This window comes from Primulina tabacum, chromosome 3, assembly GCF_025594145.1.
Source record: "Primulina tabacum isolate GXHZ01 chromosome 3, ASM2559414v2, whole genome shotgun sequence".
Taxonomy (NCBI): domain Eukaryota; kingdom Viridiplantae; phylum Streptophyta; class Magnoliopsida; order Lamiales; family Gesneriaceae; genus Primulina; species Primulina tabacum.
Genome location: NC_134552.1, coordinates 50,411,831 through 50,483,919, shown reverse-complemented (window position 1 = coordinate 50,483,919; position 72,089 = coordinate 50,411,831). Strand labels below are relative to the sequence as shown.

The window sequence follows — 72,089 nt, the reverse complement described above, 5'->3', positions numbered from 1 at the left end:
AAAACGATCGATTATTAATTTATATCAAATATATGCGAGGTACAAATCATTTTTCCCAAAAATCAAGCCCATAAAATTTTGTACATGCTGTTTTTTTTTTAACCGGCCATGATATTACTCTAGAAAATATATTTCTTTATTTTAAATGCATTTATTTACACAGGACGCATGCTTGCTGACAAGGCTTTCCAGCGAATGGACAAACTTAATTAACCCAAGTCTGAATCAAGCTTTTTGGAAACACGAGTGGGACAAGCATGGTACATGTAGTCTAAGTCTCTACGATCAGGATGCATACTTTGAAAAGGCTTTGGTGTTGAAAAACCAAATCGATGTTTTGGCTATACTTGCCAGCCATGGCGTACTTCCTAAGGGACGCTACGTTTTAACAAGGAAAGTTAGTGGTTCGGTGTTCATGGCTACTGGTCAGATGCCTATACTCAAATGCAGCAGCAATTGGTTAACCGAAATAATTATTTGCTTCACTCCTTCAGGGCATTATGTGGCTCCATGCCCCCAGCCTCCAAGACCAAATTGTGGGGCTAGAGCACGGTTTTGAGAACCAATATAATATAATGAAATTTAAATAATAGATTTATATATATATTTCCAAATAATTGGGCTTTGTACGTATTGTTCTGCTGCTGCACTCTAGTTATTACGTATGCTATATATGATCTGTTCTATCTATATATAAAAAGTGTGACTTTAACTATATTGTGGGTGTTGTCTTTAAATGAGTGTTGTCATTAATTCTATTGGAATTAATTTGCATGTGTAGATATATTCAAACATATTTTATTTTCTAGTTTTCCGTCAAATAAATTAAGTAAAATCTTATTTATACATAAATGTGAGAGTTAATGTTGAAAAGAAAAACAATTCAAATAATATGGGTATGTCATTTTATCATGTAAAATAAATTCATCATCGTATCTAATATTTATATTTTGGATTAAATTTCTTTTCTTAACCAAAAACGTGTTGATAAACTAAGAATGTACATGAATATTTAGTATAAAAAGATTTTATTGTCCTACAATTATTATTTTGTAGTTTAGCATTTAATTTATTTCGTAATAGGAATCATTAAATTTAACATCAATAACATTATTTCGTTTTAAAATTTTTACATAAAGATATAATGACAAATGAGAATTTTTAAATCATGTAATGTAATTATTTAACTACAATTTTATTATCTTCTTTTCCATGCTCCAAAAAGAATTCCGTGCATTCATTTTTATAAGATATCAAAATCTAATGGCCCATATTCATTAAAAAAATTTAATAGAAATTGGAAGCAAATATATATAGTCTCATATATACATACATACATACATACATACATACATGCATGTATGCATACGTGATAATTTGGAGGATCATGATGGGAAAATCAGGTTAAGTTTCTATTTGACATCATAAAATAATTTGAATCATGTACAAAATTAACTCCAATATTCTTATTTTAAGTCTACGGTGAAGTTACTAAAAGAAATAGCTTCTATCATTAATTTAGATTTAAAGCTTCCATGAATTGTAGCTCGCACCTATGAGTTTCAATAAATATTTGTACATCCTCCATGTTAGAATTAAATTTATTGTGGAGATGCTAAGGAAAAACCAGTAGATGTTGGATTAAGTACAAAACCAGTAGAACCAGTAGATGTTGGATTAGTTCAAAACCAGTAGAACCAGTAGATATTGTAAACCAGAAGTATTTATATCGCGCTAAAACCTGCTTAAATAATTTCTTAGCTAAAACCAGAACTAGAAGGATACAAAATTCGAAATATACACTAACAGAATCTTGCGTATCTCAAAGTCTCTAAATATTACCGTTGATCTATTAACGTGATACCAGCATTTATTGCTTCATTAAATGCCATTAAATGCTATACAAGAACATTTAAGACGGTATACCATTTTTGGTATGAACTGCGACTGATTACTTTTGATGTATTCTTGCAGGGTCCATTTTAAGCAATAAAGCTGAACCACCAAAAAGAAAAGAACCGTTCAGTTTTTGAACGTTGAATAGAGCCTATATATGGAGATGAAGGATTTCGTGAAGTAGCACGTAGCATTGAACAAAAATCTGAATTGAAAAACATCATTCGAGCATTGTTAGAACTTTCAGTTATCTAAAGAGCTCAAACACTGAAAAAGCAGCACACGCTTCATTGCATACTCTTGGTCATTGAGATCATATTGTGCTAGCTATTTTTCGTTATATCTTCTCAAGCTATTCACTTCATTATTTCATTGATAGAAGAATTTGTAACTGGAAAAGAGTCTTTTCCAGAACTTAAGATCATTCAAGAAGTTGAGTTGTAAAGCTAAGAGTTTCAATAGGCGAAGGGTAAGTCCTGTTGAAGTGGGTGTGTACAATTGTTGTGCTGTATTCACCAAAGTCTTTCTGATACCTTCTGGAAACAGAAGAAGGGGAGACGTAGAAGATTCATCTTCGAACTTCCACAAACAAACCTTGTGCTATCTACAGCTTTTCGGCTTTATTATTTTTCACCCACTAACCAACAGATCGTTTTTCGCACATTATCTTGTGATCTGCTGGTCTTTATACTTGAACAAGAATCGTTAAAATCTCTAATAGGATTTTAGCACATCATTCGAAAGAATTTAATAAGTTGGCCATTGAGTTTAGTCAACCCCCCTTCTAAACTCAACCCGATCCTCAACAAGTGGTATCAGAGCAGAGTTATTCTTGTTCTGAAAAATATTTAATAAACATGGCTCATTTCAGCAAAGTTCCAATGTTCTCAAAAGAAGATTTCGATGATTGGAAAATCAGAATGCACGCTCATCTTGCGGCTCAAGATGATGACATGTGGTATGTCATCACTGATGGTCCATTAAAGATCTTAAAGCCAAATCCAGCTATTGCTATCACCGAAGGTGTTCCTTAGATGCTTGAAAAACCAAGATATGAATGGACAAGTGAGGACAAGAAGAAAGCCAATCTTGACAACGTTGCGAAGGACATTTTATACAAGACACTCGACAAAAATACCTTCAGCAAAATCAACATGTGCCATACTGCCAAGGAAATCTGGGAAAAATTAATTCAGATCTGTGAAGGAAACGAAGAAACAAAGGAAAACAAACTGTCTATAGCCATGCAGAAGTTTGAGAATATGAAGATGAGGGCTGGAGAAACTATGAATGAATTTAATGAACGATTCAGCAGCCTCGTCAATGAACTCTCAGCTCTTGGGAAAATCTTTGGCAATAGAGAAATTGCATTAAAGGTAATGAGAGGTCTACCCAGAGAATGGGATGTCAAAACAATGGCAATGAGAGCTTCCAAGGATCTCAACAAGTTAGAACTACACGACTTGTTCTCGGATTTAAAGGCATATGAGTTTGAACTTGAAGTTCGAAGTGGAGAAGAGCCCTTAGCAAATCCACCAACCAAAGCTCTCGCAGCTACTGTTAACTCTACTACTACAGTTGCTCCAAGCTCATCTTCTGCTACTGCTTTAGAGAACACTTCTGAGAGAAGTGCTGAACAGATAAGCAATGACGCAATGTCATTATTTGTTAAGAAGTTTTCCAGATTCATGAGAAAGAATCATAGAACATTTCAAAGTCCCAACCGCAATTTCAAAAAGGAATCATCACCTAGTGATATGACATGCTTTAACTGTGGAAAAGTTGGACACTTCATTGCTGATTGTCCAAAACCAAAGAAGGATGACCAGAGGAAGAAGGGTGTCAAACGCAATGATAAAAAGACCAGAAGAGACAGGAAGGCAATGGTTGCAGAAGAAAGTAAGTCCAAATGGGCACACTCAAGTTCTGAATCTTCTGGTTCTGAAAGCCATTCGAGTGAAAGTGATGAAGATGAGATCAAATGTCCGATGGCAAATATTGAGTCAACCTCGACATCCGGAGAGGTATTTGACTTTGACTCTGATGAATTTACACGCAATGATTTAGTCAAAGCATTACACGACATGGTAGAAGAGTATTCTAGACTTTCTCAATCGTTCGAGGAAGTTAAGATCGAAAATCAGGACTTAAAAGATCAGAACAGTGAGTTAACTTGCTTGCAAGTAGACAGCTGTAATGATTTACAAGTTGAGATGAGTAAATTAAAAACGAAGAATGAAAGAGCAAAAGCAGAATACCAGAAGATGCTTTCTGAAAACCAGAAGTTATCACTACTGGTAAATGTTTGGAACAAGTCCTCTATTTCACTGGAAAAGATGCAAGAATTACAAAAACAATCTGGAGACAGGAGTAGTCTCGGATTTTGTAATAATGAAGGCACTTCTGAAACGAATACTAAGCCAAAACTAGATATGTGCAAAGAGAAGTATATTCACTTTGTGAAATCCAGTGTGGTACAGAAACCAGAAGTACCTACTGTTTCAGTAGAAAGGAATGTAAATCAGATGAACAAAAGGATGCATTATGGTCTGGGTTATGTTGAACCTAAGGAAAAAGTTGACCAGAGTTCTAGAATCAGAAGAGGATTCAACTCAGGAAGACAACCTCCTATGAAGGTTAAAAACTACAAGTACTACAATTCTAGACCTGTTCAGAAGAGATACAGGCTAGACAACAGAAACAGAAGGAAAGAACAACATACTAAGATGCACAATGTTAGAAACAACAGACCCTCTGTTGCACACACCTCCATGGATACCCGAAGTATAAAAATTATACAAATGTGGGTTCCAAAGGGACTAATAAGGCTTGGACCCAAATAGATTGGGTACCAGATACTAAAATTTGTGCTTGCAGGAACAGGTGAAGAAAACCAAGATCAGTAGCTCAACGTGGTATTTTGGACAGTGGATGTTCAAGACATATGACTGGACAGAAAAGTCTGCTATCAGAAGTAGTAAGTTGTGCTCGACCAGAGATAACCTTTGGGGATAACTCAAAAGGTAAAACCGTGGGTAAGGGTAAGATTATCCATGGTAACATCACTATTAAGGATGTGCTCTTAGTTGAAAATCTTTGTTATAACTTGATCAGTATTAGTCAATTATATGATAGTGGTTTTTCAGTAGCATTCCAGAAGCACACTTGCACAGTCAAAAATGTTGATGACTTTACTGTTCTAACCGGAGTTAGAAAAGGCAACACCTATAAAATTTCATGGAACATAGATCATATCATTGCTCCTACATGTTTAGTTGCATCTCTAAGTGATAAACACTGGCTGTGGCACAAGAGATTGAATCATCTGAATTTCAAGTCTATCAACAATCTCAAAAAGCAGAACTTAGTCGACGGATTGCCAGACATAAAATTTGTTAAGAATCATGTATGTTCTGCATGTCAACTTGGTAAGCAAGTAAGATCTAGTTTCAAAAATAAAGGCAGCAAATCATCCTCAAGATGTTTAGAATTATTGCATATGGACTTATTTGGTCCAATTTCTATGATGAGCTTAGGGGGAATGAGATACACCCTTGTTGTTGTTGATGATTTCTCTAGATTTACTTGGGTAATCTTTCTTGCTGGAAAAGATCAAACCAGTAACCTCCTGATCAAACTTCTGAAAAAGATTCAAAATGAAAAATCAGTTTCTGTCATTAGAATCAGAAGTGATCGAGGTACTGAATTTACTAACAAGATTCTTGAGATATATCTAGATGAACAGGGCATTCATCATGAATATTCAGCTGCCAGGACGCCTCAACAAAATGGAGTAGCTGAGAGGAGAAATAGAACACTTAAAGAAGCTGCTAGAACAATGCTAGCAGATGCAGACATCTCTCAGCGCTTCTGGGCAGAAGCTATTAATACAGCTTTCTACACACAAAACAGAACGATGATCAACAAGAAAAACAATCAGACTCCGTATGAAATATGGAAAGGAGGTAAACCGAACGTATCTTACTTTCATGTTTTCGGTTGTAGATGCTTTGTGCACAATAATGTCAAAAATCATTTAGATGCTTTTGATTCAAAATCTGACATTGGTTTATTTCTTGGATATTCAGCAGTTAGTAAGGCTTTTAGAATTTTCAATAATAAAACTCTTAATGTTGAAGAATCTATTCATGTTGTCTTTGATGAAGACGGCAGTGTTCCCGAGATTACTAACATATCTAATTTAAGTAAAAGATTATACAGGGTTTATCTGGAATTAGACAGTGAAGATGATGCAGAAGCAAGTGTCAAGGATATTCAAAATCCAGAACCAGACATTCACATTCCAGAACCAGCAGCTGATACTCCAGAACCAGCAGCTGATACTCCAGAACCAGCAGCTGACATTCCAGAACCAGCAGTCGATACTCCAAAACAATCTACTGTTTTATATGAAGACAATCTAAATCCTTTTATTTGGAGAAAATCTCATCCTCCATCTTTGGTAATTGGAAATCCAGCAACTCCACTAAGGACTAGAAGACAGATGATAAATGGATACATGCATGCTGCTTTTATTTCTCAAGATGAACCAAAGAAGATTGAAGAAGCTCTTCTGGATCCTAGTTGGATAGAAGCTATGCAAGAAGAGCTGAATCAATTTGAGAGGAATAAAGTTTGGTTTCTAGTACCTAGACCTTCTCACCAAGCTGTCATTGGAACTCGGTGGGTATTCAGAAACAAACTAAATGAGGAAGGAACAGTTGTAAGAAACAAAGCAAGACTGGTTGCACAAGGATTCAGACAAGAAGAAGGAATAGACTATGATGAAACCTTTGCACCAGTAGCTAGGCTCGAAGCTATCAGAATATTCTTAGCCTTTGCTGCTTTCAAAAACTTCAAAGTATATCAAATGGATGTAAAGAGTGCGTTTCTTAATGGTCTACTACAAGAGGAAGTCTATGTTGAACAGCCTCCAGGTTTTTCTAATCATTTGTTACCAAATCATGTTTTTAAATTATATAAAGCATTGTATGGTCTGAAACAAGCACCTAGGGCTTGGTACGACACACTTTCACAATTTCTCATTAATCATGGTTTCACCGTTGGTACTGTAGATAAGACTTTGTTTACCTTAGCAAAAAACAAACACATATTGTTAGTTCAGATTTATGTTGATGATATCATGTTTGGGTCAACTAACCCCAAATTATGTGCAAATTTTGCTAAGTTAATGCAGGACCAGTTCGAGATGAGCATGATGGGAGAATTAACATTTTTCTTAGGACTTCAAATCAAGCAACTTGATACTGGAATCTTCATAAACCAAACTAAGTATACAAAGGAGCTACTGAAAAAGTTTGGGATGGAAGCATGTGCTGCTGCTTCCACTCCTATGAGCTCATCTACTAAACTTGATAAAGATGAAGGGGGAATTTCAGTAGAGGTAACTCAGTATCGTGGTTTGATTGGTTCATTGTTATATCTTACTGCCAGTAGACCAGATATCATGTTTGCTGTTTGCATTTGTGCTAGATTTCAATCAAACCCTAAACAATCACATTACATTGCTGGTAAAAGAATTTTAAAATATCTTAAGGGTACTCAAAATGTAGGCCTCTGGTATCCCAAGGACTCGTCGTTTAATCTTATTGGATACTCAGATGCTGATTATGCAGGATGTAAACTGGATAGAAAAAGCACAAGTGGTTTTTGTCAATTTCTTGGTGATAGGTTGATCTCCTGGTTTAGCAAAAAGCAGACTTCCATAGCCACGTCTACTGCAGAAGCTGAATATCTTGCTGCTGGAAGCTGTTGTTCTCAAATACTTTGGATACAGCAACAACTCAAAGACTATGGAGTTCAAGCCTCTGAATCACCAATATTTTGTGACAATACCAGTGCAATTGCGATATCACATAATCCAGTACTCCATTCCAGAACTAAGCACATTGATATCAGACATCATTTTATCAGAGATCATGTGCAAAAGAAGAACATTCGTTTGGAATACATTCCTACTGATCAGCAAGCAGCAGATATTTTTACAAAACCTCTGCCTGAGAATAAGTTTTCTTACTATCGAAATACACTTGGATTAATAGATTTAACTTGATTATTTATCATCATCTGATATTATGGCATAACTTTTCCTCTGTGATTATTCAGGAAGGTAGAAGCTGAACGATAGAAATAATCAGTAGACATAAAATTTCATTAAAAATAATAGAAGCGGGGGCGTACATTTCTCACTTCTTTTTTAACGTACTCCCTCCAGAATGCCAACCAAGTGGTCAGTTCTCCGGTGGAGGTACGTAGAAACTCCTCTGAAAAAGCAATCTTTTTCAGAGTCTTTTGCTCCTTTAAGAGCATGAGAAGGTAGACGCCATCATCAGAGACGACGTCTGCACTATCAGCACTATGGAGACGTCGATAATATTTCTTCATCATTAACAACTCCTTGGTGGAAGATGCTCGCCCACTCTCGAAGGAGGACTTAAGCTCTTGGATTTTAGTACAGGTAGCAAGTGTCTTCTTCATCACTTTGTCTTCTGATGCTTTCTTTCTTGCAGCGGTCACCTCCCTCATAAACTCATCAGCCAAATCAGGACTATTATCTCTTTCCATTTCTCTTAAAGAATGATTATGTGGTTTACCCCATGTTCATATTTATAGATGAAAATCAGGCACCAAAGCTCGAGAAAGTCTTGACTACAGTAGATATATATATGAAACATCCCATATCAAGCTATCATCGGTTCAGTTACCAAGTATTTTAATTTAATAATTGCATTAATTTAGGTAGAACTTTATTCTGATCTTCTGTGATTTTGTGTCAGATGCAGAAAGTATTTTGTCTCATTAACAAAACAAGGCTTTCTTCAGTTTCCAGTAGAAGCTATCATAAGACGACTTACTTCCTTCTGAACTTAATCATTTATTCATTTTATTCTTCTAACATTGAGTTGTTTGCAGAAAGGAATAAAGGAACATCAATACTTCAACTGAAATTTTATTAGAAATTTTCCAGTACATTAAACAAAGCGAAAGTTACAGAAATCTCAAGACAATCGAAACGTCTTCTGAAATTCTAGACTAATCAAGCTTATGTCTTCAGTAATATCAGCAGCTTGTAGTATTTTTGCAAAGTACTTCAGCAAAAAAAGGAGAGTCTTTTTCGAAAAGAATCCAGCAAGCTTAGGTCTTGCAAAGAATCTAGCAAGCTTGGGTCTTGTCAGCACTAATGTATAATCAGATACTTTACAGGGCATTATAGATGATATTAGCATTATCGATCCACCAGCACTCTCTTATTGCATTAGCATGCTTCTGGAAGGGATCGATGCTACATATCAATCTCAAGGAAAGCAAACAATCTTTTTGATTGTTAATATTACAACTCCAGGAGTATGATCCAAGGATCATTATGTGCAGAACGACTTTTTCCAACATCTTCTTAGAAATCGCAGCAAGCTGTCTTCTGAACATTCTTGCTTCTGCTTCCGGATCAGTTGTTACCTCTTCTTTCATTTGATTTTTATGTTTACTTAACCTTGTTTAACCCTTGCAGGTATTTATAGTGATATTCAAAGGAGATAAGGATCCTTGAAACTGTTCAAATTCAACGGTTTAAATTGAAAGATTGCCAAGAGTCGTTTAGTATTTAATATCCATTACTACTGCATTAATTGAGGGAAAACATCTTTATGGCATTTATATTAGAAACTGATTTGTCTTTTCAATAAAACAGTATACCTACCAGAAGTTGTTAAAGTGCTGCATTTGTTTCAGCATCTTATCCACTTCCAGTAGATATTATCATAAAATGACAAATCAGCTTCTGTTTATTTAGCAACCGCCTCGGACAGCCCGCCAATTTTTCAAAATATTTTAAAATGAGTAGAGTAACTGACACTTTTGCCTCTCTCTCTTCTAACATATCGACACGTGTCCCTATGTTCACTGACGGCTGTATATTTTGCTTTAACCGTTCATTTTTTTTACTACGCTTTACGAACTCAGATTATTTCCTTGTCTCTACTGCTTTTTCGCATCTACTGTTAACATACTTCTATTCTCTTTCAAATTTAGAAATGGCCGCAGCATATACGTTGAATGCTTATTAGGTGAATTTTGCTTTTGTTCTCACTATTAAGGATGAGAATCTTGTCAAGATATTCAAATCATTGGAAAAGTCCGGGCTTCGAATATTCTTGGAATCACCTGCTGTTATCTACAAGTCTGTTCTTCTGGATTTCTATGCCAAAGCATAAGTTGTGGAAGGCAAGATTACCTATACACAGGGAGATGCATCGATTTTTATTGATGGTGGCCATCACATCAGAAAAGAAAGTGGATTGGGGACGTTTTCTGTTTCGCATTATGAAGGATATGATTCTCAGGAAAAGTACTGGATTTGCTGTGCAAATCAGTAAGATGTTGAAATATGCTGGTTTTCCTGGAACAGCAGAAGAGGATGGCTCTTCGGTAACAATGACTGATGCTGATAGCGTGCTTGCTTTAAGGCCAAAGCTAACCGTTGGTGAGTTTGTGGCCATTAAGAAGGAAATTGAAGAATCTCAAATTGAGGGGCAGAAGAAAATTAAACGAAAAAGGGTTGTGGTCTCTTCTGATTCTGACAAAACAGAATCTGGAGAATCAGCAGCACCCACTCAGCAAGCTTCACTGCCTCCCACCCCAGCTAAGAAGAAGCCTCGCACAACAATCCGCATCAAGAAAACAGCGGTTCTGTCTGAACTGGAGAATGTTCCTCTCCGCCAAGTTTTTCCATCTGTTGTTTCATCCACCAAAGCCAAACCGATTGAATCAGGGCCCTCACCTGCTCAAAGCTTCAGACCAACTTCTGGTGTGGTCATTAGAGAATCTGCTACTGGTTCTTCTGCTTTTAAACCAGTAGTCTCTGCTACTTCTGAAAAAGGGAAAGAAAAGATTACTGAGTTGTCTCAGTCACCGGTGGCAACATCAACCATTCAAACAGCAATAAATCTACATCTGGAAAAAGTTGAAATCTCAACCAGAGAAGATATGAAATTTTGTGACGATTGGCTTAAGGTACGTGTCTACCACCCAATCACATTTTTGAAAACTACTGGTGTTTATGCTCAAATAGTAGAAAATGAGAAAAAGGTTTTTGATGCTGCCGGGACACGAAATGTGATAAAAGCTATAAATCGTCGCAATTACATTCTGGAAAAATTCAAAATGCAGAAGATGGACACTGTTCTGAAAACCTTAAAGTCAAATTTTGACTCTGCAAGTCCTACTGCTTTTCATGACCAGAATGTCATTCAAATTTTGTCGGAGCAGCTGACAATTCTTTCTGAACAAACTGCTAATAAGAAAATGCCTTTTCTCGGCCTCCAAAGTTCAGTCTCACTTCTGTCTCCGCAATTTTGAAGAATCAGACAGTTGAGGAATCGACCAAAGCTTTTCCTGAAGTCAAGGTCTCTAGTACTCCTGCACCTCAAGAAGTTCCTACTCAATCATCCTCTCTGATTTCTGTTCATGATCTGGCATCGGTTGATGAGGTAATCGAATCGATTATGCCGACCCAAACAGCACAAGATGAATTTCTTCAAGCTATTCCTACTACTACTGATCCTTCTCCAGAATCTGCTACTGCTGCTGCCGGTGCTACTATTATGACTACTGCTTCATCGTCTCTTCCAGCACTTGAGCATTTTTCAGAAGCTCACCAAGCTGATATGGCAATTTTATTGCATACTTCACCCTCCGTTGTTGAGCCACAAGCTGTATCTGTACCTGCTGCTGTTTTGCAGCAACCAGACGAAGGGCCAACAGAACAGTCTACTGCTTCAGAAGGACCTTCTGCTGAACCAGAACCAGCTGTTACGACTCAAGCAGAAGCTGTACCATTCTCTATTCCTTCTTTGCAGTCTCCTGAGCGCATTGCCCGAATGGAGGAAATTAAAAAAAGATTGCAAGCAAGGACTCCTTCCCCAGCTATGGAACCATTTGATCTAGAATTCCAAATTGATGCTCTTCAAAGGGATCTTGTAAATCTTTCAGACTTTGTCAAGCGGATATCTTATGAAAATGCCGCCGAATTTCATGATGCTCAATTCTTCCGAGAACGCATATCTAAGGAAATACAGAACACTGCGGAATCTCTGAGTAAAATGCATGCTGAGACCATCGTCTTTCGACAGACCATATCCAAAAGTTCCAGTCAGATCGCGCTTGCTCAATCTGATATATTTACCAGGATCACCGAGCATGATGAAATGTTTCGATCAATCTCCACCACCATGGACCTGATGGATGCCAAGATTGATTCTCAATCTCAAACGCTCACTGCTATTAATGATCGAGTTTCTAATCAGACTCCTTGTCTGGAGATGCTGACAAATGGAATTCACAATTTATCTGGGAGAATGGATGAATTACTTGCTAGGGTCCTTCTTGATGATGCCAAAAAGGGGGAAGACGATAGAACTGGAGCAAGTAGCAGCAGACCAACTGGAAGGAATCAAAATCTAGATGAAGCCATCTTCAGGGATATTGGAATAAACTAATTTTTCTTTTTTTTATTTTATATTTATGCTTTGTGTGATTTTCTCTGGATATAAATTGTTTTGATTATCTAATCCGTTCTTATCTCTATTTTACTAACACAGAACATCTAGGTTTTGGCATCACCACAAAGGGGGAAATTGTTAGAATTAAATTTATTGTGGAGATGCTAAGGAAAAACCAGTAGATGTTGGATTAAGTACAAAACCAGTAGAACCAGTAGATGTTGGATTAGTTCAAAACCAGTAGAACCAGTAGATGTTCTAAACCAGAAGTACTTATATCGCGCTAAAACCTGCTTAAATAATTTCTTAGCTAAAACCAGAACTAGAAGGATACAAAATTCGAAATATACACTAACAGAATCTTGCGTATCTCAAAGTCTCTAAATATTACCGTTGATCTATTAACGTGATACCAGCATTTATTGTTTCATTAAATGCCATTAAATGCTATACAAGAACATTTAAGAAGGTATACCATTTTTGGTATGAACTGCGACTGATTACTTTAAATGTATTCTGCAGGGTCCATTTTAAGCAATAAAGCTGAACCACCAAAAAGAAAAGAGCCGTTCAGTTTTTGAACGTTGAATAGAGCCTATATATGGAGATTAAGGATTTCGTGAAGTAGCACATAGCATTGAACAAAAATCTGAATTGAAAAACATCATTCGAGCATTGTTAGAACTTTCAGTTATCTAAAGAGCTCAAACACAGAAAAAGCAGCACACGCTTCATTGCATACTCTTGATCATTGAGATCATATTGTGCTAGCTTTTTTTCGTTATATCTTCTCAAGCTATTCACTTCACTATTTCATTGATAGAAGAATTTGTAACTGGAAAAGAGTCTTTTCCAGAACTTAAGATCATTCAAGAAGTTGAGTTGTAAAGCTAAGAGTTTCAATAGGGGAAGGGTAACTCCTGTTGAAGTGGGTGTGTACAATTGTTGTGTTGTATTCACCAAAGTCTTTTAGTGATACCTTCTGGAAATAGAAGAAGGGGAGACGTAGAAGATTCATCTTCGAACTTCCAGAAACAAACCTTGTGTTATCTACTGCTTTTCGGCTTTATTATTTTTCACCCACTAACCAACAGATCGTTTTCCGCACATTATCTTGTGATCTGCTGGTCTTTATACTTGAACAAGAATCGTTAAAATCTCTAACAGGATTTTAGCACATCATTCGAAAGAATTTAATAAGTTGGCCATTGATTTTATTCAACCCCCCTTCTAAACTCAACCCGATCCTCAACACTCTAGAAGGAAGATATGGATTCATCGGGAAAATAAGTATTTTGTTTTTGTAAGTTGATAAATTTTAGATTTTAGTCATATGATTTTTGGATGGAGTATTTGTCCAATAATTTGCTATAATTATTATGCATTTTATTTTGACTTTGTCAACTAATAGTAAATTGTAATATTTATTTTAACTTTATCAACTAATAGCAAATTGTATTGTACCAATGAATCATTATTTCAACCAAATTTTCACAGTTTGAAAAATGATCGATATCGTTATCAAATGCAATCTGTCAAAAATCATTAACTCTATTGATATAGAGTTTATTTTATTCTTTTTAGACGATGGATTTCACATCCATTATTTTTAGATGCATGATTTATCCAATAATTTACAATAATTATTATGCATTTATTTTAACTTTATCAAATAATAGTAAATTGTATTATTTATTTTAACTTTATCAACTAATAGTAAATTTTATTGTACCAATGAATCATTATTTCAACCACATTTTCACAGTTCGAAAAATGATCGATATCGTTATCAAATGTAATCTGTCAAAAATCATTAACTCTATTGATATAGACTTTATTTTAGTCTTTTTAGACGGCGGATTTCACATCCATTATTTTTAGATGCAGGATCTATCCAATAATTTGCAATTATGCCACGCAACGTATATGTATTGACTGCCAATACTATTATATTAAAGTTAAATATTAAATATTTGGTGTGTCAGTGAATTTAAATGTTCCATAAATAATCTATAAAAAAAATAAAATAAAAAAGCCCAATTACATCAATCTAAAAGCTCAAATATATTATAATATAACAAATAACAATATATATATCTCCCTAATTTTTTTTATTTTATTTTTAATCTCTTCTTATATAAAAATTAATTAATACTTCATAAGATATATTTATAGAGTTATATATTTATATAAATTTTCTTTCATTTCAAATTAAATTAATTATACACAATTTTAAAAAAAATTATATTATTTTATGTATATAACTACTATTCTGAAGCAATGTGTGTGTATTGACGGCTAAGTACTATACTAAAGTTAAAATTTAATATTACATGTTTGGTGAGTTAGTTAAACCTTCTATATTATTGATAAGTGCAAGAATTACACTTAATTTATATGTTAATCCTTTTGATCTATGCTGGTTTTGAACTGAATTACGCTTGGTTTTTGTTGTTTTTGTGTCGTGCAGGGGATAAACAACTATTTGATGGTTTAGAGCAATTAGAGATATTTTTGAGCGTGAAACTGCAATAGACGAGAGCCGCAGCGCGACAACGCTCATTTGTGCGAAAGACGAGCGCCTAGGCGCTGCCCAAGAAGCGTCGCGGCGCATCATTGCCGAAGAATAAGCGCCTAGGCGCTGCCCACACAGCGCCGCGGCGCCTCAAGGCCGAGAGACAAGCGCTTAGGCACTAAGGAAGAAGCGCCGCGGCGCTAACATTCACAATTGACGGGCGCCTAGGCGCCACTTACTCAGCGCCGCGGCGCCAATGGCGGCGAAACAAGATTAAATGGGCTTCGACTCACAGCCCAGATAGGGATATAAGAAGAAATCGAGGGTTCAGAACTGGTGAGCCGTTTCTCGAGAGAAAAACACACAGGAGACCGACACGAACACGAGACGAAGATCCAGAGTACGAAGAACGATCAAAAATACGAAGAACGACGGATCTAGGGACGGAGACGACACTTCGGATTTGTCATCTATTCTTTTGTTTTTATATTTTCGTGTATTTTGATGTCTAAATCTTTGAACATGCGTTGTTTTATTTAGATTTTGTCATGAACTAATTTTTTAGTCTAGATAATGACGTAGCTTTGTTGATACAATAATTTTACTCGGTTTCTTATATGATTGAATTCCTTCTCGTTTAATTGTGTTTCTTTGTATTGTTTTGACTGCAATTTACTGGCCATAAATTGTGTGTTATTTGATTAATTCTACAACTCGGGAGAGGGACTAGGATTATAGATCATTAGAGACGCATCGTTGAATGTTTATATCGTTCGGAAGGCATATAACTTTAGCGAGACTTAGGCAAGAACTTTGCGTGCATTTATCATATAAATCTAGATTCTTATTAGAAATGTTTGAATCGAAGTTTGAATGATACAGTTTATTCGTCACTTGGGAAATGAGGAATAAAATAATTAAGTGTTCTTGGTCATTAAATAAGTGAAATTCATGGATATAAATTCAATCGGGAATGATTATCGTGGAAACTTAGTGAAATCATTCATCTAGATACTTTCTCTCGGTGATATTTCTCCATTCGGTGTTTGGATTAAGTATTTATTTGCATTTGAGTCGCTTTTAACAAACCAAACCTCTTTTAATTTTTCTAAATAAAATCGAAACTATTCTAATTCCAAGTACTGATATACGTTTATATACACACTTCTTGTGGGATCGACACTTGTACTCAAAAATATATTTTACTATAACTTGACGTCGTGCGCTTGCGAGCAATCAAGAAAACACGCAACAATTATCCATATAACTTGTAATTTCTACCAAGCTTTGATTTTCTCTAATTTTCTTCATATGAATTTGGACATATAGTTAAATCCCTTAAAAAGGATAATGAATATCATGAACTGAATTTGATAACGTATCTTTTGGACAATAGGTTTGTTAAAAGGATTTGATTAACAAGTCGTTTTATTTTTAGGCTTTATTGAATGTGTGGTCCTTACCTGAATTATGTAAAAGATGAGTGTTTTGCTTATTTATTTGTTATTTACACTTTTGGTACATTGCTTCATTATCCGGCTATTAATAATAAGGAAGTGTTTTTGCCATTTATCAATATTCATGTACGCAGAAAATTCCCCTTTGATATTAATTCCTTGATATATATATATATATATATAGTCCAGACCACGAGAATTGCAAAAGCTAGCGATGGTGTCTCGACTACTATAAATTATTTGATATTTTATTTTGATATTATATAAAATTAATATCAAGTATTTTTTTGAAACTTAATCGTGAAAATTTTAATATTGTTTTGGGAATACTCGGTCCTATCTCCCTTTTTAAATATGACCCATTAAATACATAATTCAAAATTAAAAGGGTATGAACCATTAGAGTCTAATTATATTGATAATTGTTTTCAATATCTTTTAAAATGTTAGGGCCCATTAGGGTATGGTGGGCTCCGTGTGAGAACCCGAATTTTTGGACACGTAATTAATTAAATATAGACATGTATAAGAATTTATTTTCGAGTTATAATAAATTCGAAAATATAAATAATACATGGAAATCGAAATCCGGTGCAAGATACACGATAAATTAAGGCTGGACATCTACTAAATTTGGAAGAAAATATTATACACAAGGTAGATTTTCTCAACAAGGTAGCATCCTAATATTTAAGGAATGAGTATCTCGATAATTATGGAATAATTATCGAAATTATGAAAGAAATATCAATCGAATTATGGTAGGATTTTTACAACACCCTTATAAATAGGAGGACCCTCTCATTCAGAATTTACATGAATTTTTCGAGTTCCTCCCCAAATTTTCGAAATTCCTCCCAAAAATTCTGCACGAGTCGTCAAAATTCTTTTGAAGTTCAGAAATTCGTTTCTCTTGCTCGAGTATTCAGAATCCGATCTCCACCGTTCAGAATATGCTTCGGTATGTTTCGCATAACATATCCAAATTTCAGCAAAATCCAACGGTTAGTTTCTCATTTATAGCATTTGAAAGAAAACTGCTCAGATTTTAGTCGGGAATTCAGCACACCTACGGTTTTTCTGTATGAACAGGCCTAAACGACTTCCAAACCCGATCTCCACCGTTCATAATATATTTAACGTACTTGTGAACGTACTGTAAAATTTTGAGTCTGATCCAACAGTGAGATAAGGCGCAGTGAATTTTTCAAGACGGCTGATTTTTCGGTAGATGTGCTGCTGCGTTTTCGAGGGGTTGGTTGCATGATTCTTCTATAGTTTCAGAGTTCTTCACGTTTTCTTCCAGTCTAAGGTAAGTGGGCTTGTTTTAAAGATTAAACTTTCGTTTATGCATATTTATTTTGTTTTTTTGAAAATACGGTCGAGTACGTTCTTCTTCTACTCCGTTCTTGTGTTGGTTGTCATACGATTTTGGTCACTGTGAGGATTCGACTGTATATGGGTGGAAATCCCAACCATGACGTATCCTTACACGGTGGGGGACATAACCGCTATACGACCTCGTCCCCTTAGAGGATTAAAAATTAGAGACTTATATCAGTAAACCATAGAAAGTGGATGAATCTCAGTGCTGGTAAATGTTATGCATGTGATATGAATGATGCTATGTAAGTGCAAGTCATGTGATTTTCGAAATTATGTATGTTGTTATATTGTGCTCGAACGGCCCCCACTTGCTGAGTATTTCTCAAAATACTCACCCCTTACTCTACTCTCCCCAGATAAATCAGAAAAGAAAATCGAAGAGGATGATCAAGACCAGTTTTGGGGCTGATAATAAGATGATTCAAGAAGTTTATTTTAGTTTTGGCTTAGTAAGTTGTAAAAGCTTCCGCATATTATTTTTATCATTTTAAGAATCTACGTTGTAAAAACAATCTTTTGATTGACTATGAGTAATAAACTGGTTTTTGGTTTATACTGTACTACGAGGCTTGTTGTTTTCAATTGTGTGGTTGTAAAACAACGCCGGTGTCAACTAACCCCGGTCTCGGGGCGTGACATTTAAGTGATATCAGAGCCGCCAGGTTCATAATCCAGTTGGGAAGAAAAATTTGTCAGGTTATGGCAAAAGGCCGATGCAGTCCCTTTCGGAACTCCCAACAAGTATTATTCACAACTTTGATGTGAGGCGTGGTCCGAAAACAAGAAAATCTTTCGTTTAGACCTCCGAAATCGCGTTTTTTGCTATTTTAGGAAAGTTTCGTAGAATTCCTAACTTTTCATAGGAAACTCAGAATTTAATTCCGTCGACTGTTCTAGAATCCTCTCGACGTATTCTTTCTATCTATGGGTCAATGTCCAAACTTTCTACTTTTGGAAACTTTCTCGAAAATCTCGTTCAACGTGTTTCCTGAACTACTTGTCGATTTTTTTGAAATTTTATTATGAGGACAATTAGTATTTGTATTTATTTTGAGAATATATCTATCAGAGATAAGTTGACTTAAGCTTCTGATTTAAGGAAAAAAAATTGACTCGAGGATGATAAGTTATTTATGAAAACTAATATGAGAAAAGTTGATATAAGGATTATATCATAAGTTTTGGGTACTGTACTATAGAAGTTGATTTTGTGTCGATAGTTAATTGTGTGAGCAATATGTTTGGGTTATTAAGAATATTAAGCGCTAACTTTAAATATGTAGAACATTGGAATATCTTGTGAAAAAAATATCATCAGGTTAAGGAATTTATATTATTTTGGGATAACAAGTAGGCTACGACCTTACGTAAAAAAAAAAAGTAAGTTATGAGATATTGATGGGTATCAAGGTAAGTATAGTACAATAAGTTTTGACTTTTATGGTACTAAGAATGATTCAAAGAGAATGACATTCAATGAACTCCTTTGTTTTAGAGCGTGATAGGCTCGTGATCTTGATGAAAATAAGATTTAGTAAAAGAATAATTATTTGAGGTAACGACTAGGTTATAATTTTCGGGATTTAAGTCAATAAGCTATAGATCAATACTGAGTTAAGTTTCAATATTCTATATGAGTTTTAAGTTTTGAGATAATAATTGGGGTAATTTCAAGATAAGATAAAATTAGTATCAATTCGCATATATTCAGTGCCGACTTAATTCAACTCACTTCGGTAGATTTCGACGCCATCCTAAGGATGAACTGATTAGCTAAGAGCCGTGCGATAGTAGATGGCCAGAGTAAAAATGTCAAACTCTGAACCCCGAACCAAGAAAAAAAAATCAGGTACCATGGCAATGCCAAGGAACATAAATATATTTTTTCTTTTTCCCACACTTGGAAAGCCATAATATTGGGCGAATAAATTTACCTAGCAATGGTAAACAAAGTACAAGAAGTAGATAAGCTGAAATTGGAAGATATTCAAGTAATACGAAAATTTTCAGACGTTTTTCCAGAAAGACTTCTTGGAATGTTCTCGGACTAAGAAGTAGAGTTCGAGATAAATTTGGTACCAGTGATGCATTAATCTCCAATAAACTGTACCGAATGGCTCCAGATGAACTCAAGGAGCTAAAATAATAACTCCAATAGTTGTTAGACAAAAACAAATGGATTAGGCCAAATGCATCTCTTTGGGGAGCCCAGTCCTATTTGTAAAGAAGCATTATTAAAGTATGAGATTGTGTATAGATTATAGAGAACTCTATAAGATCACAATCAAGATAAATATATTCTTCCAATAATAGACGGTCTTTTCGATCAACTTAAATGAGCTACAGTCTTCTCCAAACTCGACCTGAGGTCAAGCTATAATCAGCTAAAGGTCAGAGCAGAAGACACCCCAATGTCAGCATTCAAAATAAGGTCATCAGTGGAACTAAGAAAGTAGAGGCAATTATAGATTATCCGAAACATAAGAATGCAACCAAAATTAGAAGCTTATTTGGATTACTAGGCTATTAACTGAAATTTGTCGAGGGCTTCTCTTCAGTAGAAGTATCACCAATGAGACTCGCACAAAAGAACTATGAATTCAACTGAAGATAAAGATGTGAAAGAGCTTTCAAACATTAAAGGAGAAGCTAGCATCTACACCAATGTTGATATTATCTACTGAGGACAAGGATTTTACCATCTACAACGAAGTATCAAAGGAAGATCTCAGAGGCGTACTCATGAAAGACAGGCTAGTCAACTACAGCCGCATGAGCAAAACTACCCTACTCACGATCTCTAGTTGGCAGCAGTGATTTTGCTTTGAAAATTTGGAGACACTATCTCTACGATGCCAAGTGTGAAGTATTCACAAACTGGCCACAAAGTCTCGAATATTTGTTCATTCAAAAAGAATTAAAAATGGGACAAGGACGGTGGATAAAGTTACTCAAAGAATGCGACTTGACAATAAGCTACCACGCCAGCAAGGCAAATAAGGTAGCCAATACTTTGAGTCAAACATGGGTAAGATAACCCTAGCATCACTCTCTGTGCAATCATGTCTTCTAGAAGCAGTCAAGCTAAATCAGAGTCGAGACATGACACTAGAGAAGTTCAAAGAACAAACCAATGAAATAAAGTCGTCAGATTTTCAAGTGGGCCCAGACATAATCTTGGGGATGAGAGGACGATTGTGTGAGCCATACATCGACAATCTTCGATAAGAAGTGATGTTAGAGGCGCATAAGTCAACATTCCAGATCTATACCATCAGTACAAAGATGTATAGAGATTTGAAAAAAAGTTTCTGGCAAAATAGGATAAAAATAGATGTCGCCGAGTTTATATTTAAGTGACAAGTATGCCAACAAGTGAAAGTCGATCATCAGCGACATGGAGAATTACTGCAACAGTTAGAATTCCAGAATGGAAATGAGAACATATTTCCATGGATTTCGTAGTCGAATTTCCAAAGTCAATACAGAGTCAAGACGTGATATGGATAATCGTAGATAGACTCACAAAATCTACGTACTTTCCCTTGTTCGAAGGAATTAATATTGACAAGTTGACTACTCTATACTTGGATAACATTATGCTGCTACATGGAGTGCCAACAATCATAATGTCGGATAGATATCCAAGATTTGTGTCACGTTTGTGGTAGAGCTTTCAAGAAGCCATGAGAACAAAAGTCACTCTTAATACGGCTTATCGCCCTTAAAATGATGGTCAAACAGAGAGAATGATTCAAATCCTAGAGGGTTTGATAAGGGCATGTGTCATAGACTTCAGTAGTAATTGAAGTTAACATATACCCCTGATAGAATTCGCCTACAATAACAATTATCATGTCAATATTGGGATGACTCCATTTGAAGCCTTTACGGACGGAAGTGTCGATCACCACTGTATTGGGACAAAATAAAAGAGACATCCATGACATGCCAGAACTATTCCAAGCGACAATGGAAAAATTGGCCATTATCAAAGATATACTCAAGGCTGCATAGGACCAGCAAAAGAGTTAGTCTGATCTTAAAAGAAGACAAGTGGAATTCATAGTGAGTGAAAAGGCTTATATAAAGGTCTCATCAATGCAAGGAATCCTTAGATTTAGTAAAGCTGTAAAAGTGAATCCTCGATACGTAGGACCATTCAAAATTCTGGATAGATTGGCACGTTGTCTTACAGAATAGCATTGCCATCAGATATGTCTAGAATCCATAATGTATTCCAGAAGTCCAAACTAAGGAAATACACCTCGAGCCCAGGCCATGTTATGGAAATTGAACCGCTCATGATCAAAGGTAATATGGGGAAAGAGCTGAAATATGAAGATGTCTCTATTTATATTGTGGACAAAAAGACCAAGTACCGAGATGATGTATCATTCTCTATGTCAAGATGCAATGGTCAAACACACAGAATGAGAAAACTACTTCGGAGTTTGAAGAGAAAATGTGCAAGCAATATCCCTACCATTTAGAAAGTCAAGCCGACTCAAGTTTCGAGGACAAAACTTCTAATAAGGAGGGAGGGATGTGAGAACCCGAATTTTTGGACAAGTAATTAATTAAATATAGACATGTATAAGAATTTATTGTCGAGTTATAATAAATTCGAAAATATAAATAATACATGGAAATCAAAATCCGGTGCAAGATACACGATAAATTAAGGCTGGACATCTACTAAATTTGGAAGAAAATATTACACACAAGGTAGATTTTCTCAACAAGGTAGCATCCTAATATTTAAGGAATGAGTATCTCGATAATTATGGAATAATTATCTCGAAATTATGAAAGAAATATCAATCGAATTATGGTATGATTTTTACATCACCCTTATGAATAGGAGGACCCTCTCATTCAGAATTTACATGAATTTTTCGAGTTCCTCCCCAAATTTTCGAAATTCCTCCCAAAAATTCTGCACGAGTCGTCAAAATTCTTTTGAAGTTCAGAAATTCGTTTCTCTTGCTCGAGTATTCAGAATCCGACCTCCACCGTTCAGAATATGCTTCGGTATGTTTCGCATAACATATCCAAATTTCAGTAAAATCCAACGGTTAGTTTCTCATTTATAGCATTTGAAAGAAAACTGCTCAGATTTTAGTCTGGAATTCAGCATACCTACGGTTTTTCTGTATGTACAGGCCTAAACAAATTCCAAACCCGATCTCCACCGTTCATAATATATTTAACGTACTTTTGAACGTACTGTAAAATTTTGAGTCCGATCCAACGGTGAAATAAGGCGCAGTGAATTTTTCAAGACGGCTGATTTTTTGGTAGATGTGCTGCTGCGTTTTCGAGGGGTTGATTGCATGATTCTTCTATAGTTTCAGAGTTCTTCACGTTTTCTTCCAGTCTAAGATAAGTGGGTTTGTTTTAAAGATTAAACTTTCGTTTATGCATATTTATTTTGTTTTTTTGAAAATACGGTCGAGTACGTTCTTCTTCTACTCCGTTCTTGTGTTGGTTGTCATACGGTTTTGGGCACTGTGAGGATTCGACTGTATATGGGTGGGAATCCCAACCATGACGTACCCTTACGCGGTGGAGGACATAACCGCTATACGGCCTCGCCCCCTTAGAAGATTAAAAATTAGAGACTGATATCAGTAAACCATAGAAAGTGGATGAATCTCAGTGCTGGTAAATGTTATGCATGTGATATGAATGATGCTATGTAAGTGCAAGTCATGTGATTTTCGAAATTATGCATGATGTTATATTGTGCTCGAACGGCCCCCACTTGCTGAGTATTTCCCAAAATACTCACCCCTTACTCTACTCTCCCCAGATAAATCAGAAAAGAAAATCGAAGAAGATGATCAAGACCAGTTTTTGGGCTGATAATAAGATGATTCAAGAAGTTTATTTTAGTTTTGGCTTAGTAAGTTGTAAAAGCTTCCGCATATTATTTTTATCATTTTAAGAATCTACGTTGTAAAGACAATCTTTTGATTGATTATGAGTAATAAACTGGTTTTTGGTTTATACTGTACTACGAGGCTTGTTGTTTACAATTGTGTGGTTGTAAAACAATGCCGGTGTCAACTAACCCCGGTCTCGGGGCGTGACACTCCGGCTCCGGCTCCATTGCCGTTGCTAAGTCACTTAAATTTTTTTCCCCAATTAACACGATTTAAATTCAAGCCGAGGCAGGTGGATAAATGAAGCAATAGCTTTACGTTCTTCCACTTCGCCAACTGATCTCCATCTCATGGTAAGCACTAAAAATCCTCTCACGAAATTATTTTGGAGTTTAAAAAAAGTTAGGATATCCAACAGATACTTTAAAACCAAAAAGTTAGTTAATGAAGATTTTAATTTCAATTTTTAAAAATAAAAATTCATTTATAAATGCTCATCAGTTTTTACTAATAATTTTATTCATCAGAATACATTATTGCAAATCATATTGCCTAATCATTTGTTTTATTTTCTTTGCAAGTAATTTAACTTTGGTTCAACCATTTGATCACTTCAAGCTAGTTCTTCAATGGCCTAATTCATTTTGCAAGTCCACGATCCATGGGTTGTGGCCCGACAATTACTTTGGGCCATTGTCCTTCTGCACTCCAGCGACTACTTTCTCTACGATTGTGGTACTACTGTGCTTGAAAACATATATTCATTAAGATTAATTAAACTCCTACTTCCATGCATGAATTGAGTGATATAATCATTGTAATTTTCACCACTTACTACTCATCGAATTCGAGTTAGTTTCTGCAATCTTCTTAAACGATCGATTATTAGTTTATATCAAATATATGCGAGGTAAAAATCATTTTTCCCAAAAATTAAGCCCATAAAAGTTTGTACATGCTGTTTTTTTTATCCGGCCATGATATTACTCTAGAAAATACATTTTTTTATTTTAAATGCATTTATTTACACAGGACGCAGGCTTGCTGACAAGGCTTTCCAGCGAATGACCAAATTTAATTAAACCAAGTCTGAATCAAGCTTTTTGGAAACACCAGTGGGACAAGCATGGTACCTGTACTCTAAGTCTCTACGATCAGGATGCATACTTTGAAAAGGCTTTGGAGTTGAAAAACCAATTTGATGTTTTGGCTATACTTGCCAGCCATGGCATATTTCCTAAGGGAAGCTACGTTTCAATAAGCCAAGTTAACGGTTCGGTGTTTGGAGCTACTGGTCAGATGCCTATAATCAAATGCCGCAGCGTTTGGTTAACCGAAATCATTATTTGCTTCACTCCTTCAGGGGATTCTGTGGCTCCATGTCCCCAGCCTCCAAATCCAAGTTGTCGGACTAGAGCACGGTTTTGAGAACCACTATATGAAATTTAAATACTAGATTTATATATATATATTTCCAAAGAATTGAGCTCTGTACGTATTGTTCTGCTGCTGTACTCCAGTTATTACGTACGCTATATATGCAAATTATCTATTCTATCTATATATAAAATGTGTGACTTTAACTATATTGTAGGTGCCGTCTTTAAATGAGTGTTGTAATTAATTCTATTGGAATTAATTTGCATGTGTAGATATATTCAAAATTATTTTATTTTCTAGTTTTCCGTCAAAATAAATTAAGAGGGGTTAAAATTTTGACATAATGTTATAATGACAAATGAGAATTTTTAAATCATGTAATGTAATAATTTCACAACAATTTTATTATCTTCTTTTCCATGCTTCTAAAGAATTCCGTGCATTCATTTTTATAAATAATCAAAATCTAAACGGAAGCGTACCTGAAGCCATAATCCTGAATTCTTTAGAACGTGTCTTGATTTTCCAGATCTACGCGCTCTTTCCTTGAGAGAATCCTTTAGTTTCTCTTCAGAACTATTTTCTTAATGGGGGAGAGAATAGTGAAAGTGATAACGCGAGATCTGTGGACCATGACCCATATTTATAGATAATGTTTATCAATATCTTCTAATATTTCTGTTTTAGCCCATCATAAAAACAGAAATTACACTTATGTCTCTACACATTAAAGGATCACAACCCATTAGATAAATTAAAGCCCAATAACCCGAAACATTAATTGATCACTTTATTTTAGGCTTAACTTAATAGACAACCAACAACACATAATTATTCACATATAAGCCCATATAAATAAATTAATCCAACAAAATATACATACATACATATATATATATACATACATACATGTATGCATACGCGATAATTTGGAGGATCATGATGGGAAAAATCAGGTTAAGTTTCTATTTGACATCATAAAATAATTTGAATCGTGTAAAAAATTAACTCAAATATTCTTATTTGAAGTCTACCGTGGAGTTGCTAAAAGAAATAGCTTCTATCATTAATTTAGATTTAAAACTTCATGCATGATATACTGATGAACTAGTTAATTAAACATAGAAAAAATATAATCGATATGTCAAATTGACATAATTATTATATAGTTTTTGTGAAAGTTTTGTTTCAATGAGTGATACAAAAATATAGTGTATATATCGATGCTGGAAAATAATACTTGTAATTAAATGACGTTTGGGTTCACGTTTTCATCTTATCATTGTTGGTCCAAATTATTTTTGAGAATAAGTGGAAACAATTATGTTAGGATCGCTGGGGTATTTTGAGTGGGGTGAATAAAAACACCACTAATTTTTTTTTCTCTTAAATTAATAGTTGTTCTCAACTGTGTTTAGCAATTAAGATCTAATATCGATCTTTCTGAGGGTAGTTAACTATTGAAATAGCGATGAAACAGTTTATACCAAGCAGTGAAACACAAGTAATGGAAACAACAAAATAATTAAAGAACACAAAGTTTGTTTCTGGAAGTTTGAAGGACCTCCCCCCTTCTACGTCTCTATTTTTTCTGTTTTCATAAGGTATCATTAGAAGATTTTGATTGATATATAATATAAATACAAATTCACTTCAGTAGGACTTAGCTTTGTCTACTGAAACTCATACCACTTAACACTTTGATACAATGAAAACTTTGTTGGTATGGAATTCTCTTGTTTGTCTTGGGGTATCTCGGGATAGAAATAGATGAACCAAATAGCTACAAGAAAATAGTCGAGGCAAGAGTTTGAATCTTTTTCCTTAAAATGATATTGCTCCGGCCCGGTGCTCACGGAGTGGCGAGCAAGTGATCGGATACGGTTACAGAGTTGGATCGGTCATCAACGACGACTCGTCGGGGAAATCGTTGACTGCTCAGCTGCAGGTAGCATAAAATTCTCCTAATATAAGGTGTTAGCAAAAAATTCTGCTACTGATCCAAATCAAAACACTCACATCAGCGTTGACATATTTTGCTTCAATTTGGAAGACTATCGCGAGAAGAATTTTGATGCAATGGATTTTTCGATAATTCTTTCTCCAAATTTCATCGACAGCTTATAATTTGTTTACACTGTTTTTTACCAAACAAATTATGAAAATTTAAAATAAGCTCTAAAATAAATTATAAGATGTTTTTTTTCAGAGCTTATAAGGTCTGCCAAATATCCTCTAAATCTAACACTGAAACAAGAAACAATCTACAAATGACTCTTCTTCTGTATTAAACACTAATTATTGTTCTCTCTTGTGTTTGAAATATACGTTGTGAGAACCCGAATTTCCAGCATTTCAGCAGCTATGCAAGACTCCAGCAGAAGTTAATATTTACAGCAGCTAGCAATATTCAGTAGCAAAGGAAAATTCCAGCAGAAGCTAACAAGTCCAGCATCAGCTGATATTCAGAAGTTGATATTTTCCAGCAGATAGAATTCCAGCAGATATAATCCAGCAGCAGAAGAACGAGATTCCAGCAGACAGTTACTAATCCAACTCATGACTTGTAACTGAAGCATTTAAAATGGAATCAAGACTGTTAAATGCAGATTATGGCCATTAATAGGGAGCCTAACAGTCAGATTTCGGCCTATAAATAACAGCCTCAAGTCCCTGAATTGGTATTACACAAATCTTGAGATTATTATTGAAATTTTCGAGCTAAGAGGGTGCTGATTTTCGAGCAGCAGAAACCAGTAGCAAGAACAAGCAGATTTCAGACTTCAACTGAATTCTAGCAAATTACAGTAAGTGAGCTTATATATAAATATCTTGAAATCAGTTTGATAATTCTGTTTTAAAGTACAGTTTCTGTATGTGTATTTCTGATATATGATTTTGAAGCACTGAAACTCCCTAGTGAACTAATGGTAGGAATATATATTCTGAACATTTCTGAATTCTGAGTCTGGCCTCACCCCTTAGAGGAGAGAACATATAGGGGACTGATATCAGTTTAGCCATGAAATTCACTAACGTGCTCAATGCTTACTAATTCTGATTTCTGTTCTGAAACCTGTGATTTCTGAATTCTAGTTTCTGTTCTGAAAAGATGAGTTTCTGTATATTATTGTATTACTGTTTCTGTTGAAAATGATTTCGAAAACTGGGAGTTATTCCCGCCCCTGCTTACTGAGTGACAACCATATCACTCACCCACTAAACTCATCTCAGATAAGAACGAGGAAGAAATATTAGAGGAGAAAGAGCAGATCCAGTTCTGGGGCTGGTGAAGAAGATTATTGTTTTCAGTTTATGTTATGTTAAGTTAATTCTGCTGTATCTATTAAGGCAATGTTGTGTCTGGTTTTACATTTTCGCTGTAAAACATCAGTATCCGAGTTGTAACAGACAATTGATTTATTTCGTATTATGAATAAAAGACTGATTTCTGAATTCTGTACTCTGAGGCTTGTTGTTGTCGAATGTAAATTTGAGAACAACGCCGGTGTCAACCAACCCCTGTCCCGGGGCGTGACATACGTCTCTTCTGATTTCCAAATTTCGGCGTATTTTATTTATGAACCCGTAATTCTCACACATATCCAAACACTGTTTTTTTTTTTTTTTGGACAAATACATCTCTTTCGACTTTTGAATTTCATCACAATATTTATTTATGTATCATATATAATCTCTCTTATTCGGTCAAGTAAAAACTAAAATTGTGAACAATATAATTGGACACATTGAAATGTGACATTGTCTCTATCAAAGATCAAAACCATCCCTCTTCGAACATCAAATGTGAGACATTGTACCCCATAAATCTTATTGCAAAGTTAATGGAGGTTTTGATTCTTAGAGTGAAGGTGCACACAACTCGAGGATCAGCGCTATTTTTCCGTGATTAAATTAAGTTTATGATTTATGTTTATGTTAAATATTTTATGACTTTTCTTAATGCTTTTGAGAGGTTTTTGAGAATGATGGAAGGTTTTTATATAGAATAAAAGTCATTCTTGCAAATTTATGCTGACAGAGGTATTGAACGTAAAGATGAATTTGGATATTGGTATTTTATGACAATTAATTTAATATTTTAAGAAAGGAAAAAAAAATCATGTATTGGTGATATGTTAGTGATAGTGGCGTGCAATATTACAAAGAAGTAATTGAAAACTGAATAGTCTGAAAAGTAAGACTCCGCTAAGGAAAGAAACTCCACAAGGATTCCACCTACTTTGGACCTGATTTTTATTCGAAGAAGACGATACCTTATAATTTCACAAAAAAACTTTTATAAGATGGTTTTATATGTCAATTTCGTGAGACATTTCTTAATTGACATGAACCATGAAAAATATTTAGATATGAGTCGTGTCGACTCATCTCCCAGATATAGATCTGTGAGACTGTCTCACAATAAACATACTCATAATTTTATTAATTCGTAAGATTTGAGTATCACGTTTAATTTTGGTTCATTTCAATTTGAGTATCAATTGTTTTTCAATTTTTCATGATTATTGATTGTTTGTTTGATTACTAGATTGATCAACTAGTTTTTATTTGTATAATCTACTTCTGAATTAGATATCAATAACTGTTTGATCCGTTTATTTTGTAAAACAACTATGATTAATAATTTTCTGCGTTTGAATTTGTTAATTTATTAGGAAAAATAATTGACTATACCAAATACAATATCTTGTGTTTGTAAGCATAAAAAGTAATTGACCCAAATAAGATATTTGACTCACAAAATACGACCCGAGAAACCGTCTCACAGAAGTTTTTGTCTTATGTTATTTAGGTTCATCATTCTTGTCAACCGAAACCAATATTAGTCTTTTTCCTGATTTATTTAATTAGTTTGATTTCATTGCACGATAATTAGTTTTGGGTAGAATTAAATTCATTTGTTTGTCAGAATTTAATTTGAAAAAAATTATTGTTTTGATTTCAGCAAAATTAAATTCACACCTCCAAATGAAATGATATCTACTCACGCTACTACATATTTGTTTATTTGATTTGAACTAAGATAATTTGGGAGTGACACGGATAATCACCACTCAAATAATTCGAGCATCAAAACTTTTTCCTATTTGTCTTGGGCAAAAACTTGTGTGAGACGGTCTCACAAGTCATATTTCGTGAGACGTATCTTTTATTTGAGTCAGCCATAAAAAATATTACTTTTTATGCTGAAAGTATTGTTTTTTATTGTGAATATCGGTAGGGTTGACCCGTCTCACAGATAAAGATTCGTGAGACCGTCAAACAAGAGACCTACTCATTACTTTGATTTGGTTCATTTACAACCCACAACATTGTTACGCCCCGGGACGGGGGTTGGTTGACACCGGCGTTGCTCTCAAATTTACATTCGAAAACAACAAGCCTCAGAAGTACATAATTCAGAAACCAGTCTTTTTATTCATAAATACTGAATGTTTCAATGTCTGATACAAACTCAATGTCAAATGTTTTACAGCGGAAATGTAAAACCAAATATAAAAGTATCTTAACAGATGCAGCGGAATAAACATAAACTAGAACTGATAAACAACGGTCTTCTTCACTAGCCCCAGAATTGAATCTGCTCTTCTTCTTCTAACTTTTCTTCCTCGTTCTTATCTGAGATGGATTTGGTGGGTGAGTGATATGGTTGCCACTCAGTAAGCAGGGACGGGAATAACTCCCAGTTTTCGAAATCGTTTTCAACAGAAACAGTAATACAATAATATACAGAAAACTCGTAAAATCAGAACAGAAATCATAGGTTTCAGAACAGAAATCATAGGTTTCAGAACAGAAATCAGAATTAGTAAGCACTGAGCACGTTAGTGAATTTCATGGCTAAACTGATATCAGTCCCCTATATGTTCTCTCCTCTAAGGGGTGAGGCCAGAATCAGAATCAGAATTCAGAAATGTTCAGAATATATATTCCTAACATTAGTTCACTAGGGAGTTTCAGTGCTTCAAAATCATATATTAGAAATCAAACATACAGAAACTGTGCTTTAAAACAGAATTATCAAACTGATTTCAAGATATTTATATATAAGTCCACTTACAGTAATTTGCTAGAGTTTCGGTTGAAGTCCACTGGAAATCTGGTTGCTCTCGCTACTGGATTTTACAGCTCAAACAAGGCACTCTCTTAGCTCGAAAATTTAAGTAATAATCTCAAGATTTGTGTAACACCAATTCAGAGACTTGAGGGTGTTATTTATAGGTCAAAATCTGACTGTTAGACTCCCTATTGATGGCCATAATATGCATTTAACAGCCTTTATTCCATTTTAAATACTTCAGTTACAAGTTATGAGTTGAATTAATAACTGTCTGCTGGAATCTCGTTCTTGCTGGAATTCTATCTGCTAGAAAATATCAACTTCTGAAATATTAGCTGATGCTGGAATTGTTAGCTTCTGCTGGAATGTTCCTTGGCTACTGAATATTGCTAGCTGCTGGAAATATTAACTTCTGCTGGAGTTTTGCATTGCTATTGAAATGCTGGAAATTCGGGTTCTCACAATCATACTTTAGAATAATTATAAATACTTTTCTAAAAAAATTAAAGTATGAATGACAAGAAGATTAAAAATAAAATAGATAAATTCCGATTTTTTCAGCGATTCATATGGCTTAAAAGTATATTAAAAAATCAACCAATTATGTAGAAGAAGAAGTGAATTTTTTTTCTTTATTTAAAATATTCTGTATACACATTTAAAATTAAATAAATAAAAAATAGTGCGACAGGCTGAAAAGAAAAAATCTTTATCGGGCTTTGTTATCTAAGGCCCACTATCATTATCGGGCTTTCCGTTGAATGCACTAAAACAGGGCCGTTGCATAATAAGCTCACTAACTATACATTAGACCGCTCGGAATCTTGATTAGAATCAGTGTTTTTTCACGCTACTCCACATTTAACTTCTCAAATTCATTCAGGTTTCGAGGAGGTACGTAAAATTTGACTCTCCCTTTGCATTTTTGTTTTCTTTTTCCTCGTCAATTTCTTTCTCTAGTAGATATGTGTGATGAAATGTAGCTGTTTAGTTCCAGGTTAGTAAATATTCAATTTTTCTGTCACATCAGTTCATTTTGATCGCTATTTGCCAATATTTATTCATTATTCTGCTTTGTCTTTTATTTTATCTGGATTTCAAGACTAAAATCAGGGCCGATCCTAACAATATTTTGTTCTGAGTCTAACTTTTAGAAAGAGGACTATGAATCATAACGTGTGTTCATTTTTTTTAGTTCCATAGCAATTTTTCAAATTAAATCAATACGTTAAAAACAATATAAAAAACTAAATGAATAAAAATATCAAACATGTCCAAAATGATCACCAAAAAACAAATCGCCTAACAGTTTTAGAGCTAAAAATACTAATCAAGTCTGTATAATCAAGTTGTTCAATAATTTCTTTCTCAATCGATAATATAGCCAATTTATTCAATATTTCTTGTGACTTGGTTGATCGGAGAAAAGTTTTGATGAGCTTTAACTTTGAGAAACTTCGCTCTGCACTTGCTACTATGATCGGGACAGTCAACAAGGTTTTATAAGCAATATGAGCATTTGAGATTCTAAATGCAATCATTATTCATATGAGTCTCACATAAAAAGACAAATTTAAATGCAATAAAGATTGAATATTAGCAATATGAGCATTTGAGAATCTAAATGCAATCATTATTCTAAATGCAATCATTATTCATATGAGTATCACATTTTCAAACTTTCACTTTTGAATTTTGATCTTAGCTGGACCTGATATGGTGAACGAATGGACCGATTCCGTGGGGCCTTTAGGGTTTTCAATTTTTCATCTCGTTATACTTTATATATATTGTGATATTTGAAATTTTGAATACATATTTTAAGAAATATTTGGGTTTTTTCTATGCACTCTCAAGCAAAGTTTCATAGCAGGAGATTTCATGATTTGGAAACTTCCTCGTGTATATATTACAAAAGCAAAAACAAAAGGGAAGTCTCAAATCTTGAATCCCCGCCTCAAAAAGAGTGAATAAATCTTTAATTCGAAGGTAATATATGATTGATTCTCTTTTTCTGATTTGTTCCGATTTTTATACTTGTCCTTAATCCGACATGCTTCCCACCATTACTCCTCCCCGATAAGAAAACTAGACTGGTTTGGTAAATCATACCAACTTATTGCCAGCTAGATTAATTCATCCACTCCTGACTTTGATTTCGAAGAGGACCGATAATTTCTTAAAATTTTACGAGTGATTTTTTTAATAATAAAATTCATGTTTCGGCCGCATTAATTCCTCACAAACTAGATTTTCCTTTCGCTTCCATAGATGCATATGTGGGGGCTATCTAGTATTATATATAATAATTTTTTTAAAAAATTTTTGGGCCCCAAAAAAAGGATGGGCCTGAGTCATTGGATTCATTTGACTCCAAATAAGCACGGCCCTGACTAAAATGTTATGTATTTGCGGTGAATTTGGATTAGTTGTATGTTCTAATGATTTAGAATTTTTTAATCGACTTTTGGCATAAATATTTAGTTGTGGTGGCCTGGATTTTTCATGCTGGAGTATATTTTGGGTACATGGCCGAAATATGCTGAGGCTGGGTTAATTATGTTCGTTTGGTTGCTGATTTTATTTTTATTCGTACGCTTTCACTAGTCCAGAGAAGGGCCACCAATTAAGCAACCGACGGTTAGTAAAGGCTTCAGGCTTAGGATGTTGGGATGCGAGGAAATTTTTTTGTATATTATGTTTCATTCATTGAATAAAACACGGGGTCACCTTAGTTAAATGCCCCAGTGTCAGTAATTTTAATTTGAGTATGATACCTCGAGTAATTGATTTGATTACATGTGCTAGAGACTAGAGTTTGAGTTTCCCTCTGGCTGTTTTTTGTTTAGCGTGTTTCGTAATCTCCGTATTATTTAATAAATATATTTTTTAGGTTAAGGTTAAAGGTTTTATATGTTAGGTGCTTTATGTATGTATACTTCTTGAAAGTCACTTGTATCTCCCTGGAATTTGGGCTAAATTTTTTATACTCGGCGTGATAACTGTGTGAAACCAGTCTCTTTGTGCTTCCTATATTGCAGATGGCTAGATGGTATGAGATTCTCTCCCTTCCTGTACAGAACCCTCCAACCTTGGAGTTCTCTTCGGATGATGTTGTGTGGTCCAAGGTGGAAGGTTGGCGTGATAATATAGATAGACTTGCTCTGATCCCTTTCTCCATGGAGTTTACTTGAGAAACTGAATATTTGTTGAACAATAGTTATTATCTCACAGTTACTCCATATTGGAGTCTTGCCTGCATAAATCAATTAATGATTGAATATTATTTCCAACCAATGTTCGAATTTTGTTGATTTTTTTCTCGCTTAATTATCCAAATGAATTAGCTAATTTTGGGATAACAAACAAGATAATGGAGGGCTGCAAACATCTCTTGCATCTTAGTTTGTGTTTCATTAAGGATAAGAGTGGTTGTAGACTGTTTCAGTTTAACCAATCGTGTACCCTTTGTTAGGATTGTATCAATTAAAGATACATTCAATGTCTCTTCTTTCTGTTAATTTGATTCCTTGTGGTTGCTTGATAGTGAGGGATATTCTTTCTGTGTGGCTATAGGGAAGTGTTTCAGTGCTCAATATTGATATGCTTTTGGCATGTTCGTCATGCATGGCATAAAAATTTGGTGAAGAGATGCTTAAAGATGGAGATGCGCGCTGAAATAGTAAAAGAGCTTGGACAGGCAGTTAATGAAATCTGCAAAGGGACCGGCACTGCTAATGTTTTCGAAGCTTTCATGGAAGATTTTGTTGATGCCGCAGAGTTTATGGACTATTTCAAGGCAATTTGGTATCCAAGGCTAGGTAATTTGCTTTATTAGAATTGGTGAAATAACACATGATGTCCAAGTCCCGCGCATTTTCAGTAACTAAACAAATGGACTACTGTCTACCCTTTGTTGAAGCGTGCTTTTGGAGGGTTTCTCTTGTTAAATGTGCATTTCTTTTCCAGAATAGAAAATTATCTTAATTTTGCTTGATATGATAGGACTCTTCTGATCAGGTATTTGGGCACGTGCACTTAAAGCTCTTCCTCTCGCAAGCCAAGAGACCTGTGCAGCATTGGAGTTCTATCACAACCAGTTGAAGCTTAGGTTATTAAATGAGAAAGAACAAAGTGTATACGAACGTGCTGATTGGCTTGTAAATAAGCTTGACACTAAAGTCCATTCTTACTTCTGGCTTGATGAGTATTCAGGGAAGGAGGATTTTGCAAGATATTGGAAGGATGAATGGATGAGTGCTCCAACAGCTTGGAGGAAATCATTAAGTATTCCAGATGCTCACATAGTCATGGAAGGTAAATGTGCTAAAGTTGTTGATGATCAAGATACAGTTCATAAAGTGTTGAACCCTGGTTCAGAGTATGCAATCTGTGATTGTAGTTGGGCAAAAATGGGAAACTTATGCGAGCATATTTTCAAAACAATGAAATTATGTCTGCCATGGGTTCCACCACTCCATCTATGAGTATGTACAAGTACAGCCAGGCCTTGATTAATATACTTCACTGTCCACCTTTTGATTCTTTGGTTCGTGGCCATGCTGTTTCATTAGCAATATCCGTACGGATGCAGTTGAACGCACAAATTCGCCCAGAGAGCAGCCGGGACAAAGGACATACTGTAGATTCATCTCAGATTGAAAATGGTTCAACTGTGAAACCCCAGCATACACAAGCAGTGAAGATGGATTTAGATGATAATCCAAATCATCCGATGATCACTGAAAATGACAACAATACCAGGGCTCAATTTGGGGTGGCAGGTTGATTCATCATCCATGCGTACTTTGGCACCTCAGTTTTCCTCTGGAGATAGAAGCGCATCGTCTGCTCCCTTCTCAATCGTTGAGAATGGAGAACTCCAGGCAGATACTGGCGCAGACACAACCAAGAAACTCTCTTCTACTGATATTGAATTCAAGAGTTCGGGTGGCCAAGAAAATTTTGAGAAAAACCATAATGCAAGTATGGTTGATGTAGAGCCACAACCTCGTAATGACCCTTCACTCATGGTCAATCCTTTAGATTCACATGCAGAACTTCAGATCATTGGATCTAAAGGTGGTAAAGGTGCATAAATTTTTTCTGCTGTAGCGGGTGTTGGAGGTGAGACAGAAAAAAGCTCCACACTTTTGTCCGAGGCAGTTAATTCAAATACTACTTTCACTTAAAGATAAGCTGATATCAGTGAAAAGGAGTTGTAGACTTGCCTGGTACCAAGCTAGCATCATCGGAGGTCTAGCTTCATCAGAATATATGATGAATTATGACTCAATGAGTCACGTGTTGAACACCCCATCAAATAATTGTGCCTGTTGCATCAGGTGTCAGAACCGGTTTGTTATTGAATGCAGGACATAAGCACCAACTTAGACGAAACTTCTCCTTTTAGACATGAAGTGTAATGCTAATGTCCATGTCTAAAGAAGTAACTCATAGCAGCGAGGTTGGACGTGTCCCTGGAATTCAAGAAGATGGATAAAGTTGAATGTATTGCTTTACATGAGCAAAGCAACCCACGTGATAATTTTTTTTATCTGATATATCTGGCACCATGCTCTGCGGACGAAGGTGTGGCGGATGAAGGTGTGGCGGGTAGGAGAGGTATGGAATTAAACGGAAAATCGAGCTTAATAGGGCAACAAAGTTTTGTTGGTTCTCAGGATTTTTTTCCCAAGAATACTAGAGGGAAGACGAGGAGCAATGTTCACATTGTAGTTGTATTGTACGCATGTTCTTCAAAATAAATTAATATAGATTTGGGGACACAAACATCTAATTTAAGGGGGAAATTAAACCTGAGTTGAGTATTTTGCAAGAGAAAAAACACAGAGAAATTTATTGTTGGGATACAATGTTGTATCAGAATTTTTTCATGTTTGAAAATAAAGTTGTTATTATTTATCCTTACTACTTCCTAAACACCCTAAAAAAACTGTCATGGTATATATAATGTGTTGATTAAATATTGCCCTTCTTTAAAAATTATAATTAGATAGATTACCAAAGGAAATATGAAAACTTATCGTAAATTTCTCCATTCCTCTGTCCAAAAGCGTAAAGCAGTCTCTTTGAACCGTACTTTGTTGGCCAGGTACGTCCCACTTAGGGATGTCAATGGGTCCGGGTTTTACCCAGATCCGCAATGGACCCACGTATATGGGGTGGGTTTGGGCATAGTAAATGGGTCATGGGGTGGGTCTCGGGTCCAATTTTTCAGACCCGTTCGGATATAAGACGGGTCATGGGTCCTATAATATCCGCCCCATATATATGTAGATATAAATATTCTAGGATTTATTAGTTTTATTAATATTCATTTTTTAGTAGCTCACCTCAACCATAATGATCTTAGCTATTTCTATCTCAACTGTTGCATTTGAATCTACTTTTAGCAATAGTGGAAGAATAGTTGGTCCTCATCTTAGTAGATTAAATATTGTCTACTCGCTGATTTTATATTGATATGTTTAATTATGTTATTACTTATTTTCGGAGATGTCAAGATTTTTTTGGAGAGCTAATAACTCATTTTTTATGTAATTCTTTATGTCGTGAAAATACTTTGTTTGTTATTATTAAGTGTGGTCGAAGACATGAATTAATTTTCCACAATGTTGTATTTAGAGGCTTGTCTGTTTCATAATTCAGTCATGTGAGAAGAAATATTATTTTTTATTTTAAAAAAATTCGGGTCTCACGGGTCTACCCGGCCCCGTTTCGTATTCGATGTGAGGTGGGTCTGAAAAATATTTAACCGGGGTGGGGCGGGTAATGGGTCAAAGTTTTTTCATGGGGAGGGTCTTGGGTTTAGCCAAACCCGCCCCATTGACATCTTTAGTCCCACTTTAAAAGGAAGAAAATTCGATTATTTTGCAAACTAGTATGTTTAAAATATTATTTATTTTATGCATGTTTTTATTCCTTTCGGGTAAATATTTGTTTATTTGGTGGTTTTATATTATCATTTTATGTGGATTGTTGATATTGAAAAAAAGAAAAGAAAAGAAAAAAAATATCATTCTTCCGTATATATTTAGTACAAATTACAAACTCTGTGTTGATTGTTTAAATTATTTATTGAAAGATTTATGATAATAAAAATTCATGTTAATAAATCTCATATCTTACTAAGACGTTTAATATTCAAATATTAATTTACACATGCAATGCGTGTGCACCGTTGCTTAGTCTATACTAGTCCTTGTATACATATATTGTGTGCGTGTGATTTTTTTTATATAAATACTTTTGTCATAAAAAAATTTAGAACCAAATTTAGATTATAAGTTTTTTAAAAATTGAATTTAAGAAAATTTAGTTGAATACAAATTTTAAACATCATAAAAGTTAAAAAGAAATATGTAGTATGACTAGAGTTAAAGAAGTAAATGATATATTCATATTAAATTGTGTCACTCACGTTATATCCAATGATCTAATTTATATTTGGTTATGTGAAGTCTATATATTTTTATGATACGCCTCGTATCAAGTATCTATATTGGTATTCTATAATTGGATTTAGTATTAGAATACTACCTTATGGTAGTGAAGTGAAGTGACATTTGGATTGCAAGGCAAATATGTTTGTGCTCCGATATTTATCAGTTATCACGGTTGCGGGTGAATCTTGAATTTCGTTTTCTGGAAATAGATGAAAATGGGGATTGTGGAAAATAATTATGATACTCACTGAAAATTTAGAGTCCGATTCCAGCAAGTGACACTAGTTCAGACGCAGGTTTCGCATTTGCCCTGAGTCTGAAATCATGAAGAAAACCGTTAGAAGGGGGTCGGGATGGTGTCTCGGCGTAGTTTCTCCGACGCTCAAGTCAGAGACTGAAGATTTAAGTGGAGAGCAGCTAAAAATACTGGTGAAAAGTAATATACTGAATGAATGAATCGTATCCTCAAACCTGTTATTTATAAGAGAATACATGATCCTGTCATTGGCCCACAACCTGTGTTAGGAATGGGCCGAGATGTTGGGTCTGATCTTGATGGGTCCATTCCTGGGTATTAAACTAGATTCTCATTGTCCATTCCGGGCTTGTGCAAGACTTCATCTTAAATGGAATATCTGAACTTCAGGATTCAATCGTGTAGTATGCACACTCTCGTGATTGATGGGACAAGATAACAGCATAGGAGCAATGCAAGTTTTTGGCCTTTTGTTTTTGTTTTTTTACCTAGTATATCATTTTCAAAATATTTCAAGTCAATGAATGAATGCAAAAAAATTTAGCACCAGAAAAGTTAAAAATGGCCAACGTTGGTACCTAAGATTTGAACAACAAAAGTGATGCAGCTAAAATAAATGAGTCGAGTAGACTGCACACGCGAGATCCGACTGATTAGTAATTGGTCCACGTGGCCCGTAAACGAGCTCACCTGACTGGTAAACGGATCCACGTAGACGATATACAGTTAATTTGCGGGGCGTCACCTGCGTCACGAACACTCGTTAAGTGGGCGTCGGGAGGGTTCCCGACGTAGACACTCCGATAGTCAAGTCAGTAAGCAGACCAAAGAAAATTCAGAGAACTAAAGAACTTTTATCAAAATGAGAGCCCCCTTCAAATTGCCAAGAGCTTCATCTATTTATAGATTTTTAAGAGCGTCTGATGGGCTTAATGGGCTTGGAAGCATAATCAATGATTTGGACCTCAATAGCACTAAGCCCAATCGATTCTATTAATTCAACAAATAATTGGTCTTATACCCACAAAAAAGAGAAAGAAACTTGGAATTTGCGTCGATGAAAAGTGTTAAAAACTTGGCACTGGTTGCCCTCCATTCATGTATTTACTTTAGATTCCTACGAAATGAACTCAAGAACGGAAGAACCGCGTTTCGGTGGCTGCTGGAAGTTGAGCTCCTTCTCTGCTCCGGCCACCTCGACCAGTAATATGGCAGCCGTTTTTCGCGCTATTCTTGCGTGTCTGACTCCTTCCCGGGCCTGCAGGAATTCAGCCGTTTCCCACAATTCCGGTAAGCGAATGTGTGTGTGGGGTAAGATATTCAGTTAGAAAATCGAGTAGAAATCATGCATGTAGGTGCGTCAAGTTTGATTGTACTAGGTAATTTATTTATAGGAAAATTTTGAAATTCTCTGCTCTGGTTAGTTGATGTGTATGTGTTGATGGCTTTTTGATCTTGGTGGTCCCTGTGAAAGATTATGCCATTTTGATAAAGGACAAATCCTTGATGAATTGAATTCTTTACGGTGCCAATAGAAAGCATGATGGAGGAAGATAGAAGGCCAAAATTTGTGAACTCAATTGATAATTTGCCTGACTTCCTCTTGATTGATATTCAGAGACTACCTTTGGATTCGGTTTTCGTATCAAAATGTGTTTCCAAGAATTGGCTCTCCCTCATCTCTGATCCTATGTTCGCTCGCTCCTATGCCTCTCGGAAACCATCTATTCCCCGACCGTTGGCCCTATTCTACATCAGTTCTGTTCTAAAACCAGAGCAACCTTGTGAAATAGGCCTTTACTGCCCTTACTTTGGATCTAATTCGATGAATTTCGCTGTCAACATTGATAATTTCGTGATTTTTGGTTTGCCATATTGTTTGATGAGTAGCATGAAGAAGATGATATTACCTTGACATAGAGTTTTGCTAGTGGCAAAATCGTAGAGCCTCGTATAAAGGTTAGCGGGTGTGAAAGTATATTACGTCTTTCAGATAAGAAGTTTATGGATAAACATATTTTGAGGTTTGAGGATGATGCTAAATAATTGATATCATCGTATGAATTACGCCGCTTTTCTGAACCTTGCAAAGAACAGATATTAGTTGCACAATTTATTCGTGTTTGATCGAAGAGTATCTGTTTTTGGTCTTTTAATCCAAACATTCTTATTCCCATATTACGAAAAATGGGGTATATATTTTTGTTTGTTGGTTTTATGGTACTTTGGTATTGATCATGTTACAAAGCAAACTTGTTCAAGGATTTCCACAATTTTTGTACCTACTATATATCTAATGAGGAGTTATAGCACCCAAAGGGGCTTTTGAAGGTGAAATCTGTATATGGCATGTGTCAAAACCATCAGAGGCAAGTCATTTTCAACCACTCGAGGTATGAAGTGATGAATGAATAAATGTAGGAATAATTTCATGAAATTTAAATTTAGTTTTGTTAAGAACTATGGAGATGGAAATTCATTCTGTTTGGTTCAATAATTTTATCATTGCATAAATGCCAGTAATTACGATCAATTCATTGTATCTTTGCTACTCTGAAGCGTCACCTCTCTTGTCTCTATTTTTATTTGATCCTCTGGTTATATGCTCATTCTTCCACTTTTATGTAATGAGGAGGGAATAGCGAGGTCCAACACACGCTAGCCTCATTTAGCGGGTAAAAACGTTGTTTTTTTATATGGCTTTATGCGACTAAATATTTCTTACCATTTTTGTGAGAATAATATATTTTCTTTTAATTCAATGGTTTGGGAGCTGAAGAAGCAAAAACCAGTTATAAGGTAAATCTTTTGCCCTCAAACTTAAAGTTTCTTTTGTTGCATATTCATACATTGAAGCTGTTTCTTCTGGCCCTATCAAATTTAACCAATTTATTGGATATTGTCATCTGTTTATAATGGTTTTGTCCATGATGGTGTTGAAATAATTAAGTAGCACCAATGCCTTTTTTATTTTATTTATAATTAGTGTGATTTATTTTCATTCGTGTAGCTTTTATTCAGTAGGTGATGGAGTGAATATCTAATTGTGAAAGGTGGCATCAGCATCACAACAGTCTCACGTCTGCGAGCTTCCACAGGTGTTCGAGGTAGAGTTGGACAGTCATCGTCTCCACCAGCAAATCATGTGGTCAAGTCTAACTAACTCTTCTCAGGAATCTTTTAAGAAGAAGTGATTTTGCTGGATATGATATTCTATCAAGAAAGATGTGATTTTGTTTATGGATCAAGTCTATCATTTTCGGCGTTGTCTTTGATGGTGTTGGAAGCAATGAGTTAGTGTTTCTGATGGTATTGTTGGGGATTTAAACTGATTGTGAACATTAGCTTTTGTTGAAAATCTCCTGTCTTCATCATTTTTTTCCAAGGTGTCTTGTTATCTTTAACATCTCCCAAGGTAATGAGCTTCTCGGTCTCACAAAATAACACTGAATCTGCTCTATTAACATTAGCGAAAACTTGAAAAAATCACGCCCCCATTATGGACGTTTCTGTACTCTAAAAGATTTGAAGCCATGTTAGAGCACCGCCTCGGAGATCAGATCCACCATCCCCTAATTGTCCCTAATTGATATTCCAATTTTCATTTTTTAAGATTCAGTCCCCCGTTATATTGAATGTTAAAATACACTAGATGCAAAAATGCTAAATTAGAAGAATGCCTTTTAATTTGATATATTTAGACATTTTCTTGACTTTACTTTTTTTCATATTCCTTTCTCATCTCATTGGGTTTGGCTCAATTTCGTCTTCTTAATTTCATTTTAATACTAAAAGATGCTATATTTCCGGGCTTTTTAAACGTTTACAACAAATTTTATAATAGTTTAATAAAATAAAGTAAAATAAAAATGAGTTTGTAAAAGTAATGTATCACGTCACTTGAAGAGACATGACTTATAATTTCTTTTGTAAATGCAAGTCATGCCATATGACGCCACCTCATATGGCGTGACTTGCTTGATAAATTTTTTTTATAAGTCACGCCAATTAAATAAGTGTGACTTGCATTTACCTTTTTTTAAAAAATAATAATACAAGTGACTTGCTTTAATTATTTCAAAGTTTCATGTCTCAACACATGCATTAAAAGCTGCAACAAGCACATGCATTAGAAACTGCAACAACATAGCTTTAATAATTTCGAATTCATTATAATATCATATATTTTTCTAAATAAATTGAATACTTCATTGTCTCACTTCATTCATCCCTTTCATATTTTTCATCGGTAAGTTCTCGTAAATGTTTGAATTTATTTTTCATGCAAATTTTTATTAATTTGTTTTTGTTTTCGCAGATACATTTTTGTTCCAACTTATATTAAGATATGTATACTAACATAAATTATTTATGTTAAATATTAAATTTATAAATGAAATTATTATTTATGTTAGACTATTTTGTCGTGTTTTTAATTTTTTTTACAATTTTAATTATTACGTGATTTTTTAGTTATTACTAAATTTTTGTAAAAAAAATTTAAAATCATTTATTATGATAAATTTTCATTATCATTATTATTTTTTAAAAATTTATGTTATATGCTATTTTTTTCAATTATTATTATTGTTTTATAATAATTATATAATTGTATAGTACGATAATAATAATTTTAAATTTATTTGTTTATGTATATATTTGTTTCACATTTAATATAAAAGATTATTTTTAAAATAAAAAAAATATTGTAGGTTTTTGTTTAAAAAAAATCATGTTTTATAATTTATTTGAAAAAATACACTATCTAATATAGTTATGAGATACAAGAATTTTTTTTAACGGTTTATTATATTAACTGTAATAATTTGATGATGAAATGAAAATATATCACGCCAAGTGAGTTGGCGTCACTCTTTTTTTTTAAAGGTATGATTTGCTTTATTATTTTTATAAATAATAATGCATGTGTTAAATAACTTGCATTATTCAAAACTTGTTATTTGATTTTTAATCGAAATATGTATATAAATTTTTATTAGTAAAAGAATTTTGTATTTCTAAAACTCATAGATTATGAATATATTATTTTTAATTTACTTATTATTTTTAATTTTTTGAAAATTGGTTTATTTATAATTAATGTTTATATATTTAATTGTTTTGTTAATTGATTTTGTAGTTATTATTTTTAGAGAATATTGTGCTAGATAATGATATATTATTCTTGTTATTAATTATAGGATGTCATTACATGCCGGATCTGTTGATGATACTGTTCTTTATCAGCAACAGACACATATATATATTTTTATTACACCTAACAACTTGGATAACACCCTAAAAGTACGTAGATCAGATAATTTAATTTGAGAATTGTGGAAAAGTGATTTAATACACCATAATGTTCGGTTATGTTTACATGAAATGGGTTTTTACGGCATCCTGCGGGATTTTGTTTACGATAATCATTTGATAACTGCTCTTGTCGAAATATGACGTCGAGAAACTCATACTTTCCACCTTCGAGTTGGCGAGGCAACAATCACAATACAAGATGTTGCGATAATTTGGGGGCTTAATGTTGATGGTGACCCTATTTTTCCACAGTTGAAGCATGCCATATCACCACAGTTGAAGCATGTCATATCACCAGGTGGTGATTCTTTTTTGAAGTTTCGGTTTGGACTTTGATATGCTCGGTGATTCTTCTTCATGAATCTTGAAAATTTCTTCACAAATAGGAACATTGCATCATTGCTGATTTGTTCAGCAGTCTTGTCAGATGTACTTTCAATAGCAGCAGCAGGTGATACACTTGAAACAACTGTAGCAGTAGCAGTAGCTGCAAGAGCCTTGGTAGGTGGATTCGACAAGGGCACTTCTCCACTTCTTACTTCCAATTCAAACTCATAAGCTTTTAAATCTACAAACAAGTCATGTAGCTCCAACTTGTTCAGATCTTTGTCTTAACATCTCATTCCCTGGGTAAAGCTCTCATCACTTTGAGTGTCACTTCTCTATTGCCAAGTTCATTTCCCAAAGCTGCTAGTTCATTTACTAAGCTGTTGAATCGCTCATCAAATTCGCTTAGAGTTTCTCGAGCTTTCATCTTAAGATTTTCAAACTTTTGCATTGCCACAGACAAGATTTAAAGGATGTTTGAAAATGTGGACTCTCAATCAAATCTCTAAATGGGAGAATGTGAATGGTTGACGGGTGTCAAATGCGATAGGAAAGAGCACATTTATTTATTAAAAAAAGGTTAGCTGCAACTTTGACAAATTTTGATGCAAATGTGGCCTAAGGAATCGTGCATAATTTTTACATTCAGACGTGATAAATCACTTATATATAAATACTTCTTCCCATCTCATTTTGAAGTTCTCGATTATTCTTTTCCCATCTCACTCTTATTTTAGTGTTCAGTTCTGTAATATTTGTAATGTGTTTGTTCTCCTATATTAAGAGAGTGAACATTTTTTATGGAACACAGTGAGAGGTTGTAAACCACAAAATATTATAGTGGAGTTTTTTCATCTTGTTCGTGGTTTTTAACACAATAATTTTAGGGGTTTTACAAGTAAATATCCGTATCCAATTTTATCTTTTATTTTCATATTTCTATTTTAAGATGTCGCACATGAGACCAAAAAACTATTGGGTCCTGAAATTACAGCTATACGGGCCAACTCATTGCTGGGTGGACATGCCTGCCAAAAACCCGCCATTTGGCAGGATGGGACAGGGCGGACAGGCCTGCCATTCTGGCGGGCTGGAAATACCCAACCCAACCCAAGGTGGGTTGCGGTTTATACGGACCGACCTACAAAAAATAAAAATAAATAATTATAATTATAATTATAATTAATTAAAATTTTCATTTCTTAATACATATTTATAAAAAATATCAATAAAATTTATAGTTATTAATTTCACACATCTACATTTTATACAAAGTAATTAATACAAAAAAATTCACAAATTTCATTAAAAAAGTACATATATCAACATAAGTCCATAATGTAAAAAAATATTTTTTATTTTCTTTCCAGGCCCTCGGACTAGCCCGACCAGGTTCGCAATCCGCGCGGGTTGACCTATATAGGCCCTCATTTAAATGGATTAAAAAAATTTCAACCCAACTCATTTAAACTGTTTGACGGGGAGGAATAACCCAACAAACCCAACTTAAATTGACGGCTCTACTTGAAAGTCAAGAGCTTCTTGTTGTATCAAAACATGATCACAATGTCAATTTTTACCAAACTTCGAATGTCAACGTGGAAACGAGGCTGAGAAATTGACCCATTTGGGGTAGTCTAAATGCTCCTAAATGCATGCATGTCAATGATTGTCCTATTTTTGTCAGTACATCACTAATATTCGAGAGGCAAATTATTGAGTGTTATGTTCAAATTCCTCGCCTTCCTTCACTTGCCTAAGTGTACCATTGGAATCTGTAGATAACTTATGTTATGGAGATTTTATTTTACATGATCACCGTCATAACATTGAACTCTTTTTGCTTCTCATTTTCAGCTTATGGTTTTTTCCACATCCAAGGACGACAAAAGTTATTCAACATTTGAAGAAGCCGCCAAACTTTTCAAAAGGTAATAGAACAAGAAGAGAGTAACTATTTAGCAATTTTTCATTGTCATTAAATTGTTGGAGTACCCTTTTTTTGTTCTCAAGGAGTAACAAAAGTTCAATTTTTTTTTTTGTTTTGAAGTTCAAAACGTTCCTTGGCTTCGTATGATTTAAAAAATTCATATAATATTTAATTTAATTTTCCTTTTCTTTTTAAAAAGCTTGTCCCAAACTAGTATGAGATTAGCAGATATAATAGTTCTTGTATATTATTACAACGATAGGATGAAATAAACCCTTTTTTGATTCTTCGAATTAAGTGCACGATTGGAATCTAAATTCCTTGCCTACTTTGTACTAGAAAATTAGACAAGATTTATTGTTGAGATTCGATAATCGGAATTCAAGATCTCTGGTGGGGTTTCGGCGACGGCGTGGTGGTCATGCAACGGTACTAAAGCGGTCTCGGTCGTGAACTTCGGTGGACAAGGTGGTGGTCGAGATTTGTTGTGAGGGAAAGAGAGAGATTTTGTTGTTGATCGTGTATCATTCTATCTCGTAATCAACTATCGATTACATATATTAATAATATCGAAGTATGTATCTCAATCCTTCTAGAACACTAGGAATTTGATTGAGTTATTCTCGCGCAATCAACTAAAATTCCTAACTAGATATATTGTTAAATTTCTTAAGTATTTATTTTTCAACCTGTTAAAATACATGATATGATTAAATAATTATCAACTTTTGATAATATATGATACAATAATTAAATAACTATATTAATTAATTAATTATAGACCATTTTAGAATATATTCATTGGATTCGACCTAGTAAAATTTCACAAGACAACCTTTGACTGAATTTTCATTGTTTACTAATTAAACAATATAGGATTGTGGATTCGCTATAAACCAAATTGTCGATCAGCCTTCGCCAATGTAACGAAGTTACAAATCCATTTCATATAGCGAAAAGTGAAGATTTCGAACACCAAAATTTTTCAATGTTTCATTTTTGACAGCTACCTATTTTGAGAACTCATTCATTAAATTAGGCAGTTTCACTCTCGTTATTAAATTAGCATTCAAGCAAACAACTTCCAATAATGAAATCTACTTATAAGCTCTTTTATAAGCAATAGATTTTATCTCTATCACACTATAGTTGTCAAATTCAACGACTTGAATTTGACTATTTCAACAAAAACACAAAATGGTTCAGAGATACAGTTAGTTGTGTGTTCACTCTACTCATATGATTTGAAACAACACTTGTTTCTTATATGCACTTACCCTAATTAGTCTCACTTCGTGCATCAACCATTTGATCACAAGAATATTAGAACTCAAGTCTGATCGCACTCATCAGATCATGGTAAGAGTGTCTAGTATCATCGCTTCATGATCCTCTATAAATCATTAATAATGCTAGCAAGAACCAATATGTTATGGTTAGGGTACAATACAAACCCTTTACTCATATATCTCGATCGAATATTTAACCATTGGTATATCCAGAGTGACAAATTAATTCGATAAAATGCGATGTATCTTCCAATAATATAATAGTGACATCATATGTAAAACTAGAAAACTACCTTCCCTAAAACACATATCTTACTCTGGCCACAGATTCCTTGCACAATAATCTCATCATATCACATATGATATCCATACCCGTCATTGAGAAATAAATCCCTTGATACAATGCATTGACTCCTATGTATTTCGGGACTGCACCCAACATTTCCACTTAATGACCTCTATAGAATCGGTAAACTGGTCAAAGTGCAGCGCTAGTACGTAAAGCCTCCATGTTGTCTCGGATCTAATGACTGATGATGTACAATCATAACAGCATATTATTTCACTCGATAAGTGACAACCACTTGGAAAGTTGGAGTGAGGGTTGTTGAGTGATCTATCCCATGATCACCAATCTGTATGAATCGACATTTCCATGTCTTTACCAATGAAACATGACGGTTATATCATATATGCTAGTCTCGAGCTCGCAGCTGAATTGATTAGAAAAATATTTATAATATTTTGTACATGCGTTATGAATTTCATGATCAACCTTGTGAAATTGACCTCATGTTACTAAAGTAAATTAAAGGTCTTTATCTATACAGTTTTCATGAGTATACAGATAAATTAAATATCATAATTGGATAAAACCGTAAAACATTATTTAATTAAAGATTGTTTTATATTACAATTAATAAAACACAAGATACAAGTTGTCTTGTTGGACACCTACTCTAACATAAATATGTTTATTTGAATGTTAAAATAAAAGGTGATGCAACCCGGGCGAAATGGACGAGTCGGGTCGGGTACTCTGCCGGATTTGCGATCAAGTTGTTAAAGAAAATATGAGTTGGGCGTCTGGATTGAACTTCTTTCCTTCCTGAGATTTGAGAGATCTGCGAACAAGAAAGCAACCACGTGAATGGGCGCCGGAGGGGTATACGGCGTGACCACTTCGATGCTTAAGTCAGTAAGAACCTCAAGCAAGAAAACCAATGTAGCCAAGTGATGGCTGTGAGATTGGTGTGGAGAGTGGGAGTAAATGAGCAATAAATGAGAGCATTCAATGTGTGTATTCAATATCTGAATAGAGAGTAAATGCAAATAGTAGAGGGTGCAATGATGATCTCGTTTTTTGTGTTGAGCATTAATTTTAATTGGGTGGCTGATTATACCCTATCGTTCTGACATGTCAAATCTTATACCAGTCACATCCAGTTCGCTCGATTTTGTCAACCATTTATGTTACTATCAGAGATAGGTTGGCTGTGCATACTCTATCAAGTCGACGCCATTAAATGCTTCACTCATATCGAGGTGGCTTGGGTAAAATATTTCTCGGGATCTCTTTCGAGGGCCCGGGCATGCAACGTCCCGGGAAAATCATGTTCCGGGTGTTCCAATAGCCCGGCCTTTTAACTGGCTGCCCACTCTATGAATTATTCAAGTCATACTCTCCTCGTCTCGGGTAGTTCAATGACTCGGGTGTTAATCCCTTTGGTTGCTTTACTGACCCAGGAACATTTCATCCCTCTGACCCGGGCACCCCTCATGGTCAGGCTCCTTGGCCCGGTGCGTTCCGGGACCCATCCATGACCCGGGACATCCCGGGGTATCATCACTCCCTCCTTAAATAGTCGGGCTAGAGTCCACTCGCTATCCCGATTTGTTCTGTGTGCCCGGTCTGGGAGATCAATGTGTCGTTTAGTTTATCCCGGGCTAGTTGAAGTGGATGCCACGTGTACATTGCTGACGTAGGCCTCAGTATTAAAGTTGTCAAAAAATCTTCGAATTCCGAGAAGATAAACCATCATAATGCCTCGAGTTCCGCGCCTGTCTTTTCAAATATCCCACCTAATCATGCCGCCCAATTTACCAGGCCAATTTGATCCGTCCGATTTGTTTTAGATCAACGGTGTGGATTAATTCCTCCTCCTATATATAGTAGCTAACTAGTTTTTCAAAAATCACTTGCAAATTCAAATTTGTAGCGAAGCTCTGCCAAATTTTTTCCTCAAGTTATTCCGACGCGCATTCTCCTTCTCCGGTGATCTTTGATCTTACCAGTCACTAGCTACTTCCTCCATCTCGTAAGTCTCCCTTCTCTTTGCATCTACCCCTCTTTGTTTTGTTTTCATAGCCATGTCAAACTCCACTTCTTCTACGTCGGGTAAGAATGTCAGAGGTCGGTCGGAGGAAGATTCCCCAACCCCTTCTGATCATTATGTTCACATCCCTATTGCTATCCCCATCCCTTCTTCCCGACTCATTCCTAAAACCCCCACAAAAACCACTTCCTCCCGGCCTTCTGGCATTCCTGGCAAGGGGAAAGACAAAGTAGCAGGGCCCTTGTGGTTCTCTACTGTGACTTCTACCCTTCGCCTGGATAGTTTAGAGGAGGTAATCCTTGGGTTCCATCCCGTCCAACTATAAAATCCGAATTCCCAGCCCAATTGATCACCCTGACACCCCTCCCCTTGGTTTCCAGACTTTTTTCCTGGAACAACTCAAAAGTGGGCTCCGATTTCCCCTCCACCACTTTTTCGAAAGCACCGCCCGGTTCTATGGGCTTCCCATAAATCATCTCCACCCCAATGCCTTTAGGATCATGGCAGCCACCTTTATTTTATTTCGTATGAGGAATATCCCGATTAACTCCTCTATTTTTCACTTCTTTTATTCTTGTCGGTTTAATGATGGGGTCTTCTCTTTCATGGCCCGAATGCATTACCAATTTCTGACTGACATTCCTTCATCTTTGAAGGGATGGAAAACCAAATTCTTTTTCTTACAATTCCCCACTCTCCCGGCCTGTGATACAGGCTCTTGTCTTCACTGCCCGAGCAACCGGAACTTCCCTGGGATTTCAAGCTTCTTCCCTCTTTCACCCATGCCTGGGATGCTTTTGAAAAGCAATCCTTCCTATCTTCGGTGTTGATCGGGGGAAATAATCTGGTTCATTATGGGATCGGGTCCCGGCCTGAAGACCCTGTGGACCAGATGACAGATGAGTTTGATCAACCCGGGTCACAGGCTGGTAAATTACTTTCCTTGATCTATTTATTTCTTGTATGCTTAACCGTCTGATATGTTGATTTATGATGCAGCCAAAGAAGAAATGATTAAGGCAAGTCTTCAGGAGGCTGCTGGCAAAAGAAAGGCTGAGTAGAAGAAGGCCCGGGCTGAGAAGCGAGCCCGGGAGGTCCAAGAGCAAGAAGAGCGCCAAGCCCGGGCGGAGGCTGAGGCCCGGGAGCTGGAAGAAAACAGGGTCCGGGTTGAGGCCGAGGTTCGAGAGGAGGCCATTTACCAGGCTGGTGAGGAGGACCCGGCTCCTCTGAACCACCGTAAGAGAAAGGCCGTGGTCAAGCCGATCGTGGAGAAGGTGGTCCTGGAGGATGCACCCGAGGAGATTGCCCGATCTCTTCCTTTGACTGGTTCTTCTGCCAGCCCATCAGGGGGAAGGCCCTGGGTCCTCCCCAACATCTTTGGGGATGATGTCAGCTCGGATCTTGTGATGATGATCCGGGGCCTTTTGCGCCCTGATGAGGTGGCGCACCTCCAGGGAGTTCATCCTAATATACTACTTTGCGAAGGAGTGGCTCGGACCTTCTCTGTAAGTTCATAGAATTATTCAGTTTTTCCCTTTTATATCGCCTTCTCTGACCTTTTTTATGTTTTCAGGGCTTGCAGATGCTCATGCATTCCTACGAACGAGTGGCTCAAGCAGCAAAGGGGGCCAATGCTCAGGCCACCTCTACCCGGGAGATGCATGCCAAACTCCAAGAGGATGTGGGCCGCTTGAATGAGCTTCATGAGCACGTTCTGGCCCGCGAGAGGGCTGTTTGGCAGCAACAGATGGACTTGACCCGGACAGAACTAGCTGAGGCCCAGGCAGAGGCGCAGGCAGCCAGAGAAGAAGCAGAGTCCTCCCGGGTCCGAGCCGAGGACTTCCAGGCTGCTGTGAACCTCATAAAGATTGCCTAGGCAGAACAAATGTCAAATTTTTTGAAGTCCCTGGAGTTCAAGAAGGTGGTGGCTGAGAAAGCCTTCCCTTACTTCGAACATGGCTTTAATAAATGCCTGGAGCAGTTTGAAGAGGCGGGTCTGGTTCCGGCTGATCGGGAGGACTTCCCAGATTTGGAGAAAGCTGCTGCATCCCTCCCGGATGATGAAGAGGAGGACCAGGGTCAAGATCCCAAAATAGATTAGGACTTACGTTGTTTTTCTTCTTTTTTTTTTTTCATTCCCGGGCTTCCGGGCACCTTGTAAATATTTTCCTTTTCAATGAAATACTTTCCTTTATTTTCTTCGCATTTGAATATCATGTTAAAATATTTCCAAGTGTTGTAGATAACTTGAACTTCTCCAAAGATCCTTATGGATTTTAATCCATTTTTGCCAACATATTTGAGAGATATACAGGGTGCGAGTCCCCGGACCAGGGAACGGGTCCCTGAACTTAGGAGATAACCGGAGTACTGGTCCCTGGACTTAGGAGATAACCGGGGTACGGGTCCCCGGGCCAGGGTACGGGTCCCTGAACTTAAGAGATAACCGGGGTACGGGTCCCCGGGCCAGGGTACGGGTCCCTGGACTTTGCAGACATTTCGTTGAATATTTCCTTGAACAATTTTTTTATTTGATGTGGAAACAGTGGATACAAGTGCTTTTAAACATAATATTTCTTTAAATGAAAAGCATTCCATGGCCTCTTAAGAGTGTGTCCCTGAGAATCTTCGAGATAATAAGCTGCCCCCGAGCTAACTCTTCGAATTATTTTGAAGGGCCCTTCCCACCGTGCTTTCAATTTTCCTACATCACCCACTGACTTAACTTTTTTCATTACTAGGTCTCCAACCTGAAAATCTCGTGATCGGACATGCTTGTTATAGGATTTAATCACCCTGCTGCGATAGGCTTCCATTCGGATGGCTGCTCGATCTCTCATTTCTTCAACTAGATCAAGTTCAATAGCTCGGGACTGGTCATTGTTACTCGAATAAGATTCTATCCGAGCAGAGGATTGCCCAATCTCCACAGGTAGGACCGCTTCTGAACCATAGACTAGGCTATAAAGAGTTTTCCGAGTAGATGATCGTGGTGTAGTTCGGTATGCCCATAATACACTCTGTAGTTCCTCCACCCAATCTTTACCCTTCCCATGGAGCCGGGCTTTCAATGCTTGCACAATGATTCTATTAGTCACTTTAGTCTTGCCATTGGCTTTGGGGTAGGCTACTGAGGTGAAGGACTGAACAATCTTCATTTCTTGACACCACGAGATGATCTTCTTTCCCTGGAATTGCCTTCCATTATCTGAAATCAATTTTCTCGGGATGCCATATCTGCAAACAATATTCTTCCAAAGAAATTTCATGACTTCCTCCTCAGTAATCTTGGCTAATGGCTCGGCTTCTACCCACTTGGAGAAATAATCCACAGCCACAAGAAGGAACTTTTTCTGTGCTCGGGCTATGGGGAAGGGACCTACAATATCTAAACCCCACTGATAAAAAAGGCATGATGTTGAGATTGGTTGCATGTTAGCAGCGGGGCGATGATGAAAATTAGAATGATGTTGACAACCCTTGCATTTTTGAACAAGTCGGGCAGCATCCTGATTCATTTGGGGCCATCAGAATCCGACCAATATGGCTTTCCGAGACAGAGCTGTTCCACCGAGGTGTTCACCACAACATCCTTCGTGTATTTCTCGGAGGACATACTATACCTCATCTTCTGATAAGCACTTGAGTAATGGGCTTTGATATGATCGCCTGTATAAAACATCATTCAAAAAGATGAACCTGAGTGCTTGTTTTTTGATTTTTGTGGCTCAGGCCAGATCTTCTGGGAGCTTGCTATGGACTATATACTCAATGATAGGGGTCATCCACGAGCTTTTCTGAGTCGGGAGTATTTCTTCATCAATAGAGAGCACCAGCCGGGTATAACAGAGAACTTCCTGGGTGCTTATATCTGACATGGAAGCAGCCAATTTGGCTTATATCTGGATGCTTCTGCATTTTCTTCTCTAGGGATTTGTTTGATGCTCCAGTCGGTCAGAGACGCTGCCCGGGCCGTGATGAGCCCCAGATACTTGAGCATTTTTTCATTCTTGGCCTCATATGCTCCCTTGATTTGCTGTGTGACCAACTGAGAGTCAGAATAAATAATGACCCGGGAAGCGCCTACTTCCCGGGCAGCCTACAACACTGCCAAACCAGCCTCATACTCCGCTTCATTATTGGTGACCCTGGAGTCGATCCTCAGAGCCAGCTTGATCTTCTCTTCTGATGGGGCAATCAGGACCACCCCAACTCCACATCCTGATAAATTTGATACACCATCAACGAAGACTCTCCACACCTCTTCTTCCCCCGATTGAATCATTTCTGTTAAGAAGTCTGTTAATGCTTGGGCTTTAATAGCAACTCGAGGTTTATATTCAATGTCATACTCCCCGAGTTCTACAGTCCATTTAATCATTCTCCCCGAGACTTCAGTGTGTGTCATGATCCTTCCGAGTGGAGAATTGGTGAGGACCACAATGGGATATGAGAGGAAATAAGGCCTGAGTTTCCAGCAGTCATTACCAGGGCAAGTGCTATTTTTTCCACCTCACAGTATTTTAATTCCGCTCCTCGAAGAGCATGACTGACATAGTATATTGGCTTCTAATCGGCTCCTTCTTCCCTGACAAGCACAGAACTAACAGCAAACTCAGTGGCGGATAAATAGATCCATAATTTCTCCCCGGGCTCGGGCTTTGCCAGAATAGGCAACTCAGCCAGATGCTTTTTCAAGTCTTGAAAGGCCTGCTCACATTTGTCATCCCAGCCAAATTTTTGCGCTTTTCTTAGAACTTGGAAAAATGGATAACTTCGATGAGCAGATCGAGAAATGAAGCGTGACAGGGCAGCAATTCTCTCGGTTAATTTTTGCACATCTCGGACAAATTGAGGAGAAGGCATGTCCATTATTGCTTTGATTTTTTCGGGGTTGACTTCGATTCCCCTATCAGTTACCATGAAACCCAAAAATTTTCCACTCCTGACCCCGAACACACATTTGCCCGGGTTGAGCTTTATTCCGTACTATTTTAAGGTGATGAAGGTCTCGGCCAAATCATCAATAAAGTGGGAGCCCTCTCGGGTTTTGATTAGAATGTCGTCCACGTACAACTCGATATTCCGGCCTATCTGTTTTTGGAAGACGAGATTCATTAAATGTTGGTATGTGGCCCCTGCATTCTTTAATCCAAAGGGCATAACAACATAGCACAAGGTGCCCGCAGATGTCATAAAACTTGCTTTATCTTAATCTTCAAGAGCCAAAGGGATTTGGTGGTACCCCTGATAGGCATCAAGAAAAATTAATAGTTCGCATCCAGAGGTGGAATCCACCAGTTGATCAATCCAGGGGAGTGGATAGCAGTCCTTGGGGCAGGCTTTGTTCAGGTCTCTGAAATCGACACACATCCTCCACTTCCCGGTGGATTTTGGAACGAGGATCACATTTGAGAGCCAAGTAGGGAATTGGAATTCTCTGATGTGGCCGGCCCTCAATAGCTCTCCCACTTGCTCTTCAATGACTTTATCTTTTTCAGGGCCGAAATGCCTCTTTTTTTACTTCACAGGCCGGGATCCCGGGAGAATATTTAACTTGTGCTCAGCCACTTGGGGTGAGATCCTGGCTAATTACTGTTGAGACCAGGCGAAAACACTAATATTTGTTTTTAAACAGTGTAAGAGATTTACCCAGGTGGACGCGTTGAGGTCTTGGGCCACCCGGACGCGCTTTCCCGGCTCAATTTCCACCACTTCTTGCTCCTTCTCCGCAGCAAAGTGTACTTCCCTCTCTCTGGCCACCTCCTCTTGACTTTCCTTCCCCTTTCCTTCCCTTTCTGCTTTCTTCTGGTCTGCCCGGACAGTCTCCCCGTAGCACTTCCGAGAGGAGGGTTGATCTCCCTTGACTTCCCCGACCTGTCCTCGAACTGGAAATTTGATTTTCTGATGATAAGTGGAGGCCACAACTCTCATTTCATTCATAGCTGGCCTCCCCAATATGATATTGTACGAGGACGGGGCATCCACCACTGTAAAAAATGTCATCACAGTTTTCCTCAACTCTCCGGCGCCCAGGGTCAGTGGCAAGGTGATTTCTCCCTCAGGGTATACGGCATGTCCAGCAAAGCCAAACAGGGCAGTCTCAACCGCCTCTAACTGATATTCATGCAAATCCATCTGGACCAGTGCCTCTTTAAAGATGACATTGACAGAGCTGCCATTGTCAACAAATATCCTCAACACATCATAATTAGTCATTCGGGCCTGGATGACAAGAACTGTGGGGTAGACTAACTCCCCTGAGGTCATCTGGTCCGAAGCTTATAACTGGTTCATCTCTCCTCCTCTCATAAACCTCCAAGCACTCCATCCTACTCCTCGCTTTTCGAGCCCGGTTGGAATCACCATCTGTGGACCCTCCCGAAATCATTTTTATTACTCTTCGGCTCGGGGAAGGATCCTTCCTTTCAACTGGTCTGCTCTTTTCCTCCCGGGAACTTGTTTCCTCCCTTCTGCTTCCACTCGGGATATTTATTGATTTGTGAAGAGTGTCCTGGCCGGGACGTCGAGACAACCAGGGTGGCTGTCTAGACTTATCCCGGGGAGGATGAGAGACTGGCATGGGACGCTTGCTAGACTCCTTCCTTAGAGTTTGGCACTCATAGGTACTGTGAGAACATTCCTTGTGAAGGGTGCAAAACCCTCTCTTCTCTGGTCTAGATCTGAACTTCACTCCTGGATTTCTCGATCCTGGGCAATCCTCAGAGGGACATGAGAGAAATGTCCCGGACCGCTTTTCTTGTGAGCTCTCTCCTCGGGCTTCAAAACCCGGTCTCCTCTCGATCTCTTCAAAGCTTCTCTCTTCTGGTTCTGTGCTTCTTCCATATTGATGTATTTTTCCGCCCGGGATAAGAGATCCTCAAAGTTCTCGGGCAATTTTTTGGTCAGGGATCGAAAGAAATCCCCTTCCCACAGTCCTTGCATGAACGCGGTAGTTTTTGTCTCGGGTGCACAGGTTGGGACATCCAGGGCCACCCGGTTGAATCTTTTGATGTACGTTCTCAAGGTTTCATCTTGTCCTTGTTTCACCTCAAACAGGCTAAAAGCAGTCTTTTTGTATTTCTTGCTTCTACTGAATTGATGCAAGAATACTTTTTGAAAATCTTCAAAACAATGAATACTCTGTGGTGCCAGCCCTTCGAACCACCTTTGCGCAAAGTCGACCAGGGTGGTCAGAAATACTTTGCATTTAATCCGGTCTCCATAGCAATGCAACATGGACATATTTTCAAAGCGAGCAAGATGCTCCTCAGGGTCAGAACTTCCATCATAATCTTTGATTTTGGCTGATTTGAAGTGCCCGGGCAGTGGTTCCTGGACAATAACATCAGAGAATGGGCAACCCTTTGCAACTTGAGCACCGCTCTTAGAAACAACTTGCGCTTCCAATGCCTTCACCTTCTTCCTTAATTCCTCCAACTCCTCTGCCATAGTGGGAGATTTAGAACCTGCACTTGACTCCCTCTCCTCCTCCCTTCTCTCTTCCTCCTGAGGTTGCTCACGCTGCTGCTCGGGATGACCGGAATGATGAGTAGTGGTCTTCTTTGTCATGGCTGTCTTAATGGCATCAGCAATAATCTTATTCAACTCCTCGGGAGTTAGATGAATGGTGGGCTGGGGACCATTAGGTGGGGGGCCACCTGCACCAGAAAGACGAGTGTTATTCTCATCCTGGACTCGGGAAGTGTCTTGGTTTGCTCTTCTAGTAGGAGCCATATAAATGCCTTATAACTCAAATTTTCCACAGACGGCGCCAATTATGCAACCCGGGCGAAATGGACGAGTCGGGTCGGGTACTCTGCTGGATTTGCGATCAAGTTGTTAAAGGAAATATGAGTTGGGCGTCTGGATTGAACTTCTTTCCTTCCTGAGATTTAAGAGATCTGCGAACAAGAAAGCAACCACGTGAATGGGCGCCAGAGGGGTATCCGGCGTGACCACTCCGATGCTTAAGTCAGTAAGGAACTCAAGCAAGAAAACCAATGTAGCCAAGCGATGGCTGTGAGATTGGTGTGGAGATTGGGAGTAAATGAGCAATAAATGAGAGCATTCAATGTGTGTATTCAATATCTGAATAGAGAGTAAATGCAAGTAAAGAACCTGGAATTTATAGTAGAGGATGCAATGATGACCTTGTTTTTTGTGTTGAGCATTAATTGTAATAGGGTGGCTGATTATACCCTATCGTTCTGACATGTCAAATCGTATACTAGTCACATCCAGTTCGCTCAATTTTGTCAACCATTTATGTTACTCTCAGAGATAGGTCGGCTGTGCATACTCTATCAAGTCGGCGCCATTAAATGCTTCACTCATATCGAGGAGGTTTGGGTAAAATATTTCTCGGGATCTCTTTCGAGGGCCCGTGCATGCAACGTCCCGGGTGTTCCAATAGCTCGGCCTTTTAACTGGCTGCCCACTCCATGAATTATTCAAGTCATACTCTCCTCGTCCCGGGTAGTTCCATGACTCGAGTGTTAATCCCTCTGGTTGCTTTACTGACCCAGAAACATATCATCCCTCTGACCCGGGCACCCCTCATGGTCAGGCTCCCTGGCCCGGTGCGTCCCGGGACCCATCTATGACCCGGGACATCCCGAGGTATCATCAGAAGGAATACTTTAAAGGCAGAGAAGGTCAATCGAGCTTCTTTAATGCATCCCCATCTTGTACAGAAGAAGTAGATGGTGTCTGCTTAGGATGGGGGCATCATGGGATTTTTTGATTTAGGATTGACCAGATTGGAGGAGTGGTGAATCAATTTATGATCGAAGGTATGAAGTGATAGGGTTCAACATGTATAAATGGAAGGCTTTCACGGGTTGAACAAGTAAAATAGGAGAATTTTAGCATTCAAATTTACGGATGACCAAATCTGGAAAAAATGAAAAATGAATAACCAATTTCAAAAAATTAAAAAATAGGGAATTGAATTGGGAAATAAACATAAAACAAGGACTGAACGTGAAATTATCACAATTCATTCAATTATAATTTTACATGGTCATATATATGCTGTTTATACCTTTACCGAAGGACCACAATTCTTCTCATAGTCCAAGCATCTCCTCAATCCCATCCGTCCATCCTCGTAGCTACTCTTCTCCACTGCATTGAAAGCACACGTCTTATATGAATTACTTGCAGCACCGCCTGTCTCGATATTATAACGGATTTATTGAGAGCTCCACACCTCCCCCATTTAAGTTCCACCCTTATAGTTTGATTCAGGCCATGACTCTGGTACTATTTGTTGAACAATAGAAATCATATATCTCCACAATAGTAGATATTGTCTACTTTAGGTTTAAGTCCTCGTGTATTCGTTGGACTTTATTCAAAAGAGCTTATAGCAATGGAGATATCCTTATCTTATAAAACCATGATCTTTTTCATTATTTTCAACTTGAGATTTTAATTGAATTTCCAACAATCCCCCGAGATTTCCTTTTTAATTCTTTCGAAAATAATGCCGCTTGTACATCTGCAAGTGTTGAAGACTCTACCATAGAGAAATGTATCTGACAAGAGTCTCCTATTCTGTGGATTATGACCGCAATAGAAAGCAGAGCCTGATCTTTCCGGTGAATGTCGATGGCAGTTTCTCCTCACCCTCCAATGCCAACTCAAGACTTTGTTGTTCTGATATCACTTGATAATCGAATAGCAATTCCTATTGTGAAGCATTAGAACACCAAATCGAAATATTGAACGATTTCTATGAAGAATCACAACAACAACTCAACAAAAAAGAATTTTCAATGCCCTGTTGAACGAGAATTGCCCGCATTTTCAATATCCATAAGCTGAATCATTTTTTCCCCTAAACATTTCGATATCAAATTTCGCAGAATTCATTTTTGCGATCAAGAAAGTTAAAACTACCGGTCAACACTTCAACTAGATGACCAACAATGAATCACCACCTTTTAACAAATATTAATAATAATAATTTAGAATATTGAGGAAATAAAAGAATATTTTAAAACATCTATAATGTTCTGCACAAATCTCATCGAACTTTCTTCACAAACGTGTCCCTGAGAACCTCAAGCATCAAACACGTATCACGCTAATTCCCGTGGCCACGTTACTATTCTACCTTATCATCTTCCATCCACCACCGATATACCCAAGTATATATACACATGTGAACTTGTAACAATCAGTTCGGTAGAGTTCACTCCATATATATATATTTACATACAATTTTCAACCAGCCAATTTCGATTATCAATGGCAACAGACGGCCAGAAATTCCCACCTCAGAAACAGGACACTCAGCCCGGAAAACAGCATGTTATGGACCCAATTCCCCAAGCAGCAACTCAACAATACAAATCATCCAACAAGCTTGCGGTATGATCGATATTTAATTAGTTTTCTTATTATTTTGTTCATGAATCAAGCGTGCTTTAATTTACAGGGTAAAGTGGCTCTTGTCACTGGAGGTGATTCGGGCATCGGGCAAGCGGTATGCAACTGTTTCGCGCTGGAGGGTGCAACTGTGGCTTTTACGTACGTGAAGGGACAAGAAGACAAGGATGCGAAGGACACTCTTGAATTGTTGAGTCAATCGAAAAGAGCTGAGGCGAAAGACGCCATTGCTATAGCTGCGGATTTGGGGTATGATAAGAACTGCAAACGAGTGGTTGATGAAGTGGTTGATAAGTTCGGGCGGATTGACATTCTGGTTAACAATGCTGCCGAGCAGTACAAGGCTTCTTCGGTTGAAGACATTGATGAGGAGAGGCTAGAAAGGGTGTTTAGGACTAATGTTTTCTCTTATTTCCTCGTGACCAGGTGATCATCATATATATCCCGATCATCGTTGTAGCCATCACATGGTTGCCTTGGGATAGAAAGCATAAATAGTCCTTAATCTGCTGCTTTTGTTATTGCTTGTACAGGCATGCTTTGAAGCACATGAAGGAAGGTAGCTGCATCATCAACACCACATCAGTGAATGCGTACAAAGGGAACGCCCGGTTACTGGACTACACATCGACCAAAGGTGCAATCGTGTCATTCACTCGCGGGCTCGCCCTCCAGTTGGTGAACAAGGGAATACGGGTGAATGGGGTGGCGCCGGGCCCTATTTGGACACCTCTGATTCCATCATCTTTTGGTGAAGAAGAGTGTGTCGACTTTGGGAAGCAAGTGCCGATGGGAAGGGCGGGCCAGCCGATTGAGGTTGCACCGAGTTATGTGTTCCTGGCTGCGAATGTCGATTCCTCTTACATAACGGGGCAGGTGCTGCATCCCAATGGGGGATATACAGTAAATACTTAAGAGTTTATTGTAGTCGTGTAATACGGTTGTTTGGTGTAATAACTGTTGTTTTTTTCTGAACTCTAATCGAAATTTCGGAGTGAATTGGTTGTCTTTTATTCATAAAAAACATGCAAATAATAATAAATCAAATGTACGGGAAGAGGCATGACTTATGCCGGATCTTGTTCTTGATGGATATTTTTATCTGTCACACTCTGGACTAACTGTAGATTTGGTCGACAGTCCACTGAGTATTTCTACTTTTGTCCTGTCGCCACGGTCCACCACTGAGTAGTTATACCATTGTACGCAAGAGGTGGCCTATATCACATACTCACGTTAGAAAGAGTGTTGGATTTGGACCAAATTCCGCTGTGAAAGTAACACGACTGATTTCAGATGGTGTTTTTCGGACGTTTCTTAACAGATAGAAAAATCAATTTCCAAGCCATGAACACTGGCTTCAATTTAGCAACCGGTCAAAGGCGTTCGCATACAAAATCTTGGCTCTAGTTTGTATTTGTTCCAGTTCTTTCATGGACTGGATGCTAACAGAGTATTGCGAGATTTTCCTTGGACGTCTGAACATCATCTGCTTCTTATAGAGCAACTAGACTTTGGTGTGGTCCCTCAACAAGTTCCTCTATTTCAAGCTTACTTCTGGATACAAGCTCATGATCCTTCAAGTGGGTTTTTTTTGTCCTCTCAAATAGTAGCTAGAGATATCGGCAATTTATTAGAGTAGATGTCCAGCGAGTCAATTTTTGACGTAGATTTTATTGATTTTTATGTAAAAACAATCTTTATTTTAAAAATATTTTATAATTTTATATAATTATGACATATACTTTATCTGCATAATCATGCAAATTCCATATATAAATTCTTTAATATACAATATGTATCATAATACATATGTATCATAAGATCTACTTTTCAACGTAAGATCATGTAACCCATTAGAAGTGTACTTTTTATTTTAAACTAATTCTAAGTTGATTCGGGGTAGCCTAAAATAAAGATAGAGGTCGCTCGAGCTTGAGACTATCATGTTTCATTTATCATTCTTAAAGATGAATGATCATTTGATGATGCAATGAACAACTCTCTCTCAGAGTTTTCAAGTGGTTATCACTTATCAAATGAAATAGTTCGCGGTTATGGTTGTATATCTGTAATATCCGATTACTCGTACAAATGATTAATAATACGTTTATGTAATTTAGTATGTGATTACTAGACTCATTATGTTTCACGTGTTGATTGAGGTATCGATAGTGAGATTGAATATGATTTATATATTATCCATGGTATATTGAGAATGAATATATGTCTAAATAAAGATAGTAAGATGTGTAGATAAAGTAGTGTAATAAAAGTTGGTATGAAAATGCAGGAAATGAGATGAAAAATATGACAGTTCTTGCGGATTTTAACATAATGATTTCGATATTGATCCAAATTGTGTGAGGCCACAACCATGAGAAAGCTAAGATATAAGATTACAACTTCATGTTTTGGGTTTTGTCCAAATCATTGTGGAAGATAAGCCAAAAGCACCTCGAGTGTGTCGTGTGTATCGTCATTCCTGTAATGATATATTTTGGTAGATTGAGTATAAATTTTTACTCAGACCTCCAAATGACATGAAACCAATTGGAGATGCAATAAAAAACATAGGGCTACAACTTTCATGTTTACCACCTTTTCAGATTCTGAAAGGAAGAAATGTTTCTGGAGCAATATTTGATTAACCTGTGTGGCGCTCGGGCGGTATGGAGCCCGAGCTGTAAGATCTTACCGTCCGAGCGCCCCTAAACCAAAAATTAAGTACTTTGGCATAATGTTCCACAATCGAGCGGTAAGATCTTACAGATCGAGCGCTGCTGAGTATAGAAAAGGATAAGTTTCAAATTTTCTAAGCATCTCCTCCATTTTCTCAACTTCCTTCACAGCAAAAACTCGAGAGAACATAAAAAACTCTTCCTCCAATTGATATTTTCTTCCTCTTCGTCATCATTTTCAAGTTAGAATTTAGTTCTCCTTCACAAGAACATTCTAGAGGGGTAAGTTTTCATCTCTTTTTATTGTTATATATGTAGGGGTGACTTTCACCTAGTATAAATATAGTGATTGGATTATTGATATATTTGACAGTATAGGAGAGAGAAACATCGTCTCAAACAAGTATTTTTACGCTTGGACTGTAATTTGGCATGTTCTTGAAGTAATACATGAGTAATATTATGTATTTCAAATGCTTTCCATTGATTATTGCTATATGTACATTGTTAGCACGTTTATTGATGAAAACATAGCACCACATTCCATTGTTATATATTAAATATGAAAGAAATTCATGAATATTGAAAATAGGTGCTATGCCATAACATGAACATGAAAGAAAAGGAAAATGACTGATTTTTATATATATATGAGGTTGTTGACATCATGGGTGGTTTTAAGTCCACCAAATCTGTTGGCCAATATATGTTCATGGAGCGTGGGGTTGTCACAAGGCCCCCTGACATCCAATACGGTAGTAGCTATATAATAAAGTAAGCACGGTAACTAATGATGCTCAAGTACTGAAATGAACATGAATATATGCTATGGTATGACATGGTTTAAAGATTCATTGTTGATCACGACTTGATATGTATAATTCTTTGATGCATATTGATACGTATAAGTGCCAACTTATTGAGTTTTATAAACTCACGTAGCTCATGTATTACAAGATCAGGTAGTGAAGATGCATAGGATGCCGGTTCGTCAATGGATGCTTGTGACTTGCCTTGCCTCGACAAGAACCTGGACGTCTTATTGTATAGCTTTCGCATATGTAGTATAGTGGATTTTATGTCAGGGTTTGAAACAAGTTTCACAACGTTTATGACTATATGTATAACGATATGATATATGTTTGTATATGATGATTATACGTATGTATGGATGTTGTTGCTTGAATTTTGGTTATTACAAAATGTGAGAATATCATGCCAAATTTTTTATAAACCGTCAAATTGATACCTCTTGTTTGAATTGCTTAATAATATAGGTATATCATTCAAACACTATTTTGATTATAAGTATCATTAATCTTGTCAAGTATAGTGTCACACATTAATGGTATCAGAACCCACGGTTCTTCGAGAGGGAAGACATTGCACTTCATCCACACATGGAGAACTCGGCAAGTAAGTATCTTTGTATCCCATAGTTTATGCTAAGTTATGTGCTTCTACGTGATATACATGTAGGATAAAGACGATGCCATCTATACGCAAGGTACATGAAGGAGAGTCATCTAAGGGCAAGGCCCTAGCAGCTGAAGGTGAAGGCAGTGCGTCACGACCTATAGACGATTTTGCTCAGCTGCTCCAACAACAAGCGAAGGTTCATGGAGAGCAGATACAACAATTGCTTGAAATGCAGTGGACGACACATGAGCAGGCACAAGTCCAAGTACCAAAACACGGTCTTGTTGAAACAGATGTGTATGATCGTTTTCGACGTCTGAATCCTCCTAAATTCATGGGAAGCACTGATCCTGCAGTACCAAAAGAATGCATTAAGTCATTTGAGTCCATCTTCTCCTATCTCCATATGGAAGATGCTGACAAAGTAACTTGTGCCATCTTTATGTTAACAAAACATGCAAGAATATGGTGGGAGAGTGAAAAGATGGAATTATTAGTCAGACCATTGACATGGGAGACTTTTAGAACCATGTTCTACAATAAATATTTCAGTAAAGATGTCCGAGCCAAGAAAGCCAGTGATTTCCTCAATTTGAAGCAAGGAACCATGTCAATGACTGAATACAGACAACAATTCGAGGCTGGAGTCCAATATATACCAAATATTGCACAGGATGATACAAGTAAGGACGAACACTTCATGTGGGGAATTCACTCTTAACTTAAAAGAGATGTACGAATGTCAAAAGTTGTTACATACGGAGAGATAGTGGAAAGGGCACTTATGGCAGAACATGATGAACAAGACATTAACAGAGACATGCAATAGCGAAGGCAGCAGTACTTTCGAAAGAGCCAAGGAACATGACAAGGCAAAAATACTGATAGCAAAGGTACTCGAAATGTCATGACAAGGGTCTCCCTCCACGTAAGGAATAGGACAGACCACCTTGTCCTAAATGTGGAAAACCCCATGGCGGTGAATGTATGCAAGGTGCCAATGTTTGTTAATGTTGAAAAAACCAGGGCATCTCGCCATAAATTTTCCAGCGAGTTCTGAGAAAGTAGAAGGACGGCTCTTCTCGATGAACAAAGAGGAAGTGGATGCGGATTCATAGTTGATAACTAGTATGTTCTTGATTTCTGGTATCATTACGATTGTTTCACTAGATTCAAGAGCCACACATTCCTTTATTTTGAAATCGTTTGTATGGAGACTGGGCATTATAGCAATTACAACAGAGACACAACTCACCATAACTTTACCTTCCGGGCAAGAATTACAGACATATCAGATGGTGCGAGGGTGTCCAATATATGTCCAAGGCCGTGAGATGTATGCCAATTTGATTGTTCTGAAAATACCTGATTTTAATGTAATACATGGAATGGATTGGCTCTCGAAATATAGAGTTACGATTCATTGTGTCAAGAAAATGATCAAGTTCGCGCCAGTAGGAGCTGAACCATTGACAGTAACAAGTGCATGTATATCCTTACCTCTTACGATAATCTCTTGTATTAAGGCATGTAAATTACTGTAGAAAGGGTGTCAAGGGTATTTAGCATCTGTTTTAATTATTGACCCACCTGTTCGTGAGTTAAAAGATATAGATGTTGTTTGTGAATTCTCAGAGGTATTTCCCGATGATATAACATGCTTACCCCCAGATAGAGAAATCGAATTTGTGATTGATGTTGTGGCAGGAACTCATCCGATCTCAAAAGCTACTTATCGATTAGCTCCTGCAGAAATGAAGGAATTGAAAGAACAGTTACAAGAATTACTTGATAAATGATTTATTAGACCAAGCTTTTCACCATGGGGTGCACCTTGTTTTATTTGTGAAGAAGAAAACGGTACCCTTCGCCTATGTATTGATTATAGGGAGTTGAACAAAGTGACAATCAAAAGTAGATATCCACTGCCCAGAATTGATTATTTGTTTTGTAACACCCTCTGAACCACTTTAATAAAAATCACAGCGGAATTCTAAATAAAAATTTTGCTTGAAGGGAGCAAGGATTAAAATTTCTTGACATAAAACCTTTACAAACAAATGCATATACATGATCAATCAAATGATACAACAAAATACAAAATATCATTTTTGTGATCATGTCCAAGATGCTATCAAAATATCTTCTTCCTTCCTTCTCTATATGCACATGACTCCGGCCCACAATCAACATCCCGGCCCGTCGCTCTTATCTGCATCACATGAAATAACTGAAATGAGTATAAAACTCAGCAAGTGGAACTCTTACATAGCAATGGATACATAGCATACTCTGAAAAACATGACTTTGAAAACATTAAATACCATCAACTCTGAAACATGAATATCATAGTATGAATAACAATAACGATGGTATTTCTCTTTTCTCTGTTGGATTGATATCTATATACTATCTCTATCTCTGTACCTATATCCCATCGACATAAATCGATAACTCTGAGGGATATAAGCCTATGGTCATTGATCAACTAATTGCATGCAATCTCTGACTATGTATCTATCAATCCATAAATCCTTTGAACTCTCTCTTGGGCATTTAAACAAACACTTTGCATACTCTTTCTTTTGTATTTCCTTTTTCACAATTGAGACATTCAATTGCCTCTAATATACAACCAAGTATATCAATACATAATATGAATCAAATGGAAGGGAATAACATGATAAAACCATTGAAACACCATACATATACTATCATGTAAGCACAAGGAATGAAATTCCACTTACAACCAATAAAACCCTTGAGTATATCTCTTGGTACACAACCTACAACAATAAACCATGTATTGAACCATCAACATCTCAATAATCATAAACCCATATCAATTAATCCATAAAACCAACACCATCACCAAACCCATGATTTCTCCCAACACCAAAACTAAGAATAAACTAAACCAAAAGCTTACCTTAGCTTCCTTGAACCCAAAATAACCTTGCTCTCAATACAAACAACCAACAAGATGCAAGAATCAAAGGAAGGAAATGAAAGGAAAAGGAACCCTAGCTTCCTTGCTCTGAAGAAACCGAGAGAATGGGAAAGAAATGAGAGAAAAGTGAGCAACTCATCCATTTATCTCACTTAAATCCGAAAGCACGTTTCTACTGTTCATCGACCGCAGGTGCGTTATACCTTGCACCGCGGGTGCGCAGTGCCTTCGGCATTCCAACCAAAAATCCAAACATGACGACCACGGGTGCGGTAACCTTTACACCGCGGGTGCGGTGTGACTTCGGCAATCTCATCAAAAATCTGAATTAAAGACCGCGGGTGCGGTCTTCTCTTGAGCGCGGGTGCACTGTCACCTGAAGCCAACAACAAACTCTATGCAACTAAAATCGAATCGCAATGCTGATACAATAATTGCCACACAACAACTATAAACAACAATACTATAAATCATAAATCAAGATTCTTAACATCAAAACCATACTAAACTCGACCAAATAGTCAATAATCATATGAAATCTTAGACCATACCGTTCACCAGGCTTGGCTATTACAATCTCCCCTCCTTAGAGGAATTTCGTCCTCGAAATTGACGTCACTGCGCAAACAACTCAGGATACTTCTCTTTCATCTCATCATCTGGTTTCCACGTGGCTTCTTCAATCAAATGATTCCTCCAAAGGACTTTAACAATATCAATCTCTTTGTTTCTCAACACTTTAACTTTGCAATCCAGAATCTGGATCGGAATCTCTTGATACATCAAATTCGGCATCAAATCCAATGGCTCGTGGTGAAGAACATGGGAAGGATTCGCAATGTACTTCCTGAGCATTGAAACATGAAAAACATTATGAACTCTGTCAAGATCTGGCGGTAGGGCTAACCTGTAAGCTCGATCACCAACTCTATCCAAGATCTCAAATGGGCCAATAAATCTCGGACTCAACTTTCCCTTCTTGCCAAACCGCATCACACCTTTAAGAGGTGCTATCTTCAAGAATACATGGTCTCCAACCTCAAACTGCAATGGCCTACGACGCACATCAGCATAGCTCTTCTGTCTCGACTGTGCTGTCTTCATTCTCTCTTGGATAACAGCAACAACATCAGCTGTCTGTTGGACCAACTCTGGACCCAACATCTTCCTCTCACCAATCTCATCCCAATACAAGGGCGATCTACACTTTCTGCCATAAAGTGCTTCATACGGTGCCATGCCAATCGTTGCTTGGTAGCTATTATTGTACGTGAACTCAACAAGAGGCAATTTGGAATCCCAGCTACCAGGATAATCAATAATACAAGCTCTGAGCATATCCTCTAGAATCTGAATAACTCTCTTTGATTGACCGTCGCTCTGGGGATGATATGATGTACTGAATGCTAACCGTGAACCCATAGCTCTGTGAAAACTCTTCCAAAACTCTGAAGTAAATCTAGGGTCACGATCAGACACGATCGACACAGGAACACCATGAAGTCTAACAATCTCTGCTATGTACTCTTCGGCATACTGGTTCATAGAATACGTCGTCTTGACTGGAAGAAAATGCGCTGACTTGGTCAACCAATCAACAATAACCCAAATAGAGTTAAAACCTTTCTGCATCCTTGGAAGACCAGTCACGAAGTCCATCGTAATATGCTCTCATTTCCATTGAGGAATCGGCAATGACAGCAATGTCCCAGCAGGTTTCTGATGTTCGATTTTCACCTACTGACAAGTTAGGCACTGAGAAATAAACATGGCAATATCCTTCTTCATACCTGGCCACCAATAGAGTCTACGAAGATCCTAATACATCTTGGTACCACCTGGATATATCGAGTATGGCGCGGTATGTGCCTCTGTCAAGACGTCTCGCCGAATATCATCACCAACAGGAATACATAAACGGCCTCTGAAAGTCACCAAACCATCTCCATTCAATCCAAACTCTGAATTACCTCTTTCCTCTGCTCTGGCTCTCAACTCTGTCAACTGTGCATCAATGGCTTGCTCTCTACGGATCCTGTCTGTCAAAGTAGACCGAATGATAACGCTGAAAAACGAGCAATGGTTCCCGGAACCACCAAAGCTATCTCCTCTCGTTGCAAATCCAACAACAACGGTTTCTAGATCATAGAACTCAAGGAAGAACTTGACTTACGGCTCAATGCATCTGCTACAACATTCGCTTTCCCTGGGTGGTAATTAATAGTCACATCATAATCTTTGACAAGCTCTAACCACCGTCTCTGTCTCATATTGAGTTCTTTCTGGGAAAACAAATACTTCAAACTCTTGTGGTCCGTGAAAATTTCACACTTTTCGCCATATAAGTAATGTCTCCAGATTTTCAGGGCGAATACCACAGCTGCCAGTTCCAGATCATGCGTAGGATAATTCTTCTCGTAGTCCTTCAACTGGCGAGAAGCATAGGCTATAACCTTTCCACGTTGCATCAGCACTGCACCAAGACCTTTCTTCGACGCGTCAGTATAAACAACAAAGTCCTCTGAACCACTGGGCAATGCAAGTACCGGAGCTGACGTCAACTTATCTTTCAACTCTTGAAATCCACTTTGGCATTCATTGGACCACTCAAACTTCACAGTCTTCCTCGTCAGATTGGTTAACGGCAGGGCAATCTTGGAGAAATCTGAAATAAAACGACGATAATAACCCGCCAAACAAAGAAAACTGCGTACCTCTGATACAGTGGTAGGGATAGGCCATTTCTGAATCGCCTCGATTTTCACAGGATTAACAGCTATACCATCCTTTGAAACAACATGGCCTAAGAAAGAAATCTGCTCCAACCAGAACTCACATTTCTTCAACTTAGCATACAACCTCTTCTCTCTCAACAACTGAAGCACAACTCTGAGGTGCTCTGAATGAAGCTCTCTAGTCTTGGAATAAATCAATATGTCATCGATGAAAACAATGACAAAGCTATCCAAATACGGCTTGAACACTCGGTTCATCAGATCCATGAAGATTGAAGGAGCATTAGTCAGACCAAACGACATAACAAGAAATTCATAATGACCGTACCTGGTCCGGAACGCCGTCTTAGGGATATCAGACTCCCTAACTTTCAACTGATAATAGCTAGATCGCAGATCAATCTTCGAAAACACGGTAGCCCCTTGCAGTTGGTCAAACAGATCGTCTATCCGTGGCAACGGATACTTATTCTTAATCATCACCTTGTTGATCTCTCTATAATCAATACACAGCCGCAAAGTCCCATCTTTCTTCTTGACGAAAAGAACCGGAGCTCCCCAAGGCGAAGAACTCGGCCGAATGAAACCTTTATCCAAAAGATCCTGCAACTGCGTCTTCAACTCTATCATCTCTGTAGGGGCCATTCTGTACGGAGCCTTGGAAATAGGAACCGTACCTGGAACTAGATCAATCACAAACTCCACATCTCTGTCCGGCGGCAAACCCGACACATCATCCTCAAAAACATCAGGGAACTCTCTCACCACATCAATATTCAATTTCACAATTCTATCCACATCCACAATCGAAGCCAAAAACCCATCACAACCTCTAAACAACAACTTCTTAGCCTCAAGACCTGAAATAAAAGGAAGGACCAGCGAAGTACCTGCACTGGCGAGCATACCTTCCCTACTGCCATCATCTGCAAATTTCACCGTCTTAGCAACGCAATCAATCACTGCACGATAGGTTGATAGCCAATCCATGCCAAGTATAATATCAAACGCAACCATAGGGATAACAATCAAATCAGCATAAACCACTCGCTCATCAATTTGAACAGAGCACGCATACACAATAGATGTCGGGCACAACACATCCCCCGAAGGCAATACAACATTAAACTGGAGGGGAATAACAGAAGGAACTATACCCAAAGATCTCAAAAATGGTTCAGACATAAAAGAATGAGTAGCACCTGTATCAATCAATGTCGTAGTTACTCTGCCTGAAATTAAAATAGTACTAGAGATCACAGAAGAATCATGGTTTATACCTTCCTTTGTCATGGTAAAGATGCGTCCCTGCACCTTCTCTTTACTCGCTCCTCTTGGACAATCCTTGGCAATATGGCCTGCAGTGCCACATCTGTAGCAAGTATGAGTACCAAATCTGCACTCTCCCCGATGATGCCTACCGCACTTGGGATGGCTTCTCGGGATCAAATGGAACTGCCGGTGGTTTAGGACTCGGCTCTAACTTGCCTTTCCCTTTGAAACTTGCCCTTTCCTCTCTGACTTGAACCTTGCCCTCTTTGAGCAATGGCCTGCTGCCTCGCTTGTCTCTCCCTAGCAATGTCTTTTCTCATCTTGCTCAGCCAACAGAGCATTAGCCACAATCTCTTTGAATGTCACAGCCTTCGACATATTAATGTCCCTTCTGATTTCTGCCCTAAGGCCTCTAATGAAATGAGCACCTTTGTCTTTGTCATTGGAAGCAATATACGAGGCAAACAGACAGCCCTCCTCGAATTTCAGAATGTACTCATCAACATTCATGCCTCCCTGTCGAAGCTCCAAGAACTCAGTCACCTTCCTAGCTCGAAGTGCGTCTGGGAAGTACTTGTCATAGAAAA

The 72,089-nt window shown here is 37.2% G+C and overlaps 2 protein-coding genes across 2 annotated transcripts; both read left to right on the top strand.

Annotated features, from left to right (window-relative positions):
* The first annotated feature begins 32,005 nt into the window (after positions 1-32,005).
* LOC142541173 (uncharacterized) lies at positions 32,006-36,960 on the top strand. Its single transcript, XM_075647820.1, has 4 exons — positions 32,006-32,121; positions 34,166-34,259; positions 34,701-34,945; positions 35,145-36,960. Exons 3-4 carry the CDS (start codon positions 34,786-34,788, stop codon positions 35,609-35,611), a joined length of 627 nt encoding a protein of 208 aa, XP_075503935.1. The 5' UTR covers positions 32,006-32,121; positions 34,166-34,259; positions 34,701-34,785; the 3' UTR covers positions 35,612-36,960.
* Positions 36,961-60,098: 23,138 nt separating this feature from the next.
* On the top strand, positions 60,099-61,540 carry LOC142539170 (glucose and ribitol dehydrogenase-like). Its single transcript, XM_075644447.1, has 3 exons — positions 60,099-60,427; positions 60,495-60,871; positions 60,979-61,540. The coding sequence occupies exons 1-3, from the start codon at positions 60,305-60,307 to the stop codon at positions 61,358-61,360; spliced, it is 882 nt and encodes a 293-aa protein (XP_075500562.1). The 5' UTR covers positions 60,099-60,304; the 3' UTR covers positions 61,361-61,540.
* Positions 61,541-72,089: the final 10,549 nt, after the last annotated feature.

Excerpts from the sequence above, each read along its gene's own strand:
- LOC142541173 (XM_075647820.1), top strand. The coding sequence starts at position 34,786 with ATGGAGATGCGCGCTGAAATAGTAAAAGAGCTTGGACAGGCAGTTAAT. Across the intron at positions 34,946-35,144 it reads AATTTGGTATCCAAGGCTAG|GTATTTGGGCACGTGCACTT; the intron begins GTAATTTGCTTT and ends TCTTCTGATCAG.
- LOC142539170 (XM_075644447.1), top strand. The coding sequence starts at position 60,305 with ATGGCAACAGACGGCCAGAAATTCCCACCTCAGAAACAGGACACTCAG. Across the intron at positions 60,428-60,494 it reads AATCATCCAACAAGCTTGCG|GGTAAAGTGGCTCTTGTCAC; the intron begins GTATGATCGATA and ends TTTAATTTACAG. Across the intron at positions 60,872-60,978 it reads TCTTATTTCCTCGTGACCAG|GCATGCTTTGAAGCACATGA; the intron begins GTGATCATCATA and ends TTGCTTGTACAG.